This window comes from Hevea brasiliensis, chromosome 8 (genome assembly GCF_030052815.1).
Source record: "Hevea brasiliensis isolate MT/VB/25A 57/8 chromosome 8, ASM3005281v1, whole genome shotgun sequence".
In the NCBI taxonomy this organism is placed as follows: domain Eukaryota; kingdom Viridiplantae; phylum Streptophyta; class Magnoliopsida; order Malpighiales; family Euphorbiaceae; genus Hevea; species Hevea brasiliensis.
This window is the reverse complement of record NC_079500.1, coordinates 28,199,635-28,271,723: the sequence shown is the minus strand read 5'-3', so window position 1 is coordinate 28,271,723 and position 72,089 is coordinate 28,199,635. Positions and strand designations below refer to the sequence as shown.

At 35.3% G+C, this 72,089-nt stretch overlaps 1 protein-coding gene across 1 annotated transcript; it reads right to left on the bottom strand.

Moving 5' to 3' along the window:
• Positions 1–16,776: 16,776 nt before the first annotated feature.
• LOC110655142 (ceramide synthase LOH2) lies at positions 16,777–32,701 on the bottom strand. Its single transcript, XM_058151512.1, has 6 exons — positions 32,206–32,701; positions 30,889–31,097; positions 30,497–30,652; positions 20,026–20,211; positions 19,756–19,934; positions 16,777–17,129 (listed from the first exon to the last, which is right to left on the bottom strand). Exons 1-6 carry the CDS (start codon positions 32,320–32,322, stop codon positions 17,110–17,112), a joined length of 867 nt encoding a protein of 288 aa, XP_058007495.1. The 5' UTR covers positions 32,323–32,701; the 3' UTR covers positions 16,777–17,109.
• Positions 32,702–72,089: the final 39,388 nt, after the last annotated feature.

The following is a 72,089-nucleotide window of genomic DNA, read 5'->3' as shown; positions in this document are numbered from 1 at the left end:
TTCCCTTTGATTTCGATGAAAATTACCTTGTCTCCTTTAACAGAATCAAAGAGGCCCTGATATCAGCACCAATAATGCAGCTACCGAATTGGGAGCTACCATTCGAGGTTATGTGCTACACGAGCGATTTTGCAGTTGGAGCAGTGCTTAGGCAAAGAAAAGATAAAAAGCTCCATGCTATTTATTATGCTAACAAGACACTCAATGATGCACAAATCAATTATGCTACCACAGAAAAGGAATTCCTAGCAATGGTATTTGCAATGGACAAATTCAGATCTTACCTCATCGGATCAAAAGTCATTGTATTCACAGACCATGCTACAATCCGGTACCTTATGAACAAAAAGGAAACAAAACCAAGACTGATTCTATCGATTCTACTCCTGCAAGAATTTGACCTTGAAATAAAAGACAAAAAGGGATCTGAAAATGTAGTAGCTGACCATCTTTCTAGACTAAAACTGGAGTACATGGAAGATTTCGAAGATTTGCCGATTTATGATTCATTTCCTGATGAGCAATTACTTACATTCTCCAAAGCTCCATGGTACGCTGACTTTGTTAATTTTCTTATATGCAGGGTACTACCTCCAAACATGACTTATCAACAAAGAAAAAAATTCCTATATGATGTGAGATATTACTTATGGGAAGAACCACTACTGTATAAGAGATGTAATGATGGGCTGATAAGAAGGTACATACCAAAGGAAGATATGGAAAGTATCATTTATCACTGCCATTCATCACTATATAGAGGACATTTAGGCACTTCAAATACCGCAGCCAAGATTTTACAAGCAGGGTTTTACTAGCCACATTTATTTAAGGATGTAAGATCCTTTGTGCTAGCTTGTGATAAATGCCAAAGAACAGGTACCAGTTCAAGAAGGAATGAAATGCCATTACATGGTATACTTGAGATAGAATTATTTGAAGTATGGGGAATAGACTTCATAGGACCATTTCCATCTTCCCATGGAAACAAGTATATCCTGGTTGGAGTTGATTATGTGTCAAAATGGGTAGAAGCTATTGCAACGCCAACCAACAATGCAAGAGTGGTCACCAAGTTCCTTGAGAATAACATATTCACAAGATTTGGCACCACCACGAGCGATAATCAGTGATGGAGGAAGACACTTCTGTAACCAACAATTCGAGACACTACTGAAAAGGTATGGAGTGACTCACAAGGTGGCCACACCTTATCATCCTCAAACCAGTGGTCAAGTAGAAATATCAAACAGGGAACTAAAGCAGATTCTGGAGAAAACTATAAATAGATCCAGGAAGGACTGGTGCATGAAGCTAGATGATGCACTATAGGCATACCGCACTGCATATAAAACCCCAATTGGCACAACACCCTTCTGACTGGTTTATGGAAAATCATGCCATCTCCCTGTTGAAATTAAGCATAAAGCCTACTGGGCATTTCAGGTACTAAACTTTGACCTCAAGGCTGCTGGTGAAAAAAGGCTTTTACAACTAAATGAGCTAGAAGAAATCCGACAAGATGCATACGAAAATTCCAAAATCATTAAGGATAAAACCAAAAGATGGCATGACAAGCGCATAGCAAGGAAAGAGATAAAAGAAGGAAATCTTGTCCTCTTATTCAACTCTAGATTGAAACTCTTTCCAAGGAAGCTGAAATCAAGATGGTCTGGACCTTTCAAGGTCACCCAAGTCTTCCCGCATGGAGCAGTTGAGGTATGGAGCGAAACCTCGAGTGCATTCAAGGTCAATGGGCAGAGGCTGAAGCCTTACTTTCAGGGAGAACCCATAGAAATGGGAGTAAATTGCACTCTCAGTCCTCCTACTGATAGACCATAAACAAGCAAAGTCCAGCTAAAAACTATAAACAAGTGCTCTTTGGGAGGCAACCCAAAACTTTTCTGAACTTTTCTTCTTTTCTTTTTATTCAATATTAAATTTTTGTTTCGTACTCATTAGCATTTTATTTTGTAGGATTCTTGAAAGGGGAATAGAGATCAAAATAGGAAGGGAATCACCAAGTCAAAACCACAAAAGGGAAAATTGAACAAAACCGGGGAAGTAAATCTACTGCTAATCTTTGCATCCATTTCATGTGTTAGAATTATAAACTCTTCATTTGCCAAAGATTTGAGAAACCAGAAACTTACACGAGTCGTGTACTGATAGTACACGCCCCGTGTAACTTTCTGGAAGTCTATAAATTTCATGCAATCTCAACCCTTCGGGAGGCAGAAAATTACACGGGTCCATATCCCAAATTACACGGACCGTGTAATGTCTCTAGCAGAATAACTGAGAGACAGAAGGTTATATGGGGCTCCTTGAATTTTACATGGGCCGTGTAACATATCCAGTAAAGAAATCCGAGAGATAGGAAGTTACACAGGTCCTATAGCTAATTTACATGGGCCGTGTACTACGATAGATTTTGAAAATTCTAGGCAGAAATTTACACAGCCCTACATGTCGGGACCCGTGTATCTCGTCACAGACGCGACTCCTGGGGCGCGAAACGTGCGAAACGAAGAGTCCTAACGACTCTTTAAATACACCCCTAGCATTAAAACCCTTCATAAACATAAAACCCTTCACCTACTCCCTTCAAAGTCTATAAAAACCTCTCAAATCTCATCTCCTTTCACCAAAATCATACTCTTCTCCTCCCCAAAAACACACCCATGGCTCCTGCAAAAAGATCTGCAAGAAGAATCAGCTCTTCTTCACAAAAAAGAGGAGAATCCTCACCTTCTCCACTGCAGCCTCCAACCCAACACCCAAGAACGAGGGAAGCCACTCAACAACCATCTCAACAAGCCCCACCCCCACCACAACCACAACCACAACCCGCTCCACAACTCGAAATCTCTATTCCTTGGGGATTTTGAGATAACGTCCACAAAGCAATTTGCACCCGACTTCATTCACGAAAAATATCCTCCACTAAATACATAGATTTTTTGCTTTTAGAGCAAATCGGGTTGCAAGAAGAAATCAATGGGCTACTTGACAGCATTGGGTGGATAAGGTTCACCCAACTCTAATTTTCGGCCTACAAAGACACAACGGTAGAATTTTTGGGCAGCTTCAAGGCCAAATTATGGCCCACCAACAGGGAAGACAGGGGCAGAATCGAGTTTTGCCTACCTGGTGTAGACTGGGTAATGACTATGGATGAGTTCAACGCCATCTTCGGCTTTGACAGTACCGGCCACTAAGAAATCCCAAGGAGCCACATGCTGTACAACAACATGAATTTTTGGGATTCCATTGCACCAAACACAAAGCCCTACAACTCCAGCAAATCCAAATCAACAGGCATCACCAGTCCGGCATTGCAATACATGCATCGGTTTGCCGCCCACACCATAATGGGCCGTGGCGACAGCCTCGGCATTGTCAACACCAGTGAGTTATTTTTCCTATGGTGCATGGTCACCGGGCAGTGGTGCAGCACTGGCTTTTTCCTGTGCAACCATTCCGACACCTTTGCCATCAGCCTACCAGGCACATAGTGCTTGGAGACCTTGTCACCACCATTGCCCTCCACTTTGGCTTTGTTCTAGGACATCACAGACTGCACTTTGTTACTGGAACATCGAGAATTGATCAGACTATTTGCATATCCATGGGGATATGTAAGAAGCTGCGCAACAAATGCTACTTGGTGGACACTGAAGGAAACACCATCCCTCAGAGAGACGAGGCAAGGGAGGGACCCGGTGAGACTTCATAACCCCAAGAAGAAAGGCAAGAGCGGATGTTCGAAGAGTCCCCTGTCCGAGTGCCTCCATACACACCACCACCGACAGACTCAGTCCTTACATACCTGCAGCGCATGGAGAACACAATATACGGCAGGATGCGAGCTATCGAGGACAGCCTCCAGGAAGCACATAACAAGCTGGACATTCTAATGGACAAACTAAATGAGGAGGATGAGGAGGAAGAGGAGCAAGGATCACCATCATCATCATCAGAGGCCTTTTAGAGATAGGACTATAGGATATGATCTTCATTGTAATATCTTACATGCCCTAATCCTAACTTAAAACCATAGGTCTCTTTTATTTGCTTTATCTTCAAAAATTTTCCATGCTTAATAAATATTATGCTTCCTTAAAATTTTTGTACGCATCATCCAATCTTTCACATTATATTGACATCGAGGACAATGTCTGATTTGAGTTTGGAGGGGATACATTTGCACTTGCATATCATTACATGCAAATCATTGCATTGTTTAAATTCAGCTATATTATTCTTGTGTATTAAATTCAGCTACATGAAAATTTTTGGATTGTAAATTATGAAACTTAGCACTATAACCAAAATTTTTGTAAGCTAATAATTAGACTCCACGGGATAGAGGAATGAGCGTATCTAGATGGGTAAAAAGGGATTCTAACATGTTGTTTGTGAAGAAGCTAATCTCTTTTATGGAACTAGACTGGCTAAACCTCTTCATAACTATTAATTTATCACATTAAACTTGTAAAATTAGGAGAACAAATTTTGAAACACATGCAAACTCAAAAATTGCTTCACTAACTCTAGAACATATCTCTCGGACCTATCAAAGTGAAATCCTAACATACGTTTGATGAAGAGATGATTAAGGCATTTTTTGATATAATCTCACTAAGCTTTAGCCACCCCTAATTAAAATATATCCCTTGTAGCCAATTTGAAGCCTATATTTATCCCTTAGAATTTATTACTTACCAATATTATTTACCTAGCCCCTAACTTAAACACCTACCATACCCTTTTGAGGAAGCAAAATGCATAAAGAAAATGAAGAGAGGATGTGGAACTCAAGAAAGAATGCGAGTGTGCAATTGAAGCCAAAGAAAAAAAAAATTGTCTTTCCAACCCAGCAAAAGCAATGAATTTGAGAGAGGACAAAACAAAAAGGAAAAAAAGAAGAGAAGTCCCAATATAAGTGTCATGGAACCATGCTTGACAGTATAAAAAGCCAAAGGCCCTTCCTTTCCACACAAAATATGTAGAAATAAACTCAGTATATTTAGATTTTATGCATACATGCTATCCTCATATTTGCATTCCCTAAAATCCTTTCATTGGCAGCCAAGTCATTACCCCCTTAGCCCCATCACAACCGTTTTAAATACCTTTTGATCTTTTTAAAAGCGCATTCTACATTAGTGGAGATAGAAAATTGAGATATGCCTATAGAGTTAGAATTGAAACACTTCATTTCAATTACTTACGAAAGAGGCAGAATTGGGAGAGTTAGTGTTTCTTAATTCTATCCCGATAAAACAGGTTGTTTGTGACTTATTAATGGTCTTGTATATAGGAATAATTAGTCAAAATACCATAAAACGAGATGAAGTTCCAAACAAGCAGCTGTTAGAACCCTTATGCCTTGAAAGACGGAAATATTCAATTCTATGCTTATTAAATTGATGGTTGTATTCCTAAGTATCCCCTGAAATATGCTTTAAACCAAAGTTTTGTTTTACTTGAGGACAAGCAAAAGTTTGAGTTTGGGGGTATTTGATAAACTTGAATTGTATAGATGTTTTTAAGCACATTTGTATTCTAAATCATAGCATTTAGACAAGTATTTTCATGCATAATAGCTGATTTCATTAGTTTTCATAAATTCTGTTACCAAGCCCTTAATTCCATGTTTTCTGCATTATTTCAAGTGTTTTGGTGAAGCCCCAAAGGATGGATGTGCAAAGGAAAGCCTGGAGAGGTAAAAAGACAAAGAATTGCTGCTGATACAAAGTACACGGGTCATGTAAACCAAGCACTAGACCCGTGTAACTCTCTGCCAGAAGAAAGCCAAGAGAATTGATGAGAAACACAAGTACACGGGTCGTGTAAGTAGACCCGTGTAATCTGCAGGGACCCATATAAGTCTCTGTCGGGTGCAAGCTTGAAGAACCTTATGGAACAAAACTACACGGCTCGTGTAGTTGGCACAGACCCGTGTAACTTTCTGTGCCAAAATAAGACCACGCGATTCTCCTCCAGCAACTTACATGACCCTACATTGCGGGACCCGTGTAGTAACACATGGGTCGTGTACTATGCTACAGCTTGTTTTCTGACTCGATTTCTAGTTCGAACGAGACTCCTAAAGCCTTTCAGACTTAAAATGACCTAACCCTAGGGCAACCAATATAAATAGAAAAGAAAAAACCAGGAAAGAGGTCGGCCACTATCGTCGAGAATGCTGCTGAAGGTTGCTGTTGTCGTGCTCTACATCAGTACCAAAAGAAGTCTTTCAGCTGAAGCTCCATAAGATCAAAGCTGAAACTCTCTTTGGTTCCTTTGTTTCATCTCCTTAGACAGAATTTTATTACTTTATTTCTTTTGCATAACTCTCCCTTTTTATTGTTTTTACTTTTTATCATGACATTTGCTGAACTCACCATGAGTGAGTAATTTTCTTATTCTGGATTTGGGAGAGTAGCTCTTGTAATTATTATTATAGATGAACACTGAGTTTTATTTATTGGATTTGAGATTCATTTCTTGATTTAATTTCTTGTGATCTTAATGCATGCTATATGTTGGTACCCACTTAGTTATGATTATAGATGTTAATTGAAGGACTGAAAGGTGAAGATTAACATTAGAAAATCGAGATCTTAAACCTAGGAATTCTGACCTAGTGTGATGCCCCTTACCCGTATACCGTATAGCCAAGCAAGAAGTGCCACATTCGGTGCCGGAGCACCCTATCTTGTTTTATCATATCTATTGTAAACTTTTGATGTCATTTAAAACATGTATTCTATGTGTAGAAATTTTTTTTTTTTATATCTTATTTCTGTGGAGACCCAGACAGAGCCTCCCTTATTTTATTAGCATCTGGTGGGTTCCACTAATCACCTGTTAACATGTCCATATTCATTTCACACATTTCTATATCATATTCACATGTATTATATCATTTACAATTATTTATGAGATCTAAAAATGAAGTATTATCTATTGCATTCATATAGAAATTCATAGATAATAAATCACAAGTTTTCATTTCAATCTCAAAGTTTAATTATAAATCCAAAATGAAATACATCATAAACTAGTAATTACATCATGACTAAACATAATGAACCAAAATACTAGTCTATACATGGGCCCTACCAAAATACAAAAGACCGGTGAGGTGACTCTGGACAATGGCAGATCTGATCAGAGCTCACATTGCACTACCGATGCTCTCGCTGGATCACTGCTGCGGCTGCTAGGACTGATGCGGCTGATCTCCAGTACCTACGCGATGGAAAACCAACGCGCTAAGCATAACACTTAGTGGTGCATAATTTATAATAACAATAATTTAATAATTTGAAACAATATATGCAACTCATAATTTTTGGGTCTTTTACATTTTTATTGCTCTTTGGAAATAATTAACATTTTTGGGATCTTTTATTATTACTTATTGTATTTTAAGTCTTAATTAATTTTTATCAGTGCCCAAGAAACCTATAACAAATTTATAAAGGCTGGATGCACGGTGTATACTAGTTAGACAGCCATATGTCTATCCAGAATACGTCTGTCAGGCATGAGGCCAGCTGTCGGGCACGAGACCCGCTGTTAGGCTTGTAAAGCCAGAAATAAAATAGGCACAATGGCCAGTAAGTAGGCATATAGCCTGTAGAATAATCATACCAAACATATATTGTCAGTTCATGATTTTCTCGGTATGCAGTACTGCTATTTGTAGTCCCTAATTGGTATACCAATTTATCCAAACTAAACAAATAAGTCTAGGTATACTATGGGCAATTAAACATTTTTAATTAATTTAGTACTATTTACTATTACTATTTGCTAGTACTATTCATTGGTACCATTAATTTCATATTAATAGGACATTAGTCCTAATTTACATATTTATATCATTTTTAATATTAAATTTTCCTTATGAGTATTTTAATTATCCTATATAGCATTTTTCCCATGACCCTTTCTTTAGGTTCATGTTGATGTATTATCTTTATCTAGGAATTTGACTAGGTCAGGATGTCTATTTAGTCACACTTCCTTCATAACAATTGCTCCTCTATGTTTAAACTTGAATTTTAGCTTTTGAATCACTGAATTTGGGATTATAGAACTCAAGTTATGGTCAAAATACCAAAGGAATAGTATTTTAGGACAATTTCTGGGTTGGTAGTTTTAGTGACTAAATTTTTGCTAACAATTTGATTTTGTTAAAGGCAAAACTAGGTTAAGTGGTCTTCATGAAAAGTGTAGCCCTATATCTAAAATTTCCATTGGTAAAATTTTAGGTCATTTGGACTAGTATAGAGAGAGTTATGACCAAATGAAAACGTACTGTTCATTTGGTCATTTTCTGGGTTAGCAGTTTCAGTGATCCAACTTATGCTAACAATTTGAATTGGTTAAAGGCAAAACCGGGCTAAGTGGTCTTCATGAAAAGTGTAGCCCTATATCTAAAATTTCCATTGGTAAAATTTTAGGTTATTTGGACTAGTATAGAAAGAGTTATGACCAAATGAACACGTACTATTCATTTGGTCATTTTCTGGGTTGGCAGTTTCAGTGACCCAACTTATGCTAACAATTTGAATTGGTTAAAGGCAAAACTGGGTTACGTAGTCTTCATGAAAAGTGTAGCCCTATGTCTAAAATTTCCATTGGTAAAATTTTAGGTCATTTGGACCAGTATAGAGAGAGTTATGACCAAATGAACACATACTGTTCATTTAGTCATTTTCTGGGTTGGCACTTTCAATGACCCGAATTTTGCTAACAATTTGAATTGGTTAAAGGAAAAACTGGGTTAAGTGGTCTTCATGAAAAGTGTAGCCCTATGTCTAAAATTGCCATTGGTGAAATTTTAGGTCATTTGGACCAGTATAGAGAGAGTTATGACCAAATGAACACGTACTGTTCATTTGGTCATTTTCTGGGTTGGCAGTTTCAGTGACTCAACTTGTGCTAACAATTTAAATTGGTTAAAGGCAAAACTGGGTTAAGTGGTCTTCATGAAAAGTGTAGCCCTATGTCTAAACTTTCCATTGGTGGAAGTTTAGGTCATTTGGACCAGTATAGAGAGAGTTATGACCAAATGAACACGTACTGTTCATTTGGTCATTTTCTGGGTTTGATGCAGGGTAATCCGAATTTGGGCAGTATTTAGGTCAAGTTTTGGACATAATTTGGGCATAGTTTCTTTATGGAAAATGGGTTATGTTGAGTCTAATTTCACCTTAAATTGGCCTCATACCAATTGGAGTCACACATTTTCAGTTATGGGTCAATAAACCCACAGGACTCATTGAGTCCAAACCTGCAGAAAATTGACACTTCCAAAACTCAATCTCCTCCAACTTTCTTACTTCAATTTGCATGCAATACACTTCTATAAGCAACAATCTCATCCCAATTAGGTCAAATTTCAAGCATTTACACAAAATCTCCAAGTCATGTAAACAAACCCTAATTTCCAAGTTTCAAACTCAATCAATTCAATCCCTTTTCACTTCTCATACGTATAATCATATCAATCATCATCTCTAAACTCATTTATATTATTTGAACACAATAAAGCCCAACACATTTCATGGCTGCCAAAATTTGGGGACATCATGGGTTCATGAATTTCTTGTTAATTTCTTGAAATTTCCACTTATCTCAAGTCACTTTCAAGTATTAAAAGAAGAAGGAAGGGAGAAAAGCACTAACCTCTTGTGACCCAACTTGAAAATTTTCCCAAAACTTCAACTTTCCTTCTCCCTATGGGTACCTAGAGCTTCCTTATAATGTGGACTAAATTTTTAATAAAGGGGACCATAGGTTTTGGTGGATGGATAGAGAGGAATTCAAGCTTGAAGCTTGAAAGAAAATGGTGGAAAAAGGAACAAATGTGCAGCTAAAAAGAGAGAGAAGGGGAAGAAGAAGACTTGGTTGGTGGGGTTTGTCTTCTTGTGTCTATTTATATACATTTTTTTTTTTGAATTTTTCTAAGCCTTTTCTTTTCTTTTCTTTTCTTTTCTTTTCTTTTCTCTTCTCATTTTCCTAATCTATTTCATAAATTTTAATTAATGTTAATTATTTTATTCTCTAATTTTATTTTTTTTTTTTGGACATTTAGGTCAAAATTTATCTTTGGGGGTGAAATGACCAAAATGCCCTTAGTAGTGCATATTGGGTTATTTTTATTATTTTTGTATCAATTTATAAATTCTCTGAAATTTAATTTATTTTTTTCTCTACATTTTTCCTATATTTTCTTAACATTTATTTCTTCAATTTATGCCTCCTCATTGTAGTCTAGGTGTAGTTCCATACATTTTAACTATCCGAACAGGCATTAGTCATTAGAATAGTAAAATGTACGAACTACCTTTGGTGAGGGCGTTACACCTAGACATAGGCTGATACCTTTGTGGAACCTAAAAATTGGTCAAAGGTCTTAAAGGATTTTAATTGATTTGATCACCACAAAAGTAGGGTTCTAGTTAATTAGAATACACCCTAGATGCCTTGAGAGAGGATCTAGGATAGCTTAGGACTGATTTCCATCAAGGAAAACGATCCTCAATTCAGTAAATAAACGAGATAACATCCCTAGTATGATTCAAGTGTGAAATCTTAATTCTAGAATTGCTTCAAATAAATCATTTCGTTTTAAGTTTACCATTTTAGTGTTTAAAATTAACAAACTTCATTCCCTAAGTATTCGATAGCCTAGACAGTCAAGATTTCTATGTAGATTGGTACTTGCTAAACAAAATTCCTCATGAGAACGATACTCTACTTATCACTTTATTACTTATTAGCGATATGTGCATTTGCGGTAATTGCAAAATAGCGAAACAAATACCTTATCCAACCTTTCCAATAAATAGTTCCACTGCCATATGAATGCAGGACCCTTAAAGCAAAGGTCCATTAACTAAGATGAACAAAGCCAATTAACAAACCTTTTGCAAATCCTAGAATTACAATGAGAGCCACCTTTCTTCTCATCAATACTAGCGATAGATTTAAAAGTCACCACTCAACAACCAAGGGCCTTTGATGGAGAAATTGAGAGTTAAGAGTTTATCCCACAGTAGAAGGCGTTTACTCCTCATTGGATGCACATAAATCATAGTAAAATATATTAAATAACCATCTACACTATGAATTCTTATGTGAATGGACTGATTTTCATTTATTAAAACATTAACTTGCCACTTATCTTTCCATAAAACCCATAGACCACTTGAGAAACCCACAACTTCAACATCGTGAGAAAATTGAAATCTAACTTAGCAATAATCTTATCCACTTTACCTCTTTTAACCCAAGGTTTAAGAAGAGCTACCATATTCACATCATATTTAGTAAGGAAAAGACACAATGATTTTTAAAAGGGGGCGTTTGTAACACTTAGACAAATTCCAAGTAATTAACGTCATTCAAAAAATAAGAAAGAGGGAGGCTAACCTCAATCCCATATATACGAGTCAAATGACTCTTCATAGTAAGAATCTTCATTAGACCCATCATTAGAACCTTCATCTTCTTAGCCATCCACCATGGACGTATCATTACCATTTCCCAAAGTTAAAAAGTAACCCAGCTCATGCACATGATCAGGGAGTATGAGTAATCATCCTCTAGATTCTTAGAATCATCCAGTGGTTTATTCATATTATTCAAAGAAAGAGAGGTATCCTCAAGTAGCGAAGCTACGTGAGAAGACCCAACAGCATCATGTTTTAGACTCGAATTCCCTTTTTTAGAGATTGAACTATTCTCCATAACCCTAATCCCATAATTATACATAGGATTTAGGGTCGTTTTCATAGCCATTATATTTAGGGTCCTTTTCACAGCCATAATATGATTAGAATCTTTACTATTGTTCAAAAAAGGAAAAAAAAATCACCATCAGAAAAAGTACTAGCTCTTAAAGAAATATTCTCCTTATTTTTTCCACTAATAGTCCTTATAAAATTTGAGATTTTCTCTTTCCTTTTCATTTTCTAGTCCACCTTATCACTCACCTTAGAATTCTCCACACGCTTATTATATTCCCTTAAAACTTGCTTCTTACGTACATGGTATGGGAAAGATTCCTTTTGTGTGGCACAATAGTGTGCCTTGATCCTTGTTAATTTCCAAGGAATTCTTGTGATTAGCAAGGATATTGAAACAAGAGCCATTACTTCCTAAAACAACTCCTCAATTAATTTTGGTCCTTCTTCCCTTATGAGTTACCACCATCCAAGGATTAAAATAGGTGTTCGCCAGCCCCCCACATCACCATTTGGTTCCTTCAATGCCAGATTATCTTCATCTACCACTACTTTCTTTGGACAAAAGGCCTCCTTATGACCTATAACTCTATAATGAAAATAAAAATCCAACATGTATTCATAATCCACAATATAAAGTTCACCATTAAGCATGAACTTTGATAATAAGGCCTTTTTCAAGTTTATAGAGACAATTAGCCTTGCGAATTTATCATGATCCATACCACTAGTGTTATAATCTATTCTAATCACTTTGTTGATGACCTCCTTGATTGAACAGAGAACCTTCTTATTATAAAGATGTAGAGGGATCCCCATTAGTCTTGTCAAGCCCACAATACTATTGACCTCTATGAGAGTGAGGCAGTTTGAAACTCAAATAGAAACACACTCCGTGCACAAGAATCAAAATATGGAGAAAAACCTTTATAGTATTTTTATTGATAAAAATCTGTCTCCCAAATTACATGTAAATAAGGGTATTTATAGATATTAATCTCCTAAACCTAATAAGAATGTAAAAATACTAAATAGGAATTTTTGATAAACTAAAATACAATAAGAAGATATAAACTAAATAGGAAAACTAAATCCTAAATAAAGTAGAAAAACATTAATAAGCCCTAAATAGAGTAGGAGACTTCCTAATTAATTCTAATATAATCTCTACAGCTATTAGAAGTCTTCACAAGACGTCCTAGATAAATTAGGACTATTGGAAATTAAAATTAGTTAAACAAAAACATTCTTGTTGTCCAAGCCTTGCTTCATACTCCCCACTTGAAAAAAACTCGTTCTTAAGTTGAAATAACTTGCAACTATCCAAAAACATAGCCATAACAACTCTAGCACCATTCTCCCACACATGGAATAATTCCTTCCTCGAATTTTAAAGTGGAAAAGAATGAAGAACTTCTTTGGAAAAGTACACCATATAGCCTTCTCTGATGCGGAAAAAAATGGAGATTCAAACAAGATTGAGTTGATCAACTTCACCTTTGCCTTTATCTCTATAAGAACACTTGGACAGATAAAATCAAAGGAAACAATAGGAATTAAGTTGTTAGAAAAGTCTTCGATCTCCATTGCTTGATTTTCTCCTATCTCCAATATTGGCTTCATGTGTTGCTTTTCTTCAACTTCCATTGAAGTCTCCAAGGCTTGATATTCCATATTTTCAAAAACACATTCTTGAAGCTTTTCTTGCTTATCTTCATCAGTCTTAGCTTCTAGAATAGTTGGTCTAATGATTTCCAATTGAAGCTCATCATCTTCAACCATAGCAAAAGGAAATTCAATTAAAGTTTCAGCTTTCAATTCTTCAAATTTAGGCTCATCATCAAGTTACATTGTTGAATCTTGAAGCTCCTTTTGTTCTTCACTTTCTTATTTCACAAACACTAAGGGCTTTGGTTGGACCTCCCATTGACAATATTGTTTTTGTTGGAATAAAATCTGTTCATAATCCAAAGGCAGAAATTCTTATTCCAACAAGTATTTCATGATGAACCACGTATGAATTGGTTCCCTTCCTTCTCTTACTCTCTTAGATTGCAATCATTCCCACCAAGCAAAAGTGCCTCCTTTCAACAGATAAACCACTAATTTGACTCTTTTTTCAGGTGCTATGTCCACATGATCAAAGAATTGGTCCACCTTTGCAATCCAATCTAAGAATTCTTCTATGTTGAGATCCCCATAAAAATAAAGAATATCAAATTTCAATCAATTTTTCTTTTCAAGATTCCCATATTCGCCTCTTCTCCTATAACATTGTTGATGCCTATTGAACTTGGTTGATTCATAGTAATCTTTCTCCTCCGAATCATCATAGTAGACATATTGCCCATATACAGAAATTGATCAATAAATAGGGTCACCACGAGCTACACCATCTCCTGGCCTTCTTTTGTCAACCCAATTCCTATTTTTTTAGTTCCCAAAGTACCAAGACGATCTACAATTTCTTTGAGGCATCTTTCGATACGCTCGAATCTGATATCCATCCATTGCTCCAAACAACAATGTTTTGTCCCTATGGTAAAGGACTTTAGTTCCTTGATCACCGTTGCAAGAACCACTATAATCGCCACCTCCATCAACGTAAGCCATCTCGGTTGGGGCAATTTCCCCGCTCTGATATCACCTGATGCAATGTGAAGCTCAACTAGAAACACACTCCATGCACAAGAGTGAAAATAAGGAGAGAAACCTGTACAATATTTTTATTGATAAAAATCTGTCTCCCAAATCACATGTAAATAAGGATATTTATAGATATTAATCTCCTAAAACTAATAGGAATGTAAAACTACCAAATAGGAATTTTAGATAAACTAAAATACAATAAGAAGATATAAACTAAATCGTAAATAAAGTAGGAAAACATCAATAAGTCCTAAATAGAATAGGAGACTTCCTAATTAATTCTAATATAATCTCTACAGCTGCTGAAGGTTTTCACAAGACGTCCTAGATAAAATAGGACTATCGCAAATTAAAATTAGTTAAACAAAAACGTCCTGCCTTGTTGTCCAGGCTTTGCATCAATGAATGATATAAAAATTTAGGGACCATGGTTTCACCACTAAGTATTGCCAGACATTGTCCATAGTCCATCCAAAAGAGCATTGTGAAAATCAAGAGTTAAGGTGAAGTAACTGCCAAACATGGTCCATGGTCCATCCAGAAGAGCACTATAAAAGTGAGTTGAGCTGAACTTCACAAGGAAGAAGCCATGTCCCAAACCAACACCTTTATTTCACCCTGATTCCACCAATTTCGAACCTTCATGCTCAAAGCTCGATATCCCAGTTTCATTCAAAACAAACCTCCACAACCTGCTTTAAGCCCTGTGTCGGATTCATTTGAAGTGAATTTGAGACTCACACTGAGGGAATATCCCTAGATCGATCAATGAAAACATCCCCATTAGACACATCAACCTCATGTGTTTTTGCCAAATATTTCATACTCTCATATTTTGATGGCAGTTCTCGCCCTTGAGAGAAAGTCCAAGTTCATCCTAAGATCACTGAAAAGATGAATTTCACTTTCCAAAATAAAAAACAAAAGAATAATTTATGGAGTTCTCTCAGTCAAGGTGTGGATTGTGGAGACAGAGTTGTATTTTATTATTATTGTTTTTTTCCTTGTTGCTTGATGAAATGACTAATTAAACCAAATGTCGTCTTTGAAATTTAGACTTTGTAAGTTGTAACCAGCGAATTTTCTGTCATTTTGTCTTTTACGGTACTTGCAAATTTCCTTCTACTTACCCAACTAGGGCAAAGCAGACGATTTCATTCCTCATTTCATTGCTAGCTTATAAAATTTATATTTTGTATATTCCCCGTTAATGCTAGCTTATATGGAACGAAAGGTTTTTATCATCCCGTTATTTTATATATAAAATAAACTAAAATTTTCTGAAACCATTCATTGAAAAGAATAGCAAATGCATAATGCATAAAAAAGATTTCAATAGATGGAAAAAAAAAAAAAAATCTTCTGAAAAAAAGCTCTTCAACTTAACATTAATAAGTAATTCTACTTGTAATCCTATTTATTATATTTGACTTGATATTTGCGAAAAACTCGATACTTTCCTTGATCTTGAGTGTAGAGTCTTTCTGCTTTGATCTTCAAACAGAAACCACTAGTCATTCTGCCTAAATTTCATATTTGATTTTATAGATTAATCATATAATTAAAAGAAATAGTAATAAAATTAAAACATTACCTCTTGACATATTCATAGTGGCTAATCCTCTTGACATATTCATAGTGGCTAATGGATAAGGCAGGTCATATCTCCCAAAGTTTGAGAGCCCAAAGATATGCCCCAAGTCCAACTCCATTCTCCATGCAATTGATTCCCATCACCTCATCATCAACTCGTAGCCAAGATTAAAATAGGCTGAAAACATCTTCTAACCTCTTTGATCTTTACCTTAAAAAATAATTTGTTATCTTTAGTTCTATGCATCCCATTTGACACCTGACTGATTTTATAAAAGTGTAACTATCTAATTATGTAATTAGTTCACACATGAGCATGACTTGTACACATTTTGACCTTTCGTTACACTTTTAAAAGCTCAAGAGTTTAATAGTTACACTTTTATAAAGTTCGCAACTAAAGGCAAATAAGCCAAGTGACTTTCAAAAGATGCTTTTGACCATTAAAACATAAACATCAGTTCCAAGATGTTCCTTGCATCGCCATTGAATTTCAATTTTAAATTACTAGCTTCCTACCCTACGAGAATCGCACTCGACCATTAAACCAATTTCATCAGTCTGATTCAATAACAGATACCAGAGTGCAGTAAAATGTTCCTATGGCATCAATAAACAAATGACATCACATCCACAAACATTACACTAGTTGGACGTGCTACATGCTGATTGCAAACCTAACAGGCAATCATTTCATCGTGTCGGGAAGGAGGATAAAAGACCTTACATGTGCTGTAACTGTATAGATTCTTGACAAATATACGCCAGAAAAATAAGAAATTGTATAAAAAAACTATTTTTTTCCATTTCCCATTTTGCAATATATAGACTAATCTCAAAAGAAGGGTTTATCAAAAAGGGAATAATTATACAGGATTGCCTATTACTTATACACCAAAAGAAATAAAAAAGTGATGCTTGATGGTCCTACCTCCTTTCCTCTACATCAAGAAAAATTATAAACGGTAGAAATCAAAGAAAATATTCACCTGATTGGTAATAACCAATCAAATGAAGAGACAAACCCAAAAATAAGTCGAATGAACCTCCTGTGAGCCACCATTGAACCAAAATCATGAACAAAATCTTCCATCTATTCATCATCTTCTGAATCTGCATTCGAATTAAGAAAGGTAGCATTTAGTTCCAACTTTTGCTTCCTACAAAAAGCAATTTTCTTGCTTTTCTTACTTTAAAAAAATAATAATAAAAAACCAATTTTCAATGTTCAAACAAACAATGTTTTTCTTTTTGCACATTCAAAAAAGCAAAAATGTTGCTTTTTAGGATTAAACCAAACGCTACTTAAAATTTCCTTGCATCATTAATTTGGGAGTTACAACAAAGGGGGATAGCCAGAGGAAGCTTCTCTCTAAAATTCCAAATGACTAGCTTTTCTCTCAAGTCTCATAAATTTATAGAAATATAAAATTTGGAATGAAAAGACTATGAAGTAAAGAAACGGAAACCCAAACGCAAAAATGGCATTTTCAAAAATATAGGAAACTTTTCTGGAACGGGTGAACTCCAGTGATTGGCATTTCCATGCTCCCATGTGCAAAGACAAGGCAACATTTTAGAGCCATTTCCCAGTAGAGGAGCCACCCTAACTAATAAAGTTTACACACTCAAATTGACTTGTATATATTAAGCTTCAATTTCAAGTGATTTAAGAATATCATAAAGGAAAGTATCAGTTTTTTAAAAACTGACCAGCTCATTGAGCTTAAAAAGATTAAAGATAAAAATTGGAAGTTCAAAAAAGTTGAACTGGAATCAACTTGGCAACCTCAACATGATGTAGTTGTAGTAGATATACACGTAGTTTTTAGCGTACGGATATCTAATTGTGTAGTAATTTATGAAAAGTGAAATTTATAATGATACATAAATATTATATTTAAAAACATTCTGTTTATTGTTCTACTGAAAATTAATTTAAATATTTTTTAGTGCAAAAGAAACGGCATAGGTTGTTATCTCTAATGCCCCCATTGTGAGTTAGATTCAATTAGAAGTCAATTTAACAATTGCAAAAAGGTGCTCTTTTTTTTCTTCCAATAAAAGATAAAGGGTAAATTAAAATTTGGCCCTTGAGGTCCACAACTAAATCCCCACGTTTCAATTTGAAACATGAACATCCCTATGATTTCATACTGTTTACAGATTAGTCATTTTGTCTAAATTGAAGTTAATTTGCCATTAGTCAATTACAAAATGACAAAAATAGCCTCATGTAATCCACCTTCCCCTCCTCTCCATCTATCTGCAGTCTCTCTCTCTCACACACACACACACACACACAATCTCTCTTTGCTCTCTCGCCCTCCCATACAACCAAAATCATCGCAACAACAAATCACAAATTTCAATCAAAATCACAACTACACCTATCTCCTTCCACCAATTCCAACCAAGAAACTTGCAATCTCCCACCAATTTCAACCAAGAAAATGACAAGCCATAAAAAATAAACAACAAATCACAAAACTATACTAGCAAAGTAAAGCTCACAGAAGGGAATAACCAAACTCAAAAATTAATTGGAAATTGGAATTAAAGGGAATAGAAAAACCCATAAAATGAAGGTGAAAGCCAGCTCTCTAGAGTCGGCAGAGCAGCAGCAGAGAGGGAAGGTGGCCTTGACAACTAGATCGTATATGTGAAACATAAGGCTAGCACAGGTAAATTTGCGCTCCCGGTCTTCGTTGAAGTATTCAACAATGATTTGAACCATCGTGAGTTGGCTGGGGCAGCTTTGGTGGAATTCTGCTAGTCTATGAGGATTTTGTCGAGATTGGAGTTAAGACTCGAAGAGTTTGGGGACAAGTTGGGGAATAGTGAAGGTGAACAAAGGTTTGGAGTCGGTGATTTGCTTAGCATTTTGTCACAGACCATTGTGCAAACAGAGAGCTTCAAGGTTTGTTGGGTTCTCAGCCGGGTTTGTGTTCAGGGGAGGGAGGATTTTTTGGGTTCATGAGACAAAGGCTCAGTTTATGAGAGAGAGAGAGAGGGGGAAGGAGGAGGAGGAGGAGGAGGAGGAGGGGAGGTGTGCAGCAGAAGGGAAACAAGTCAAGGGACATTTTTGGAAGTTTAACCAAATGTTTTTCTAATTATTTTCTTATTTTAACTAATGGTAAATTTATTGACTTTTTAATGAAAGGACCAAATTATGGACAGAATCAAAACTGAGTCAGAATTATTTAAAATTTAAAACACAAGGATTTAGTTGTGATTTCTGCCAAATCTTGGGGGTCAAATTATAATTTACCCAAAGATCATAGTAATTGTAGTATTTGATACACCTTCAAGCTGAGTTTAAGTCCCTGTTGCCACTAAAAGAACATCACATTTTTTCAATGTGAGGCAAATTTCTAGCATGCCATCTCAATCAAGACCAAACTGCTCAAAACTATTGCCTGGTTTGTTTGAGCCATGGTTGAACTGTGGGGTTGACCATTTTTGATCCAGTTCAGGTTTAATGGGTAACCTGAACCATTACACAAATATTCCTGGATAATCTAGTTCAACCACCGTCGATTTAAATTTAAAATCATTGGAAAATATACCTAATAACATTATCTTAAAGAATCATTTAACATTCGATGTGCACAAATTTCATCCATATCAATAAATTCCCAATTATTTTTAGCAATATTATAGGGCAAATTAGTAATGGGAATAAATTACCAAATATTATGAAATGATATAAATATATCTCAAATGGTAAATGGCTTACCAGATCTTATATCTTCCCCCACTTTTCCCCTATTTCTCAGCTGTCTCATTATCATTGAGCATATCAGAACCCACCAATAGATGTGGAATACAAGTAGCATCAGCAGCATTGTATTGAAAACATAGTACAGTGAAATGGGGTAGGCCTTTGATAAATCCAAGAAGTCCACAATATCAGAGCTGGGAAATACCAACCACCAAATACACAAGCGAAATGAGCAGCTATATGGCCAAAAGTAGTGAAACCAGATCATTTACCATGAGGACAAACCTTGAAGTCTTGATTACCCAAAAGGGAAAGAATATTAGTCGTAGTGTGAGCCATGAGATAGCAAATAATCCAAAGCAAATGCTCGCTCCAAGCTCCTTCCCAGAATATTTAAAAACTTTTGCAGCTTCCATGAAAACATCACTTGCATCATGCAGGGCAAGGATAATTGAGCCTATCCGGAAAAATCTGGAAATGAATAATTTAATAAGTAAATTTTAAAAAAAGGTAAATTACTAGAATACATCTATGATTTGTCATAATATACAATTAGTCTCCACTGTTTCAAACAAAGCAATTTTAATCCATATATTAAAATTAGTAAAAAATGTAAAATTTTCAAAGACTAATGTGTTCTAAAGTATAACAACAAAGGGAATAAATTGAAATTAAGTTCTAAAAATTTTAGGGTCTAAAGTATGGTCTAATTTAAAATATTGAATACTATTTTGAAACAATAACTATCAAAGTAACTATTTTGAAACAGTAAGAATGGACCAAAGTCCAAATTTCGGCCAACCTCAAGAAGGTTTCAGTAATCTACCCCAAAAATGGCAGTTAAAATATAACAAAGGGATGCCTTATTGATCCTAGTGATTGCAAAAGTCGTACACCTAGGCAATAAGGCATGTGCTCTGTAGAAAGAGATGATTCTCATTGATTTCAATTAATCTGTACATGGGTATATATATACAATTGATTCCTATAATTGTTTTCTACTAATTAGAAAGAAATCCTAAATAAGAAATCCTAAATAAGAAATCCTAAATAGGAATACAGAATACAAAATATACAGAGAAATAATATAGTGATTGACTTTCCATAACATAGTGATCGACTTTCCATAACACTCCCCCTCAAGTTGGAACATAGATGTTAATCATGCCCAACTTGTTACAAATATAGTCAATCCTAGCTCCATTCAGAGCTTTTGTGAAAATATCTACTAACTGCTCTCCAGTTTTGATGTGTCCTGTTGAGATGATCTGTTGTTGAATCTTTTCACGAATAAAGTGACAATCAATCTCAATATGTTTGGTCCGCTCATGAAACACCGGATTAAAAGCAATATGAAGAGCAGCTTGATTATCACACCACAATTTCGCAGGCAGAGAGGTCTTAAAACCTGTCTCATCTGGTAATTGAAGTATCTACATTACCTCACATACTGATTGTGCCATGGCTCTGTATTCGGATTCAGCACTAGATCGAGAAACTACACTCTGCTTCTTGCTTCTCCAAGACACCAAATTTCCTCCAATAAAAACACAATATCCAGTAGTTGACCTCCTGTCAACCTTAGATCCAGCCCAGTCGGCATCTGAAAAACATTCAACATTCAAATGCCCATGATTACTATATAGCAAACCTCTTCCTGGAGCGCCCTTCAGATAACACAAGATTTGTTCCAAGGCTTCCCAATGAGCAACAGTTGGGGAAGACATAAACTGACTTACCACACTAACGGCATAAGCAATGTCAGGACGAGTGACTGTAAGGTAGTTCAATTTTCCTACCAATCTCCTGTATCTCTCTGGATCTTCAAACAACTCACTATCCCCTGCTAACAATTGTAAAGTTGGAGTCATTGGTGCGCTACAAGGCTTAGCACCTAATTTTCCTGTCTCTGTCAATAGATCGAGGACATATTTTCTTTGAGACAAGAAAATACCCTTCTTACTTCTCATAACTTCGATACCCAAGAAATACTTTAACAATCCCAAGTCTTTGGTCTGAAACTGAATTTGGAGGAAGGTTTTAAGAGATGAAATACCTGCAGAGTCACTCCCAGTGATGACAATGTCATCCACATAGACTACTAAGAGAATTAGACCAGCCTCAGATTGCCTATAAAATACTGAGTGATCACACTTACTCTTTTGCATACCAAATTCCTGTACTGTTTCACTGAATCTCCCAAACCATGCCCTAGGACTTTGTTTCAAGCCATAAAGAGACTTTCGAAGCCTACAAACTTTACCCAACTCCCCCTGAGCAACAAACCCAGGTGGTTGCTCCATATACACCTCCTCCTGAAGATCACCATGAAGGAAAGCATCCTTGATATCCAATTGATGCAGGTGCCAATCATATGTAGCTGCTAAAGAGATAAACAAGCGAATAGAAGTAAGTTTAGCTACAGGAGAAAAAGTATCAGAGTAATCAACCCCATATGTCTGAGCATATCTTTTGCTACAAGGCGTGCTTTTAATCTAGCCACAGAACCATCAGGATTTACTTTTACTGTATATACCCATTTGCAACTAATAGCTTTCTTACCAGTGGGCAAAGGCAATAGTTCCCATGTACCATTAGCATCTAAAGCCTCCATTTCCTCTTTCATAGCATCACACCAGCCAGGATGAGACAGTGCCTCATCAACAGTATTAGAGATAGGAACAGAGTCTAAAGAAGTAACAAAACACCGAGAACAAGAAGACAATTGATTATAAGAAACAAAAGAAGAGATAGGATAAGTACATGAACGTTTACCTTTACGAAGAGCAATGGATAAATCTAGATCAGAATCATGATCAGTATGAGGTACAGGATCTCCCAACGAAGTAGCTAGTGGAGGATCTGAGTCAGGAATCTCCAATCTCCTGGAATAAACATGAACAACGGGAGGTCGAGTAGGTCTAGAGACGTATGAACAGCCGTGGGAGATGACTAGACATTGGTTGGACAGTATATATTAAGAGATCATCCTCCTCCCCCTGACTCTCATACACAGATGATGGAGGAAAAAATGGAGTGGACTCAAAAAATGTGACATCTGCAGAAACAAGATAACGATTAAGAGTAGGAGAGAAACAACGGTACCCTTTTTGGAGCCGGGAGTACCCAAGGAAGACACATTTGAGAGATTTTGGATCCAATTTAGTAACCTGTGGACGAACATCACGCACAAAACAGGTACAACCAAAAATACGGGGTTCAATAGGGAACAAAGATTTTGTAGGAAACAAAGTAGTATAAGGAATATCCCCATTAAGGACAGAAGACGGCATACGATTGATAAAAAAACATGCCGTAGAAACTGCATCCGCCCAAAAGTGTTTAGGTACTTTCATCTGAAAAAGAAGAGCACGATTTACCTCAAGAAGATGACGATTTTTTCTTTCGGCCACGCCATTTTGGGATGGGGTATCCACACAGGAAGACTGATGAAGAATGCCATTTTGTGTCATATAAGGCTGAAATTGTCTTTGAAAAGTATTCTTTGGCATTGTCACTTCTTAATATGCGCACAGAAATATTAAATTGAGTTTTGATTTCATTACAAAAGGCACAAAAGATAGAAAACAACTCAGAACGATTCTTCATTAAATATAACCAAGTAACACAAGAGTAATCATCAACAAAAGTAACAAAATAACGAAATCCAGTTTTAGATGTAACAGAATAAGGACCCCAAACATCAGAATGAACTAACTCAAAAGGAGATGAAGCCCGTTTATTGACTCTAGACACAGAAGGCAAACGATGATGTTTTGCAAACTGACACGACTCACATTCTAGTACTGATAAAGACTGAAATTGAGGACACAGCTTCTTCATGGTAGACAAAGAAGGATGACCCAATCTACAATGAGCTTCAAGAGGTGTTAAGGTACTGGAGCAAACAAGTGACCGCGGTACATGATTTTCCAGAATGTAGAGACCACCTGACTCGCGTCCTCTACCAATAATGCGCCGTAAGATCCTGAAACAAACACTGGTCAGGAAAAAAGGAAACAGAACAATTTAAGGTACGAGTAAGTTTACTAACAGAAAGTAGATTAAAAGAAAATTTTGGTAGACACAAAACAGAAGACAAAGAAATTGACGAAGTCGGGTTCGCAGTTCCAGAACCCATGACACAAGAAGTAGAACCATCAGCTAAAGTAACAGTAGAGGAAGTGAGATTAGACTGAAAAGCAGATAGAAGACTAGAATTACCTATCATGTGATCTGTCGCACCAGAATCAATAACCCATTTGGATGAAGAAGACACAAGGCATGTAGTGGATTTACCTGACTCAGCGATTGCAATGACAAGGGAACTGGTAGGCTTTAGAGATGCCTGATACTGGGAAAATTGTGCAAAATCCTCTGCAGATACCAAAATAGTTTTCTCAGAGGAAGATACTGTAGAATTCTCTGCTGCCATATTTGCCATCTGTGATCGCTGATTTTTTCTCTGAAGTTGCGGACAATTATATTTTGTATGGCCAAGCTCATGGCAATAATAACAAATGACTCCTCTTGAGTCCTGATTAGAACTAGCCTCTCCATTACGCTGATTACTTCTGTTGCCTGTAATTCCTCCTCTACTTCCTCTTCTATTACCCTGTTGTCCATTTGGATCACGACTAATAAGAGCACTACTGGCAGGCTGTGAATATTGAGTATTCTCTGTACGAAGGACCCGTGTGAACGTTTCATGCAAAGAGGAAATCTCAGAACTGGAGAGGATCTGAGATTTAGCAGTCTCATACTCTGAAGGAAGGTCTGCAAGAAAACTCATAACACCGCTTGCTCCGTTGGGCTTTTGAACTTTCACATCAGACTAAAAGGCAACAATACATTAAGTTCCTCATATACCCGCTTTAAAATCCATAAAATAAGCCGTGAGAGACTTATCCTCTTTCTCAAAGACGCAGAGAATGCCTTACAAACATCATAAATACGGAGATATTCCCTTTACGAATACGTAAAAATCTAAGTAATCCATCAATTCCTTAACAAATTCACGGTGATTAATTAAACTAATTACCTCACTATGAATCGAGTTCAAGCCGCAAAACAACCGAGCATCCTCCTTTAGCCAAGTTTGTCGTGTATCATCGTGGGTGGATCTTTAGTAAGGTGATCATCCTTATCAATGCTACGCAAATAGACCCTACAGTCTTACTCCACCTGTAATTCGAACCATTAAGTTTGTGTTCCGTGATCTTAGTCATCACCGGAATCACATCAGAAATAACATTCTTATTGTCTGCCATTTGTTGAGACAAAGAAAACTAACCGAAACGCTAATCCAAAGTGCTTATAGCAGCAAAATAACCCAAAATCACAAATCAAGCAAATACCAAAATAGGATCTGAGAGCCAAACCTCAGAAGTCCTTTAATGGTTATACTAGATCAGGCAACAGCACACAGTGGTGAAATGAGGGGGTTGAGACGACGCCGGCGATGTTGATCGGGGTTGAAATGGCCGATCGGCGGCCAAGGTCTCTCCTGAGCTGGGTAGTGAGAACAAATAATCACCCTAGATTGATGACCTGCTCTGATACCATGTAGAAAGAGATGATTCTCATTGATTTCAATTAATCTGTACATGGGTATATATATACAATTGATTCCTATAATTGTGTTCTACTAATTAGGAAGAAATCCTAAATAAGAAATCCTAAATAGGAATACAGAATACAAAATATACAGAGAAATAATATAGTGATTGACTTTCCATAACATAGTGATCGACTTTCCATAACATGCTCAATTAGGTCACCCCCCTGCCACAGTAGAGATGCTAGACATAGTGCCTGTTGAGCCTTGAGTGAGCCTGAGGGGCACCTGTAACAACTACAGTTGGATTTGGCCATTTTCCAAAATCACATATTTTCAGTAGGGTTTAAGTGGGAAGAGTAGTTTTGTATCATATTTAATGCATTTTTTGGGGTGTAGAAAAAGTAAAGATAACTATGAAAATGGGTTCTGCAGAAATCTCTCATTTTTTTTTCATAACTAATTTGTGTTACAATAATAGGCCCAATTACCTCTCTGTTTTTAAGCTGATAGGGAAAAAAAAAAAATTTTCTAATCATTTTTATTGTCATTTGGATATTTATAGGGAGCATAACATAGAGGCCCTTTAAGGAGATGAGAATGACTTCTCTATTCCTACAGAGGCTTGGCTTCGTAAAGTGAACAGCTTTTTTATAGATATTTGGCTATACTCTTGAGGCTTTCCCTATGAGAGATAGATTGCATCAAAACCTAGGTTTAGTATAACTAAGCAAGGGATGCAAGGCATTCCCAAAAAGCAAAGCACCATGTATATGGTGAGAGTGAGGAAGCTGTTAGCTACAGTAGAACAGATGAAATAAGTAAGTGTGATAAGGAGACTTTGAAATTGTAAAATCCCAATTACATTTTAGAGGAAGTTAGGCCAACAATTCAACTAGCTATAGCTATGGTTATATGAATTATGAAAGCAAGTGTTGCATGATGAAAAAAAAAACATGTTGAGGATGCATTTGTTGGCAAGGGTTATGATCATCGCCATCGTACTAGTAACAGGAATGCAGGGATAGGGACAGCAGATGTGCAGTTGACTCAAGTTAACAGGAATGCAGGGATAGGGGCAGCACATATGCAGCTCACTCAAGTTAATGCCTGAATTCAAATTGTTGCAGTCAAAGGTTGCTAACTGTCAAGGAAGCAGCTCCAGAATCTCTATTTTTATGTTTCATTCAAGTTTGAATTTTGTAATTTGAATTATTATTACGGCTTGGATGTAATCTTTGATAACTAAATTCTTTGGTTGTTGTAACCTTTCTATACAAAGCAATGATTATCAATAAATAAAGGCTGGCAAGATTTTTCTCAAAAAAATTATGTTCTATGAGATTGGAAGGTTCTCTCTACAATGAGCCTTCACTTAATTATTCACAATAAGTTCCCTAAGGAAGAGCAGGAATGTTAACAAAGGGAAGACGATAGCTCTGCGCGAAGGTAATTTCCCAGTAGCCCAACCTGTGATGAGATCCCAGTATCCTACTCAAGGGCCCTTAACAACTTGGTATCAGAGCCTGTCGTCATGGGTGACGAACCAACGAATTTAGAAGAGAAGCTGAATTCTTTCATGCAACAGTCCGAAGCTCATTTTAATGACTTGGCTCGACAATTATCCGAGCTGGTCCGAAATCTCAATAGGGGAATGAACCAGAATCAAGATGGAACGAGTAGCAGTCAGCAAAATCTTGGTCACCAAGGGAATGATATTGTCAAAGGTCGCACCGTGCCAAGATATGCAAAACTCAATTTTCCCACATTCAATAGGTCAGATGATCCATTGGGATGGCTTAATCATTGCGAGCAGTTCTTCCATAATCAATGCACAGCTGAGAAAGACAAAGTGAGTTTAGCTGCCTTTCACTTGATGGGGGAAGCTCAACTTTGGCTTTATAGATTGGAACAAGAGGAACCTAGAATGACATGGATCATACTCAAAAATTACTGTAACTTGCGTTTTGGCCCTCCCTTAAGCAGTAACCCCTTGGGAGAATTAGTAAATTTGAAACAGATGGGACCTGTGGAAGAGTACCAGCATGAGTCCCAGTCTTTATTGGCAAGAGCCACATCAGTCCGTGCTGAACAACAGGTAGATTTCTTTACTGCAGGTCTGAAGGAGTCAATTCGCATTGAGGTTGAAATGCAAAACCCTCCAATTTTAGTGACTGCTATGAATTAAGCTCGGGCATTTGAGAGGAAATAGCAGTTGGGTCAACTGGATCGTAAGCGAGTAACAGTTTCAGGAATGTTTCAGCAACCTACAATATCTGCTGAAGGGGTAACTTGTGTATCTAAAGCAACAAATACAACAACTTCTAGTGTGGGAAGTGTTTCCACTCCTTTGTTAAGCATTTAAGCAGGGCAGAAATGGCAGAAGACATTGCAGCTAGTTCGTAGAGATTTCTTTTGGAAGGGTTTACAATTCACTGTACACGAGTTTGTGGAAACTTGTACAGTTTGTCAACGCAATAAAGGAGACAATTTGCATCTTGCAGGTCTCCTTCAGCCGCTGCGCATTCCCGAACAAATATGGTCATATATTTCCATGGACTTCATTGGTGGCCTGCCAAAGTCTTATAGTAAAACTATTTTATTTGTTGTAGTTGATCATTTTTCGAAAATGGCTCATTTTACTCCTATGGCTTATCCATATTCAGCTCTTACTGTTGCACATGTATTTTATGATCGCATTTTTCGATTACATGGTTTTCCTGAATCTATTGTCTCAGATAGAGATGCGGTGTTTACTAGTCATTTTTGGAAAGAGCTCTTTCGGTTATATAACACTAAGCTCGCTTTTTCGTTTGCTTATCATCCACAGTCAGATGGACAAACAGTAGTTAATCGTGTTGTCGGGATGTATTTGTGATGTTTTGTTGGGGATTGTCTCAAAAAGTGGGTTGATTGGGTGCCTTGGGCATAATATTGTTATAATACATCTTTTCATTCCTCTTCACGCACTACTCCTTTCCAAGTAGTTTACAGGAGGGAGCCACCCCGACTTTTGTTGTATGTTCCAAGTTCCTCTTGTGTGGATGCTATGGATCATGCCTTGGCTGAACAGGACTCTGTCTTGGCTAACATTCACCTTCGTTTGCAGCAAGCTCAGCAGCGTATGAAAGACATCTATGACAAAGGTCATCGTGAATTATCTTTCTCTCCTAGCTCTTTTGCTTGGCTTCGCCTGCAACCATATCGTCAAGTATATTGGAGCTAAAAGATCTACCAAATTGGGACCTCGGTTCTATGGTCCTTTTAGAGTTTTACGTGCTGTGGGTTCCGTTGCTTATCAGTTAGAATTACCCCTTGGACAGTAAAATCCAAGATGTGTTTCATGTGCACTTACTTAGGGCATTTAAAGGCACACCTCCTACTACAGCACCAGTTTTACCACCTCTGTTAGATGGTAAGGTTGTTCCAACTCTCCAAACAATTTTGCAGTGTCATTTAAATCGTGGTATTTGGGAGCTATTAGTTCATTGGACTGGTTTACCCTCTACTGATGCTACCTAGGAACCATTACCTCAATTTCGAGCTACTTATCCTGAGTTTAAGCTTGAGGACAATCTCTTTCTCCAGGAGGGGAGAAATATTGTGGATGCATTTGTTGGCAAGGGTTATGATCATCGCCATCGTACTAGTAACAAGAATGCAGGGATAGGGACAGCCATAGTTATTAAAGGCACACCTCAGGCTCAAGGCTCACAAGGCTCGAACCCTAGCGCCTTATGCGCCTAGGTGTGCGCCTTTGTTACAGGCACAAGGTTCTAGAAAGGCATGCCTTCTTTATTTGCATCTTTAGCAAGCACTTTCATTGGCAAAAAGGACTACCACTCAAACTCAAATCAGCAAAACCAATTCAAGATATATGCCAAAGAAAAGAAAGAAAAGCATCACATTTATTTGACTTTTATGGATTTTTAAATTTTTTACTTTTGCGCCTCACCTCGCTCAGGCGCACACCTGCGCTTTGCGCCTTGCGCTTAGGCTCCAGGACTCCTTGGCACCTTAGTGCGCCTTGAGCCTTTAATAACTATGGGAACAGCACATGTGCAGCTCACTCAAGTTAACAGGAATGCAGGGATAGAGGCAGTTGATAAGCAGCTCACTCAAGTTAATGCCTGAATTCAAATTGCAGCATTCAAAGGTTGTTACTTGTCAAGGAAGCAACTCCAAAATCTCCATTTTATGTTTCATTCAAGTTTGAATTTTGTAGTTTGAATTATTGTTACAGCTTGGATGTAATATTTGATAAATAAATTATTTCGATGCTATAACTTTTCTATATAAAGCAATGATTATCAATAAATAAAGGCAGGCACAATTTTTCTCAAAAAAAAAATTATGTTCTATGAGATTGGAAGGTTCTCTCTACAACAAGCCTTCACTTAATTATTCACAATAGGTTCCTCAAGGAAGAGCAGGAACGTTAACAAAGTGAAGACGATAGCTCTGCGCGAAGGTGATTTCCTAGTAGCCCGACCTGTGACGAGATCCTACTCAAGGGCCCTTAACAAAACATGTCCATTAAATTCGCAAGATGAGAATGCCAAGATGGATATGCAGAAACAGAAGGAATGACAGATAAGATACTTCTGTAGGAAGGTGGAATGTGGCACCTATTGAAGAGCTATAGTGAGATTTGATTGAGATGGTTTGGCATGTCTATTATAGACCAATACAGTAAAAATATGAAAGGTCAAACATTTTGAGGGCACAAGAGGGAGGAATAAGATAGTTTTTTATGGATGGTTTTGATGTTGCATATTTGTTAAATTCCCCTAATGCAGAAGAAATTCTTACATTCTAGTACTTGGGTAGCACCCTTTTGGTGCCATTAGAGTTTTTCACTTTTTTCTTTTTACTTACTCAAAAAAAAAAAAAAAAAAAATTCCAGCCTGTCTATCCCAAAATGAACACTAGTCCATTGTTTTACTGCTAAATCCTAGGATAATTTAACCTGAACTAAAAATTGATTCAAAATGCATGCACAAGTTTATGATTACCAAATTGATTTGTGATGCCCAACTAACAATAATAATCAGACAAAAAGATGCATGAAGCAGCTTCAAAAATGCACCTAAGACTAGTGCCACTCAACAAATGTGGAACGATGGTGAAGCTTAAAGAAAATAACTATGTTGCAATGGCTCACAATCGAAAGTACTATGCTTAGCACTGAAATATTACCTTGCAATGTAAGAGTATCCAATCAGTATAACCGTAATTACATGATGAGACATCATGACAGCAAAGTCCTTCCTTCTAGTTTCCCATGTAAGTAGTGCAGCAATACTGTAGATGTAGAAGCCACATTGGCACATGTAGACAAGTTCTAGGGGAAGCCTAAAATGAAAAATAATCCAGTTCAGTAAACTCTGACCCATGATATGGACTTCATTTCCCAATATAATCCCTAATGAATGAGGGCTTCTTATGTAATTCCAACTATCAAAGAAGGGCATACTTGTTAACTCATAGAAGATGATGCATTTTTGTAGTTTAAGGCTAAAGTTATGCACAAACATACAAGCAGATGTCTCTACTGAGTTGCACAAAGTCCTAACATAAGAATTACTCACTTTAATTCTTGATCCGGCCAGCCTCTGAAATACTCTCTTGTATTTCTGAACCATGGTTCATTGTATATAATTTTTAGAACACATACTTCAACGGCAGCATAGTATATTAGCTTCCACATAGATTCTGAGCATTTTACAATAGTAGCACGTGTAGCCTCATCAATCCTCAGTGGCACAGCTTTCTTATGCAACAACCAAATGGCCAGCCTCTAAAAATATGTGAAATTTTTATAAGAAAGATAGGATCAAGACAGGGAAAAAAAAAAGGAATAGGAAAAAGAAGAAAAGAAAAAGAACCATTGTTAAAATAGTGATATGTTCTTGAAGTAGCAGAAACAAGGCATCAAGTCATTTATCATTTAGTGTTTTTGTAGCAGATACAAATTTTCATTATTTGAAGTAACATCTTTCTAATAGAGAAAAAATATTCAAGCTATATTAATTTAGAAAGACTTGGTAATTATATTTGAGGCACTACAAATCTGAGACCAAGATCCTGAAAGATTAATCCTTCAATAAATTATATTTTTGAAAATATATATATAGAAAAGCAATCACATGAAATCTAGAATAAAAATAATATGAGAAAAAGCCAAATAGAAAATTCTAAATTGATACATCCTATTACTGCTCAAAATGATTCGAGATAAATATCAACTTCACGATAAAATTAGAAAAGGAATCTGCAAGGTTGCAGGACCCCCCAAACTATGAATCCCAGTATGTCAAAGGGGAATTAGAAAACCAATTTCTAATAGATAACTATCTTGAAGTTCATATTTACCTCAAATCATTTTCTTTCTACGTCAAAGATAGCAAAATTCTGTAGCAAGTGCTCCATGGCTTCAAAGCTTTTGACTTCAACTTGAAAGCATTACAACATTAAATAGAACACTATTCTAGCACTAGAACTCCTGAAACTTGTAGAAAAACAATCCCAGCAAACATTGAATTGAAACTATTCCATAAGCTTTTGGTTCTTTGCTAAGCCTTAACATCCTTTTAATCCTACTCAAATCCCTGAACTAAGCCAATCCACTTAATCCCCCAATTTGTTCACAGACAGAGGATATATATATATATTCCAATTAAAAAACCTTAAAAATTAAAAAGAAAGCAAAGCTTTGAATCTGAACTTCACTTTTCTGCTCAAAAACCAAACAACCAAAGCCATGTACAAGAATTAAGCAACTCTATCATCTTCCCACCAACTTAAACGCTCAAATAATAATAGCTCAATCCAAGAAACAGTTAAAAATAAGAAGAGATAACAGATAAGCGAGTAAAAAAAAAGATAATGAATCAAAGAAATCTTACTCGAAAGATGAATTTGTCCAAGAAGAACCTAGCAGCTACAAAACCAATAGCGAAGTAGATAGCTACAAGGAAATGCCAGGGGTCTTGTGAGCCATTGTGGCTCACGATCGATTCCATGCGAAATTTCGAACCAGAATTTGGAGAGAGCAAAGCATCAACAAGCGGATCAAATTGGCAACCGCAATTTGGTTCTTGTCATTGAAATAAGGAAACCGCAAACTCAAACTGCATGCATTCAAGCTTCCATGAAAGTTGCAGAGATCTAGTTTTGCCCTAATCGGTGGATTTTCTTCTGGAGAGAGAGAGAGAAGCTTACTTGTGATTTGCCTTTTTTTTTATTTTATTTTAAAGAAAGCAAAGCATCATACCGATTTGAGGTAGGAAGAAGAAGGCAATAGAATTTTGCATCTTCATATTTTTTGCCAAGGTTTCACTTTACTCTATAGTCAGCAGTAACCGCACCATCATTCATCGCATGATTTTTTATCACTCATCCCACGTTGGTTATTCGCATTTAAGGTACCTTAAATATATTAAATACTCCTCTTTTTCACTTTAATTAAATATACTGTATAGTCACCTCCTTTCATTCATATCATCAAATGTTGGTTATTCGCATGAAATTTAATTTAAGGTAACTTTAAATATCCGAAATAATGACTAAATAAGAATCTATGTATTTTTCGGAAAAAAAATATTTATTTATTTTCAGTCAAATATCAATTAAACTTTGAATCAAATAAGTTTATATACTTTTTAATTATAATTAAATAAGTCTTTATCTAATAAAATATTATTTTTTAATATTATTCTTTCTTAATTTTTAAATATTAAAATTTATTTTATTTTTAATTAAAATTTTGAAAAACATGATGAATAAAATTTTTGAATATTAAAATTATTGTTTTAAATATTTTATTATTAAAAACTAAGAAAATAATATTTTATTATTAAAAAATAATTTTTTATTATTTTATTTTAAAAAAAGAAAGGCATCAGATTGATTTGAGAGAGAAAAAAAAAGGTAATGCACTTTGCATTTTCTCTTTTTTTTTTCTTCTAATCCACCATCTTCACTTTTATTTATGTTAAGTTATTATTAGGTTACTTGGATTCTTGACATCTTTTATTGTGGAAATTCACAAAAGCTTTAAGTAGAAGAAATGGCCACTTTGAATGAGTTAATTGATGTATGGGATGAGAGATGAGAGATTAAGCAATGTCAACTACATATGTGGTAAAAAAGTAGGCATAAGAATTTCAAAATCATTAGAAAACCTGTAACACCCTCACTGTAATAATTTCGTACATTCTACTATTTCGGTGACCGGTGTTGTTCCGGACAGCTAGAACGTCTGGAAAAATATTTAGACTAAAGTGAGGAGTCATAAATAACTCAAATAATAATAAGAAAAATTTTAAAAAAATTTTAGAAATAAAATACAATAAAGTTAAATAAACCGGTGCCCTAGCGATGGGTAATCCAGTGGTAAGTTGCGGTCCTCACAACTAGAAGCTCTAAACCTGGGAAAAAATTTATAAAATAATTTTTGGGACTCCAGAGAAGAGTCATTGAGGTTTCTATGGCATTAGAATGCCAAAAAAAGGCTTAGAAAAATTTTTTAATCGGTACAGATGATTTTAGCTTAATAAGCCAAACGGTGGGCATTTTGGTCATTTCGTCTTCAGAGATGATTTTTGACCGACTTGTTCAGTTAAGTAAACAATTATTATGATCTAAAATATGAATAAATATTGCTAAAAATTGAATTGAAAATGAGTAGCAAAGAAAAGAAAAGAAAATGAATTAAAATTGCAATTTTGACCTCATGTTTATGTCACTAAGCACTCTCACCCAATCGCATTGTGACACATGTCCATAAACCACTTAAAATGAGTTAAATGGGTAGAAAATTAAAATGAAAAACTGCAGTCTTCTTCCTCATTTCCCGTCCACCATAGCCAAGAAGCTCTCTCTCCATTTTCTCTTTTAAAGCTTGATTTTCCTAAACTTCCTCTCCACAAACCCTAAACTCACTTCACTAAAAATCATTCCCACATCTTGGAGAAGCTAGTTGTAGCAAAAAGAAGATAAAGGATTGAATTTTTGTTACCTAGAAATTCTGCTCAAAGAGGTTAGTGTCCAATCTCCTATCTCTTTTACTTAATTCATGTTTATTGGCATGAGATAAGTGGAAAAGTGTAAGAAAAATAAAATAAAACTTATGTATATTCATCCTTACAATTTGGGCAGCCTAGGGATGGTTAGGGTTTGATGAATTTACTTGAAGTAAAGTGTTTATGAGCTGCCCATAGCTTGAGATGAGTGATTGAACATGTAAGAATAAGTGAAATGCAAGTGTGATGCATGAATGAACCTTGAAAATGTGGACACTTGAACAACATTAGGGTTTGCTCATGTGATGGTTCATTAACCTTGTAATGGTCAATTAGTGACCATTTGAATGTGTATGATGAGGAAATGAAGTGAGTTGAGGCTTGACATTTGAGTGTGGGTGAGCTGCCTTGGCTGACCTGCAGGATTGAGCATGAGTCCAGCAGGTGTGGGCAGTTATAAATGGAGTTGTAGAGGTTCAATTGGTGCAAGGCCGATTGGACATGAAACTAGACACATAATAGCACAACTTTGGTAAAGAAACCCTGCCCAGAAAACTAAACCAAGTTAACCTAAAAATTGCCCTAATCCGAGTGACTTGCATTCTGCCTGGGCAAAATGACCAAATGAATAGTGTTTATTCATTTGGTCATAACTCAGTGTAGAAAGGTCCAATTGACCTAAAATTTTACCAACCAAAAACTGAGACATAGACCTATAACTTTCATGAAGAATACAAATCTAAATTCTGACCATAACCTAGTCAAATTGCCAACCAAACTTAGATTATCAAATATGGCAGAACCAATTTTGCCCAGAATTTTAGATTCTGTCCAATCCAGCTAGTTATGGTATTTAGGCCATAACTTGAGCTACAAAACTCCAAATAGAGTGATTCAAAAAAAAAATGTAACTAGACACAATAAGGAACAACTTTCATGTTGACAACTTTGTCAAATTCCTGCTGTAAAAATGACCAATGGAACAGTAAACACAAGGTTTGAAATCTGAAAATTTTGAACAACTAACACTAAGCTTAGAAATGGTATTGGCAATCAATACCAACAACTTTAGAATGCAAAATGTGGTATGTTGGGAGTATTAAAACCAATGTACCTATTGCCTATGCAAAAGCCAACATTTTAGTTGACTAATAAAATGAATAGTAACACCTAAACTTAAATTTCAAGAATTGTACAATTTAAAAGTGTAACATGCCCTAGTACACCTAGCAAGATTGGTTTGGATAGGTTGGCATGCCAATAGGGTTCAGTTAGCAGTACTGCACATGGCATTATACCATTCTGTGATTTTATGGCTTTTAGCCATTCTGACATTGTGATGATACTTGGCCTTATGCCGAATGTTATTACAGCTTATTAGCTGTTCTGTTGCACACCGGGAGATACATATGTAACCGATGGTGTGACGGCTAGAGGTACTTGATACCCAATGCCAGTTTACTCGTTTATCCAGTCCAGTCATCCAGTATAGATTACTTGGGCAACCAAAAATAAAAGTGAATAAATTTAATGAAATTATGAATATAACAAGTACAAAATAAAATAAGATTACCAATAATGATCGAAAAATTGTTTGCATAAAACATCAGAACATGCACTGCATATCTTTTTTCTGTTATTTCTTTTTATTCTATTATTAACACCACTAAGCATTATTGCTTAGCGCGTTACTTTTTGCCGCCGAGAGCCAAGTAGACCACAGACTGGGTGAGACCTTCTGCAGCTTTGCATAGTATCCGTGTCACCTCACCGTCATCAGTGCATTGGTAGGACACTAGGTTTTATTTTGGTATTTTGTAATTAACTTTTGTTTTCTCATTTGTAATTAAGACTTATGTAATATATTTTGGTATTGATATAAATAGTAGAAATTGTGCTTCTGAATGAAAAAGTGAATATTTATTGATGACTTTTACATAAATATCATATGAAATGAATGATTGAGAAATGGAAATGTTATTGAAAAATATTGAGATTTTGTTGATGAAATGGAGTTTGGGATTGATTGATTGAAAATTTTGAAAGTGTTTTCACAGGTTCCGAAGAACTGTTTTCTTCATTTTTAGCCGGTACTCTGTCGGATTTTCTATAAAATTTACGGAACCTCAAATAAATTGATGTTTTCCATAAATGACTTAAATAAATTATACATCACTAATTGTACTTCATAGCTATGATAAAAATAAATAAGGAAGGATAAAAAGGATTAAAATAAAATAGGGTGTTCCGGTATACTGTGTGACATATCTTACTCGACTATACTGTAGATGGGTAAGTGGTGTCACATTTAGATCATCATGCTCAAATCATAAATAAATTCTCACATGGTATTTACTGTGTGATATATTTTACTCGGCTATACTGTAGACGGATAAAGGGTGATACAAAACCCTAACAAAGCCTTATTACTATTTTATAGATAATATAAATGGCACATTTCGTGGGTAGTGTCAGCTGATGACTTCTCTCACTACCACTTCTACTGGTGAAAACCGTTGTACTGAGTTAAGGGTGTGATACAAACTCTAAAGGACTTTATCTTGAAACCCACAATTAATTTAGTGTATTCCTAAGATTGCTCCAAAATAAGCTTGTTTTATCCTAGGGAGTCGGTTACCTATTGTATTGAGATGAGCATTTGCAAAATTAATTTGTTAAATAATATTTTTAATATTCACACAATCACTTTCATTTACATTTTTGTAAGGTATGGCTTCAAAGTTTGATCAAAATAGGTTATCTTTATTTGTCTAAGAGGAGGATGTTCTAACTCTATTTTCCAACAATTAGAGATTTCTCATTCTAGTTTTTTAATTCTAATTGTAACAGGGTTTAGAGTTATTGTAAATGGCAATGAAATGTAATTTTTAGAGGCATATAATACAAACCAGTTAAAAAATAAAATATTAACTTTATGTTGAAAGAGAAATTTGTAAAAACAATTTTGAATTTCTTTTGTCCTTTCTAGAAAATATTTGAAAAACTATGTACTTTTTTTCTATATTATGAGATGCATAAAAATCATCATGTAAAATTTTTTAATCAATTTCAAATTCTTTTTCTAAAACATTTAGCTCATTGGCTATGTTTTCTATGACTGCAGAAAAAGTTTGAGAAGTTAGAGGTGAAACCTATTCTATAATTTCTGTTTGTAAATTTGTATAAATTGGATGAGGAATATTTGTAGTGTAATTTATATTTTGTAAATAGGTACTATGTGACACCCCTTACCCGTCTACAGTGTAGCCGAGCAAGTTATGCCACTCAGTGTGTCGGAACACCAATTCATGTTTCAATTTCAATTAATCCTTTTTAATTCATTTATTTATAATTTTTGATAAATCTAAATTTTTTCGCAAATTTTATAGAAAATCTGACAGAGTGCCGGCTATAAATTGGAAAAACAGTTCTTCTGAACCTGTTAAAAACACTTCTAATAATATCATCACATTATTCTCAATCAACCTCCAATATATTCTCAACAATTTCTCAATTCACTTCAGTATCTCAAAAATTCAATTCAATTCAAAACACAATCAACTCAATGAAAAATGCTCAATTTATTACTGAATATATTCCATAGATACTTACATCAAAAGCATAATTACATGAATTTATAATATACATTACAGAAGGTTACAAAATACAAAATATTAAAATATCAAAATGGCCTAATATCCTACCAAATGCGCTGCAATGTGAGGTGACTCTGAACTCTGAGTGCAGATATGAAGGCTCACCTCAGATGAGGCTCTTTGGACTCCCCAGCTATGTCTCAAGTACCTGCGCGTGGCAAAAGCGACGCGCTAAGCAATTCTGCTTAGTGGTGACAATATAAAATAAAATAAAATAAAATAAAATAAAAACATGTGTACAGAATGTATGTTTACATTTTTAGGTGAACTAAGTCTCAAATGTTTATTGCAATATTATTCAATTGAAATTTGGTAAGATTTATTAATACTGCCCGAGTAACCTATACTAGTTGACTAGACTGGATAAATGGGTAAACTGGTACTGGGTACTAAGTACCTCGGACCATCACACCATCGGTCACATTGTGTCTCCCGGTGTGCAACAGAACAGCTAATAAGCTGTGATAATTATCGGGGATTAAACCCGAGTATAACAACTCAATATCATAGCCAAAGGCTATTATGTCACAGAATAGCATGGGAAGCCATGAAATACAGAATGGCATGAAGCCATATGCAGTACTGCTAACATAACCCTATTGGCATGCCAACCTATCCAAACCAATCACATTAGGCCTACTAGGGCATTTAACACTTTCATTTATGTAATTCTTTGAAATTGAATTTTTATGATTACTATTCATTTCATTGGTCAACCAAAATGTTGACTTTTGCATTGACAACAGGTAAATTAGTTTAAATATCATCAACATACCACATTTTGCATTTTAAACTTGTTGGTATTGGTTGCCAATACCATCTCTAAGTTTAATGTGAATTGGACAAATTTTTTAGTTTTCAAGCTTTGGGTTTACTGTTCTATTAGTCATTTTTGCAGTGGGAATTTGGAAAAATGCTCAACATGAAAGTTGTTCCTCATTTTGTCTAGTTGAATTTCCTTTTTTGAATCACTCCATTTGGAGTTTTTTAGCTCAAGTTATGGCCTAAAAACCATAACTGGCCAGATTGGACAGATTCCAAAATTCTGGGCAAATCTGTTTCTGCCAGATTTGGTAACTCAAGTTTGGTTGGCAATTTGACTAGGTTATGGTCATAATTTGGGTCAGGTTTCTTCATGAAAGTTGTTGGTCTATATGTCACCTTTTTGCTGATAAAATTTCAGGTCAATTGGACCTTTCTACATTGAGTTATGGCCAAATGACCAAACACTGTTCATTTGGTCATTTTGCCCAGCCAGATTGCAGGTCACCCGGATTAGGGCAAACTTTTGGTCAAGTTGGTTTGGTTTTCTGGGCATGGTTTCTTCACCAAAGTTGTGCCATTTTGTGTCTAGTTTCATGTCCAATTGGCCATACACCAAATGAACCTCTACAATTCAAGTTATGGCTGTCCAAACAGGCTGAACTCACATCCAAACCTGCAGGTCACACAAGGCAGCCACTCCAACCTCAAATCCCACAACCCAATTCACTTCATTTTTTATTCAAACCAAACCAAATGGTCACTAATTGACCATTAAAACCTACTCCCATCATCACAAGATCAAAGTCTCATTCTTCAAACCAAACCCTAACTCAACATTTCAAAACCATGCATTATCATTGCATTTATCAATTCACTTATAAGATACACATTAAGGGCAGCCATACTAGCATGTTAGCTCTCCAAAAATCATCACCATATTACCCTAACCATGGCTGCCAAAATTTAGGGTTAGCATACCAATGGTGTTTCATCAAATTTCTTTGTCATTTACACCCATTTATAGTTCTTAAACATGAAATTTACGTGAAATTCAAGGTTTAGGTCACTAAACTCTAATGGAGTGAATTTCTCACTTGCTCAAAGTCTTGGTTTCCTTTTCTTTTTGCTCCCACAAGAATCACCAAGATGATAGAATGAATTTTTGTATTGGTAATTAGGGTTTTTTAGTGGGAGAAAGCTAAGAAAAATGGAGGTTGGAAGGTTGTTAATGGTGGAATGAGGAAAGGGGTGAGAGAGAGGGCTGTTTGGGTTTCTAGAATTATGCCTCAATTATCCCTTTTTATTGAATTTTAATTATCTTGCTTAATTTTGATTGGCCATAGCATTTTTAATTACCTCATGCTTACATAAGCATGAGGTAATAAATCTCATTATTTCCATTTTCTTTTCTTTCATTACTTATTCATTTTTAAATAAATTTTCATTAATATTTGTTCATATTTTATGTCTTATAATTCACTTTCATAAATGGACAAGTTGGTCAAAAATCATATCTGAAGACGAAATGACCAAAATGCCCTCCATTTGGCTTATAGGGCCAAAATTGTCTGTACCGATTGAAAATTTTTTCTAAGCATTTCCTTGGTATTCTAATGCCATAAGAACCTCAATAATCCTTCTCTGGAGTCCCAAAAATTATTTTATAATTTTTCCCCTGGGTCTAGGGCTCCTAGTTGCGAGAACCGCAACTTCTCACTAGGTTACCCATCGTTAGGGCACCGGCTCATTTAACTTGGTTGTATTTTATTTCTAAAATTTTTCCTAAATTTTTCTTATTAATATTTGAGTTAATTTTGGTTCCTCACTTTAGTTTAAATATTTTTTGTTTTGGACGTTCTAGCTGTCCGGACCGACACTGGTCACCGGAACAGTAGAATGTTCAGAGTTGCTACAGGGAGGGTGTTACATACTAGGTACTTTTAAAGTAGAAAACCTAGGCTATATTTTGTAAGGTAAATCCATGGCTGAAGGAAGATCTAGATTTTGGTATAGTCTTTTTATGGATTGTGTTGTAGCAGGTAAGTTTACTATAGAGGGTAATTGTGAAACTCTAACTAAATCTATGGTACTAGATGTAGAAGAATCATCTACATACCTAGAGTTAATAGAATTTCTATAAAAATTAAGTTTGACTCTACCATTTGTGTATTAGGTCACTTGCCTTAATTGGGTATTTGGCTTTAAAATTTTTTTATTTTCAAGCTTTACTGATCCTTTAAAGATTCATTCTTCTAGTAAGTTTATATCTTTCCATTAGATGGGTCTAGGTATGATAGTATTGGATTTTGTAAGAGTTGTTTGTAAAAGCAAAGTTTCTTCATTTTTGCTTTGCAAATGGTGTTTTGTAGCGAATGCAAAAATCATATTTTTGTAATGAACTTTAAAGATTAATGCCAAAAGAATTGATCCTTCAATCATTTTGTAATTAAGGGTTTTAATTTGTAAAACAAGGGATTGTAAAATGTTTCTATCACTTAAAGAAATAGTAAAGTTTGAATAACAGTAAAAAAACATAGGCCCACTACACAAGCTAGATTCAACTAAAGTAAGCAATGAATCTTGAAAATTTATAAATCTAGAGTCTTTAGGAATTGCTAGAATGGAGGTATTAAGTCCTTCTTTGATAAGAGGTTTGATTCCTACCTAGACTAATCCTATATGTATATATTTGTACTATATTTTGTTGTGTTTTTGTGAGGAGTTTTGAGAAAGAAGACAAATAGCTTCAAAAGGTTTTGAAAGCTCAATATCTCTTTCTTCAGTTTTTATGTAACACCCCTAAGTTCGGTAGTGTGTTCTGCTTTTTCGGTGATCAATGTTGTCCGGACAGCTAGGATGCCTAGAACTACACTTCAATATGAGCGGGGAGACATAAAATAATGAAATACAAGAAAAGAAAATACAAGAAAAACAAAGGAAAAACAATAGCTAAGAAATGTAGCCAAGTTAAGCGTAGGAAACCAATGATGGGTGATCATGCAGAGAAGTCACGGCGTGGACGTTGACTAGCCGACTGCGAGGGAGCCACGGAAAACATTTTTAGGACTTAAATAGACCCTTATTGAAGAATAAATATCATTAGAAAGATCAAAGAAAAATTAAATAATTAGTACAAAGAAAAGTGAGAAATCGAAAACGGACAAAACCCGGTGATACCGAAAAATCGGGAATGCAACCCGAACAGGGGCATTATGGTCATTTGACTTCCTGAATTGTCTTTTGACCTAAATGTCCATTAAAAATAAATAACATTACACTTAGAAAATAAAATGAAAAATTAGTTTAGTGGTTCCTAATACAAATAGCTAAAATCATGGGTTAATGTGGAATAAATGAACAATTAGCTTATTATATGATTATTTGGAGTTAGTGGACCATTAATGGATTAATTAAACACTAAATGGGGCTGATGTAAGTCCACTAACCAGCTGAACTTCATCTTCCTCAAGGTTCTCTCAACATTGCCGACTTGAAGGTGAGAGGAAACCTCCATTGGCGTGTGCATGCAAGCTCATCTAATCCTTCCATTTCAACTCCAATCCCTTAAGTGGCTTCATGAAAGTTTGTCTACTCATCACAAGGAAGAGTTTGATACCAAATTTGAGAAGTTTAAGCAAGGTTTAACAAGCTCCAACCATAAGGTAAGTTAGCATTTTTGAAGATTTCTTTGATAAACTTTGTATACATATTATGGGTGTTGGTTTTGTGAAGGAAATTTTTAAGTTTGAAGAGTATTGAGATATCCATTTTTGGGCAGCCATGTAATCATGTATTGATGAAGTATTTGTACATATAATTGATGAGAATTATGTTGGTTGTGATGATTTAATAACCTAGTGAATTACTTCATATTTATATGGTGATTTTTGGCACTTGGATGGGAATTGATGAATTGTAGGACAATTTGGTGTTGAAGAGGATTTTCGGCAGCTTGGGGACACTTGAATAAATGTATGTATTCATGGAAGTGTTGGCAGAATATTGACATAGAAGGATTGATAGATATGTATATGAACTTGTTGTGTAAAGAGTATGTAAAAACTAGTAATGTTATGTGTATGTGTAATTGTGTTTGGACTTTGGGAATTAGAGTTATATTTGGTGTATTGAAGATAATTGTAATCTGCCCAAAGTGATGTTAATGTAAAGTAATATATAGTTTTGGTAATGTACCAAAACAGATTTGGTAGGGAAGTAAACATATTGCAAGGTAAATGTGTGTAATTGATGTGTGTTAAGCAAAGTAACCAAGGGCAGTGTACATTTTAGTCAATAAGTTTAAATGTGTAACCTCAATTGGTATGAGACCAATTGGAGGTGGAACTAGGCACAAAATGTGCCAACTTTCATTCAGAAAGCATACCAAAATTCTGCTTGCAAGGTGACCTAAGAAAATGACCAATTCGGATTAGGTACAATTAGGACCTGAAAAATGACCAATTGTGCAGTAGTGAGTGTTTAGGCCATAACTCACTCAAAACAGGTCCAATTGACCTGAAATTTTAACCATGAATAGTTAAGACCCATACCTACAAGTCTTATGAAGACACCAAAACCCAGAAATGACCAGAAGCAAGTCAAAAAGCTTGCACAAGTTCGGGTCCAAAAACTGGCCGAACCAAAGTTGACCAAATTGACCTAAAATTGACCTAATTTGATATCAATTGACCAGCAATAGTATAATGACCATAACTTGGTCTACTTAACTCGGATTGACCTGAAATTTTGCCCCGCGTGCAATAAGACATAGATCTACAAGTTTGTAGTTTTGACCGAAACCCGAAAACCGAGGGAACTAGGCCGTCCGGCTAGGTCAAACTAGTATCCCGAAATCCAGCAATTTGCAATGAAATGCAAGAAAACGCAATATATATAGAATTGAGTTTGGTAATACGTACCAACCCTAAAACCCTATCGAATGTGAAATATTAATGACACTAAAACCTAATTTACCTAAAACGCATCGAGGGTCGGTATATTAGGTGATTGAGCAAATAATAGCCTTCAGTGAATTACTTATCGAACATTATCGTTAGAGAACGGTTTAATTTAATCTGAAACACTTCAAATTGTGTTTCTCGATTTACCAAAGACTCGGGAAAAGGGAAGGAAACACGAGTCCGCATCGAGAGAGATCATCAGAGATTTGTGCACAACTAGTTTTCAACTGATTTTGCTCTGAATAATATTTCATATGATTAATTGTATGTTATTATTTTAAGTTGTGTTTGTGCACAACTAGTTTTTAACTGATTTTGTTTTGAATATTTCATATGATTAAATGACATATTTTTCTTATGTATTATGTTTAACAAGCATTGGATTTAATTCAATGATTATTGAAATTGTTATAGTAGGTATGAATTTAGCTTTGTGAAATGGTATTTCCACAAGTATTAAGCATTGTTATGGATTGAATAAATTATGTTTTAGAAAATTTTGATAGAACATATTTTGAATTGTGATGGCAATTTTCATGGAAAAATGCAATTGTATGATTTGAATTGTGATGAGCATAAAACTTTATTGGATATTGAAATTGACTTTGAATCGAATTGTATTGTGATTTATGCTCACTAAATGGATTGTGATATTGTTTTATATCTCACTATAGATGCTTGACTAGGTTTTTACCAGTCTCTCTCATTTGTTGAGAAGACAATGGAGTTAGTTGTGTTTTGATTACCATAGTACGTGCACAGGCTTAGATTTTCCTCTGATTTGAGGTTAGATCTAAGTTTATTTTATCGTTATGGCCCTTGCGGAAGATTCATTATTGTGATGGTACTGTGCACGATGATTCGACCTCCCCGACCATAGTGAGTTAGAATCACATCGAATATGGCCCTTTCGGATTAGTCTTGCATAGTTAGTGAGATAAAGAATAATTTTTGAGATAAAGAATGATTTTTGAGATAAAGAATGATTTTTAAGATAAAGAATGAGTTTTGAGATACAGTATGATTTTTGAGATACAGTATGATTTTTGAGATCTGATTATGATTTTTAAAATACATAATGATTTTTGAGATACAGAATGGCTTTTGAATGGTAAGGAATTTTGATTTCAATTATGGTTTATGTATAATTGATTTCGTTAGAATTATTTAAATGGATAGTCATGATTTGATAAATTGAATTTTGTGATCAAGTCATTTATACAAATGATTTACATTATTGGCAATGAATATTTTGAGTTATGGAATTTGATGAGTATTCAGATTTCCAAATTATTTACTGTAAATTTTGTCAATGTATATTGTACTATGTTTTAAATTATAGTTGTGCACCACTGAGTTCACCACTCGTGATAGCTTTGTATCATCGCAGTAAGAAGAGCATAGAGCGATAAGTAAATTTCCTTGAAGATATATTCAGATCGACTCGGGTATATCATAGGAATACCCATGTACATAGGTTTTGATGTATGCATGTAATAATATGTATGTAAATTATTTGAGCAGTTGTATAGAAACTCTTGTAAAATATTTTGATATGTAATTAAATGTAAATTATTGTAAATGTAAATTTGAGATTTCATTTATTTGAATAGTTTTGTATTATATTTCTTGTATCTCAGTCTTTGAAAAATCACTGCGGATTTGAGTTGAGAAAAATGTTGTGTTGAGAAATATGTTGGAGTTGAGATTTGCAAATACATATTGAAGTGCTTTTCTGAGTTTTACAAGAACTGTTTATCCAAAATACGAGGGCACTCTGCCAAAATTTTCTGAAATTCCAAATAATTCAAATGTGTCAATTCTATCACTTGATTCAATAAGGTTTTAACACTGTAAATAGTGCTCACCATCGTAAAGAAGTAAGAAAAGTTTTTAAAATCCCTTGTAGTGTATTTAATGGGTTATCAATAGACGGAGTTGGTAATTCATTAGGTATACTACGGGATCATGTTATGCCTTACAGAGGCGTAGGGTGTAACATTTTATTATAAAATCAGTTTTGAAAAATTTTAATTTTGAGGTTTTGTAAATTTGATCTTTTTGGACTTTTCGAATTTCCCAATCATCAAATAATTTTTCAAAGTCTTCAATAGTGATTTTTTCACTATTAATTATCCTTCTCATTTCTAAGGAAGAGGTGAAAGAGTTTGAATAATAAGTAGTTTCTACAGAAAATGGAATCCATATATTAAAAGCTTTTTTATTTTCAGGTAGAGTTTTTCTTACAATACCTAGGGGAACTACAAACTTTATTTTCTTTCCATAGGACTTACCATCACATCTAATCCTAGGTAAAAAAATCTTTAAAAAATTCTACCTTTAACAAGAACACTTCAAAATATAAATTCTATGACCAGTATAATGACTATCCTTCCTTGGCTCTAATACCACAATCACCCTAGAATTGATAAAAGATAGCCAAAAGGCAAGATGAACAACATGCAAACTAAATAAATTCAAATTAATGCTTAAAAAATCTCAAAATAGTGGTAAATGCCCATGGCTTGAAAAAATATTTTTACTTACAAAAAGATTTTGTATTTTATTGAATTCTGTAGGAGTTACAGGAAATGAAGTTTACAAGGAAAGATGAAAAGAGGGTTTTTATAAGGGTTGCTCTGTTAGTAGTATGCCCTAGAGCATATCATTTAGTATGTATCTTGTATATATTTTATTAATAAAAGGCATTTCCACTTTTCCGTTTACATAATATATTTATGTGTAATAGAAAAGGTCCATTGATATTTTGTTAGAAATATTATTCTTAAGTTGTTAAGAATATGAGTGACAATATTTCTAGCACAAAGTATCATAAATAGGTTCACAATCGAGGATACTTCATAATAAGGACATGACTTATCCAGAAAGATTGTATTCATGTTTGTTCCCAAGTTATTTATATGAGATATAAATAAGATGGAATGGTGAGTCTCATGCCATATAACAAACATGATAGGCACTTATAAATGATAAGTAGGTCGAACGGTGACACTTATGACAAGCACATGGAGTTTACTCTTGTCAATGTTTTGTCATAAATCATATCGATGCATATAATCTTTAGACACGAGATAGCACAGTTATCTTGTATATAGGTAGTTTGAGTTTGATCGCTTTCATACTTGTACTATGTATGGGTATATGGGCATGTGTTGGCTCCTGCTAGTTATATATGGAGGTAGGTGTTGATCAAGATGGAATCTGTTCCTCTAAGTAAATAGAGATAAAATCCTATGTTCATTTAATTGTTCTTGATGTTTCAAGTTCTGGCAGACAGATAGATTTATTAAAAGAGTTTACGATGAGAAAAATCTTTTTAATCAAGAACTGGAATTAAAAGAGAATATAATATTCATAGCAAATGGAGTTTGACATAAACCATGACTCAACTTGAGTTGGGATTTTATGTAGAGAGATTCTAGTGCATGGTAACATATGATTATAGGTTCATTTAAGGTAAACCTTATTACTAATTGGGTGGCCATGGCATGCTATGCTAGGTGTTAACCATGGTCTATGAGGTTCATAAAATGATTTAGAGAAATCATTTATGGTAAGAAAGAGTTCTGATGATATTAAGAGTTGATATCATGTCTCATTGCCAATTAGTGATGAGCCTAGTAAGTCACACACATACACAAGTTATCACCTATTTAAATATGATTTAATTAATTAATTAAAGAGTTTAATTGATTAATTAAATATATTTGGTTTGCAATTAAATTGCAAAGTCCCTAGCATGACTTGAAACCAAATCTAGATTATTGGATGTGTAGTATAAATTAAATTTATATTTAAAGTGTTTAAATATGAATTTAATTGATGAGAAATTAATTAATTAATTTATATTTGATATAAATTAATTAGAAGAAGAAAATTATTATTTTGGGTTAAGAACTCAAAATTAAGACACAGGGGCATTTTGGTCATTTCACAGTGTGACACGTGGCACCATGAGATGGTGACACATGGGATTACACATAAGCTTGCCAAATGTTTTTTAATCATGTAAGATGATTAAAATCAAGATTAAATATAGGTTTGACACTTGGCACAATGTGATTGGGTCACTTAAACCTAGAGCTAATCAAAGGGTGACATGTGGCAAGGGTTTAATGTGTTAACCTAGCTATTTAAGTGTGGTTATGAAAAGAAAAAAAGAACCAGCAGCCTCTCCTCTCATTTGTCACGCCACTTTGAGCCTCTCCAGCTATTTCTCTTCATCTCTCATCAATTCAAAGAGATTAGCCATCAATCTCTTGAATTAAGAACACTAGAAATTGTTTCTAGTGTCCTGTTTACATCTTTAATCTCTTAAAAGGCAGAACTTGAATTTCTAATTAATAGAAAAAGCTTTAGAGGCTGTTCAAGGGCTGCCATAGGTGTTCTTGGTGTGGACAAGCTAGAGGGACAACATCTGGTGTCCTGAAGACGAATCTCAAAGGCAGAACGCATTGCGGTACATCAAGAGGTTAGTGTAATCGTTCTTGATTTAATCTAGGGTTCTAAAATTAATCTGATTAATTTTAAAATCTTAAATGGCAAATACAGATCCAAAAACATATTAAAAGAGTTTTAATATGTTGTTTATCATTGAAATCAAATAGATAAAAATAAATCTTGCATGGTGCATGTGACCCTAGGTGAAAATTTTTGAATTCAATGGTATAAACTTGTGTTTTTCACGCTTCCGCTCCTTCAATTGGTATCAGAGCCATTATATTTGCCATTTAGATTGTTGATTATATAATTTAATTGTGTGTTTGATCATGAGATCAAGAGATTCATTGCTGGTTGGATCATGAGATGTGGCGTCACACATGGAGAAGCCACCATTGGTGGCGGCAACAATGGTTCCATGGGTGATTCAAGGTTTGGCTTTTAATTCTGCAATTGTTGTATGATCTAAGGCCTATTCTTTGACTAATTAAAGTGTTTAATTAGTTGTTTTAATCACACAATTAAATTATGATTCAAATCAGAATTTTAAAAATGTTTGAATGTGATTCAAATCAATTTTAAAAGTTGTTTGAATGAGATTCAAATCTGAATTTTTAAAGTTGTTTGAATAATATTTAAATCTGATTTTTAAAATTGATTCAATAAAATTCAGATCTGATTTTTAAAAATATTTGAATGTGATTCAAATCTGATTTTTTAAAAAATGTTTGAATGTGATTCAAATCTGAATTTTTGAAGTTGTTTGAATGTGATTCAAATCTGAATTTTTAAATTTGTTTGAATGAGATTCAAATCTGAATTTTTAAATTTATTTGAATCATATTCAAATCTGGAATTTTAAGTTGAATATGAGATATTCAATTTAATTTAAGAATGTATGTTTTATTTAATTGTTAAATAGTGATATGCATGATGGATGATCATGGACTATAAAAGACCAATGTGATTGGATTTATTTCTTTTATGTTTCTTTGGGATTGTAAATTAATTAATTTATTTTAATTTATTTTGGGCATGTATTATTAAGTTTGTAATTTTTTTGGGTTGTAATTTCATTTATTTAAGTTCTTGTAAATTCGCCTTGGTATGCCAAGGATTACTATGTAATATTGGATTGCAAGAAGTTCAAGGAGGTCAAGAGCATTGGTGGGACCAGTGGAGGAATTCAATATCAAGTGTTGATTATGTACTCCTTCAGCAACTCTTGTAAAATGAATGAATGAAATGCACCTAGGAATGCCACTGATTCAATTCTTGGTGGCTCAATTGAATCCCTTAGAAAGTCCATGATCATACCATATTTATCGCTTATCCATGAATTCATGAGATGTATGGGAATGTATTCAATTATATGATATATGCATGCTAAATGGATAATGTGCAAAGTGAGACCTTAATAGTAATAAGGATGGCTATAAAATCTTCCAAACAAATGATTAAGTTGGAAATGCTATAATTAAAGTAATTATAACATAAGCCCTCCATTGGGGCAATTATTTTAAGAAATTTTAAATAGTTGCATAAGATGCAATTTATTTAAGAGATTTTCTTAAGAATAATTGTTAAGCATGAGATGTTGTAAATATGTAAATGGTTTAGTGGCCAATATTGGATGTACCTGAGGACATTAAAATTATTTGCATAATTACTGGCTCAATGGGATCAACTTAACTAATGCAAGATAAGTCAATAATGGATGTACCTGAGATTTTGAGCATTAGGGGCTAGTAAAAGGATTGAACCTCACATGAGATGTGATGGGCAAGGAGTTGCTCACTTATAGTTTATTGTAATTCCAATAATGGATGTACCTGAGGATGATCAATAGAATTATAAGAATTCAATCACCCACTAGAAATCCATCCAACTAGGATTTCCGTTTTCTACTTTGGAAGTGTAGGATTCGCTAAGTTAGTGGGAGGACCAATTTGATTAAAAGACCATAATCATTTTGGTTAATTACATGATACATTTATTAATTAATCTGGTTATTTTCTGCAGTTAATTTTCTGATAAAAATGAGCACAAAACAACCACCACCATCCAATATCCTTGCAAGCATACTTGATCTGTGAGTTGACAGGACCTAATCATGCGATTGTCTAAGAAATTTGAAACTTGTCCTGAGCCTTGAACATATAGGATATGTTCTAGATTCAAATGTTCCTGGTCCCTTACCTCCAGAGGCCACTTAAGAGGAACATGAAACTTTGGACAAGTGGAAGGAGCATGATATGAGAGCTAAGTGTTACATGTTTGCTTCCATGAGTAATGAGTTCTGACGGCATGAAAACTTGCAGTGCAAGTGAGATCCTCCTTCACCTACAAGAGTTGTATGGTGAGCACAAAGAGAATGCTAGGTATGAGATATCTAGGCGGTATTCGCATGAAGATCTCCGAGGGACGAATGTTGGGGATCATGTCCACAAGATGATTGGTGATTGAGCGGTTGGAATATCTTGACTTCAACATGGATTTCCAACTACAAACGGATTTGATCCTTCATCCCTTCACGAGTCTTTTGGGAATTTTGTGACAAATTTCCATATGACTAAACAGGAATGCACCTTAGTGAATTACTCAACATCTTTGGTTATTGCCCAAAAGAATATGCCAGGCAATAAAGGAAAAGAGGTAGCTTTGGTTGCATCTTCTTACTGGAAGGTCCAACAAGAAGAAAGGCAATAAGAAAAAGAAACCTCGATTCTGGTCCTTCCAAGAAAATAGCTAAGCAGAAAGGAAGACTAAAGGCGATGAAGGCAAAGGAAAGTGTTTCCACTTTGCCAAAAGGATGGGCCTTTGGAAAAGGAATCGCAGTATCTTGCTTCTCTGAAGGACAAGAAGGATACACCTTGGAAGGTATGTCCATATCTTGTTATTTAGATTCGATGATACTTATAGTTCATCTACACTTGGGTTTTAGATCGGTGCGATTCTCATATTTCTAATGATATGCAGAACTAGCAAAAAGATGTAGCGACTTGCGTTCTCAAGATATTAGAGTCGGATTGGCAATGGCTCAATCATTGAAGCTTTAGCCATAGGATCTAAATCTTTTACATGTTTGGACATGTTTTGTGTTTGGATAATATTTTATATGTACCTGATGCTTTTAAGAACATCATTTCTATATCTAGTTTGACTAGAAATGGCTATGAATTTCAGTTCACAGATGATGTTTGTAATATTTATTTTGGAAATAAATATGTTGGTTCGGTTTATATGAATGATGGTCTTTATTATTTGAATAATAATGACAAACACAAAATGAATGCAAGTGATCTAAATGAATACAATGCCATGGTGAAAACCAACTCAAGTTCAAAATATATTTGGCACTTAAGGTTATGTCATGTTGCAGAAAGATAGGATTGCAAAATTGGAGAAAATGGGGATCTATCCCTCATTGGGCTCTGAGCCTACTCTAACTTGTGAATCTTGCTTCAGGGCAAAATGACTAGATCACCTTTGTTGGACAGGGCTAAGAGTGAAAATATTTTGGAGCTAATACAGAGTGATGTATGTGGTCTATTTAAAGAAATGGCTAGAGGGGTTTTCATTATTTTATTACCTTTGCTGATGATAAATCAAGGTTTGGGTATTTGTATTTGATGAAATACAAACATGAATCCTTTGAAAAGTTCAAAGAATTTAAATCAAGTAGAAAATCAAACAGAAAAAGTATTAAAGCTCTTGATCGGATCGTGGAGGTGAATATTTGAGTATTGAATTTGATGAATACTTGAGAGAGCATGGCATTGTTTCTCGGTGACTCCTCCAGAACGCCATACAATGAATGGTGTATCTGAAGGAGAAATCGTACTTATTGGATATGGTACGTAGTATGATGAGCTATCTTGATATGCCAATCTTCTTTTGGGGATTTGCATTAGAATCAGCTTTGTATATTCTGAATAGGATTCCATCAAAATCAGTTTCTTCCACACCTTATGAGATATGGCATGGAAGAAAACCAAGTCTTAAGCATGTTAAGATTTGGGGTTGTCCACTTATATCAAAAAGTGAACACCGATAAATTGGAGACCAGATCAGAAAAAGGTCGATTTGTTGGATATCCAAAAGATAGTTTTGGATATTATTTTTATTTGCCTACTTCACAAAAGGTTGTGATAAGTAGAGATGCCACATTTCTTGAAGGAGGCAAAGGAAGGCAAATAGAGTTAGAATTGGAGAATTCTGACCAACCAAGCATCGATGGTTATAAATCCATCTAGTCAACCTATACCCATTGATGAAATATCTACAATTTGTTCCTCGTAGAACAACCAGTATCTCACCCACGGTGAGATATGATTTTCTTCATGAAGAAGAACAAGAGTTGTCTACTCATGAAGAAGTAGATCATGGAGATGATCCACTTACCTTTGAAGAAGCTATATCGGATATAGACTCTTCAAAATGGATTGATGCTATGAAATCCAGATTGATTCCATGTATAAGAATCAAGTTTGGGATTTTTGACCCACACAAGGTATTGTACCTATAGGGAACAAATGGATTTTCAAGAAGAAAATTGGTTCGATGGAAAGGTAGAGACCTATAAGGCAAGACTAGTAGCGAAAGGGTTTCGCCAAAGGCAAGGAATAGACTATGAGGAGACTTTCTGCTTTGTTGCCATGCTTAAATCAATTAGGATTTTATTAGCAATAGTTGCATACTATGATTATGAGATTTGGCAGATGGATGTCAAAATAGCTTTTCTCAATGGATACATTGAAGAAAACATTTTCATGGAACAACCTAAGGGATTTGAATCCCAAGATGGTTCCAAGGTATGCAAGCTAAAGCGATCCATTTATGGGTTGAAACAAGCTTGAGGAGTTGGAACATCCGTTTTGATGAAGCCATTAAATCTTTTGGTTTTATCAAAAATGAGGATGAGCCATGTGTATATAAGAAGGTTAGTGACAGTGCTATCACTTTCCTTGTTTTATATGTGGATGACATCGTTGATAGGTAATGATACGGGTATGTTGGACTATAAAGGTATGGTTGTCAAATACATTCTCCATGAAAGATTTAGGGGAGGCAACCTATATTCTTGGGATTCGCATCTATAGAGATAGAGCGAAAAGAATAATTGGTTTATTCCAAAGTGTATACTTGGAAAAGGTGTTAAAGAGGTTTAACATGCTTGATTCCAAGAGAGGATTGTTACCAGTGAGACATGGTATCCACCTTTCTAAAGAGATGTCTCCAAAGACACCTGAAGAAAGAGATAAGATGGCCAGGATTCCATATGCTTGGCTATTGAAAGTTTAATGTATGCAATGTTGTGTACTAGGCCTGATATCGCATATCGTTAGTTTGACTAGCGGTATCAATCCAATCCAGTTTGGAACATCTGGATAGGTATCAAGAATATCCTTAAGTACTTGAGAAGAACTAAGGATTTATTCTTGATTTATGGAGGTGGAGACTTGCAATTGGATGGTTATCACGATTACGATTTCCAATCAGATATCAATGATAGAAAGTCTACCTCTGGATATGTGTTCATTTGTAATGGAGGTGCAGTCAGTTGGAAGAGTTCCAAACAGAGCACGACTGCAGATTCCACTACTGAGGCTGAGTATAAACTTGTGTTTTTCACGCTTCCGCTCCTTCATGCTCAACACATGAGCTTCTTATAACTAGCAGAAATGATTCTCTAGCAAAAGCTAAGTTAACTTCTTCCAAACTCCCATTCCACCCCCTAAATATTGATTTCCTTTTCCTTATATAGGAGATTTCAATGTCAGTTATGGAATTATTGAAGTTGCTGCATAGTCTGTGAAGCATTTTCATGGCTAGCTATAAGTTTCTGTGTAGTTCGTGAAGCTTCATGTGAAAAGTTCACATGGTTAACTGTAAGAATCTTCTTTTTGGATGCAATTATTATTGTTTTGGAGTGTCAACAATCGAAAGTAGTTGATGGCAATCTTGAATAGTAATTTTACTTTTGTACTTTTTTTTTTAAATGACAGATGTCTAACAAGTGGAAAGATTCCATAATATTCATCTTCATTGTCATCACCAAGGTTGATGATGGATTCTAAGTCTATGCCTGCTACAGATGTGTCAGACCTACTTTATAATAGTTATTTCATTATTGCAAAATAGTTTTCCTCTATTTTTGCTGCTGCCAATTAAGCTAAAGCATTAGACTTTTGGGCTAGGAAAATTGAATTTGATATGTCAGGTAGAAGGTTTTGATTCTTTAGCCAATCTTGAATAGCTGTTTTGAAATTTTTTTTGGGACATTGAAGGAGTCTTACCATTTTACCTTAATCGCATGGCGAGGATATTGATACCACCTTGATAATGATACTCAAAGAACCAAACAAGTACCCTGAGTAAAAAGAATTTATACAGAAAAGAAAAAGGGATGAGAACCTTTTTTCTTTGTTTGAAGGTTTGTAATGTTATTTGAATAGGGTGAAACTTTGAGAGACTTTTGGAGTTAAAGATCTGGCATGGAAGTAATTCCACTAGTGAACAAACCATGAAGGGATTTCTGTAGGATCAATATTGGTTTTGAAAGTAACTAGGAATGACTATTCTTATGGCTTTGCAAAAGGATGGTATTAAACCAAGCTTGTTGGTAATCCTAATAATTAAAGGTTAAGTAATGGTCTAATTTAGTTTTGAAACTGGAGGGAAAAAGTTTAGCGTTTGAAAGGTCTTGACCCTAATTTGTAAGGCGAAGGATTCTTTGTATATGGCAAGTTGAATATGCTGAGTCAATATGGCTTTATCAAGGAATAAATGTTTGAATTTGACTAATTCATTAACTTTAAGTATCACTATATGTTAAGGTTGGGTTTTTGTTAAATCCCATGGTTTGACATACCAACATTGAGGGAAAATTTTGAAAATTGCTACAAAGGGGGTTTTATCATAAAATTCATCATCTATAGTCAATATATTTTGAAAATGAGATTTTAAAAAATATTCATAAACTTTTTTGGTAAGTTTTGTTTGAGACAACATAATTTGTGAATTATTTAGAAGAGTATTTTGAGAAAGGGTTTTTGGAAAAGAACTTTCTCCTTTCTCTAATGCTTTGGAAATAGGTTTAAAATACGTACCTTTTTAGTTTTGTAGAGTTTGAACTTGCGAAATGTTTTGTAAGGCCAAAAGAAGTTCTAGACATGGATAGTGCTTCTATCCATTATTGGATTCGTAATAGTTTTTCTAGTGAGTGTGTGTTTGTAAGGGTTTCTTCTTCTTCACCGAACATATTGATCCATAATTTGATAGGTTGAGCTAAAGAAGTTGGTTTTGTAGGGTTTAGATTTTTTAGATTTTGTATTGCAGCTGTCACACCTTACTCCTCTGTAAAGCATAACATGATTTCGTAGAATACCTAATGAACTACCGAACTTAACCTACCGATAACTCATTAAGTACACTATAAAGGATTTTAAAACCATTTTCTTATATTTTGGAAGTGGTGAGCATTTTTGAAGAAATTAAAAAAAAAATTTACTTGAAGTTTCTAAACTAGTAAAAATTTTTGTCTATTTTTATTTTCCCGTAATTTAGTAAAAATTTCAACAGAGTGCCGTCTGTATTTTGAGAAAACAGTTATTAAAAAATTTGTAAAAATACTTCCAATAATTGTTTTTACAACTTCCAACCACCAAAATGACTCAATTCTATATAATTCAAATCAATTCCACAATTCAATCAAAGTTTATCATCTCACAATATTTCATAATTTCATTCACATTGCATTTAAAATTTAATTTACATATGCAGGTCTTAATTTACAAAAAGAAAATCTAAAATAATATTATTACAATTTACGGTACAACTGCTCAACTTTACATTAATACATATGACATTACAATATTTACATTAAAATAACTATAAGGGTAAAAATAAATACTTGTACCAAAAAGGTCAATGTAGTCCTTTATCTCAATAGCAGCTCACTCTGCTACTTTCTCCTTGCCCTTATCTGCGACAATAAAATAAGCTATCGCTGAGTATAAAAATACTCAGTGGTGTACAATAAAAATTCGAAATGTAGTACATAAAACATTCATTGATAAATCACAATTTAAATATTTCAAAAATTATCAAAACTCATTATAGCATAATTTTGATCAAACAATTTAATAAACACAATGTTGCCAATTCATACACAACTTAAGCCATGACACAACATTTCCGATCAATGTTGCGTTGTACACCACGACAAAGCAATCTATAACCCCACTAATTGAAATCAATGAGGGAGGTGGCTAGCTAGCTAATAAGTACTCAACCGATCTACAACCTCAACTGGTAAGCCAGAGAGGGAGGAAAATAAACAATCCCAACCCTATAGATGGAGGAGGTGTCACACCTTACCCCTCCGTAAGGTATAACATGATCCTGTAGAATACTTAATGAACTACCGAACTTCGCATACCGATAACCCATTAAGTACCCTACAAGGGATTTTAAAACAATTTTCTTACATTTTGGAAGTGGTGAGCATTTTAGTGAGAATTAAAAACCATTTATTCAAAGCTTAAATACTAGTAAAAATTTTCTCCATTTTAAATTTTGCCGCAAATTTTATAAAAGTTTTGACAGAGTTCCGTTTGAAAACTGGAGAAAACAGTTCTTCAATTACTTAAAAAAAAACACTTCCAAAAATATTTCATAACTCCCAACCTTTAATAACTCAATCAACTCAGTTCAACACACTTCAAAATAATTTCACAATACAATTCAAGATTTCTCATCTCAAAATATTTAATATTTCCATTCACAAAGCATAAAGCAGGAAATTTATATGTACAAATATTAAATTTACAGAAGAAAATCCAAAATAATATTATTACAATTTATTTACAACTGCTCAACTACATTGATACATACAACATTTTTATATTTACATCAAGATTATCTACTAGGGTATAAAATAATACCCGTACAAAATGGTCAGAGTAGTCATCGATTTAACAGCAGCTCACTCTGCTGCTTTCTCCTTGCTCTTATCTGCGACAGCAAAATAAGCTATCGCTGAGTATAAAAATACTCAGTGGTGCACAATAAAAATTTAAAATGCAATAAATAAATCATTCATTGCCAAACACAATTTAAATGTTTCTCAATCACATTTCACAAATATTAAAGTTCATAATAACATCATTTTGTCAAATAATCTATTAAACACAGTTTAGTCAAACAATTTCATAAACACAATGTTGCCAAAGTCATACACAACTTAAGCCATGACACAAAATTTTCGATCAATGCCGCGTTGTATACCAAGACAAAGCAATCTCAACCCCATTAATGAAAATCAATGAGGGAGGTGGCTAGCTAGCTAATGAGTACTCATTCGATCTACAACCTCAACTGGCAAGCCAGAGAGGGAGGAAAATAAACGATCTCAACCCCATAAATGGAGGAGGAATAATAAGTAACTGTCATGCTAAGTGTGAATCAAAAATCCATTTCAAACATTTCATTCAAATATTGCATACAAAAATCAAATCAATTTCCAAAGTTACAATTTGGTCACAAGGTGGCAACACAAAAGTTCATAAATTCATAATGCGTACTAAATCAATTTTTCAAGGATAAAATGCTTAAATAGGGTTTATTGTGCACAAACCTCAAGCGAGTCGTCCCTTAGCCTCGACTCGGTTCCTCGGGTTCCTTCCCGATATTCTTTTCAACTGAAATACACAATTTTATAATGTTTCAGTACTAGAACTTAACATAAATCCAAAATAAATTTAGCTTCACAATTACCTAGCTCTAACGTGCTAAATTCGACGTTCTTTAAATTTTGTGTTTTGGGTTACTATTCACTGCACTATTCAACTCAAATAGTTGACTTTCTAAGGCTTAATAGGTATGAGAATTCCAACTTCACCCACATACCACATTTTGCTCACTAAACTTGTTGGTTTTGGTCATTTTCTCAAAGCTTAGGTCATTTTGGCAAAATTGCCAATTTTCGGTTTTGGTGCTCCGAAGTTGCACTGTTCCATTGGTCAATCTACTGTTAGAATTTGGCAAAACTTCCTTCATAGAAAATGTTCCTTATTGTCTTAAGTGTATTCTCATTTTTGGATCACCCCAATTGGAGTTTTGTAGCTCAAGTTATAGCCAAAATACAGTTACTGTTCACGTGCACTGTTTATACTGCAACTATGGTTATGGCAGGTTTTTGATCCAACTTTGTTCAGTAATTTGATCAAGTTAAGTTCATAATTTGGTCTAACTTTCTTCATATGAAATGTTCTACTATGTCTTAGGTTTCCATCGGTTTAAGAATCACCTAAATCAGAGTTTTCTAGAGAGAGTTATAGCCATTCAAACATTACTGCTCAAATGGCAATCCTGCAGTTTTGCAGGTACAGTAACTTAACTTTGCTCAATAATTTGAATGGGTTAATGGCATAATTTGGGTTGGTGTTCTTCATAAAAGTTTTAGATCTATATCTTATCTAATTGCTGGTAATATTTCAGGTCAATTTGACCTGTCTAGCTCGAATTATGACCAAATGAACGGTTACTGTTCATTTGGTCAGTTTGGTGCAGTGGCAGCCTACTCTCATTTTACTTTGGTCAATTGGTTCACCAAGTTTTAGTCAGTTTTTGGCCATGGTTCCTTAATGAAAATTGTGCTATTTTATGTCTATTTTCATCTCCAATTAGTGGCATATCAATTGGACTTGTAAAATTTCCGTTTTGGTCCTTCAAAGTTGGTTTGGTCATGCTGCATTTGACCTATGAATTTAACTTTCATTCTCACAATTTCCACACATCTCTTTTGGTCATTATTGACCATTTTTCATCTCACAATAGACCAAAGTCATCATTTATGCATTTATCCAAAATTTGCCTCAAAACCCTAATCTCACTACTTTGTTGCAATTAATCACATTTAAGAATTTCAACTTAACCATTCAACTAATCAAAGCTTTTAAACTCATTCTAATGCATCAAACCTCAATTACATGTTCAATTCTATCAATTCCATCAAACCCTAACCCCCATCAAGTTGGCTGAATTTCCCTTTTTCCCTCAACACAATATTTCTTTCCTTTTTTCATTAAATTTTCACTTGCTCAACATCATTTTCATAAGTATAAATTAATTTAAGTTAGGAGAGGGAGACTTACCTTTGATGAAGCTTTTCCCAACTTCAATCTCTTCACTTTTTCTTCCTTTCTTTGCTTCTAAGTTCTTAACCAAGGTCTAATATCAAGATTTGGTGTTGGGAATTATGGGAATTATGAAGAAAATTTAGGGCTTTATGAGCTTCAAATATTCATCAATGGAGGATTTTTGAGAGAAATGGTGAGAGAGAGGGACGGTTGGACATGGGGAGGAAGAAAGTGATTTTTTTCTTTTTAATTGTTAGTAATTATCCCCTTTTAGAAGACCAAAAATCCTAATTTAATAAAATAAATTAATTAATCCTTTATGACATCATGCATGATGTCATCAACTTTGACTTTTTCATCTTTTTTTTTCTATTTATTTTTTTCTATTAGTTCTTTAATTTAATTCTCGATTCCGAAATTTTCTTTTCTCCGATTTTATTTGACAGTTAGGTCAGGAGTCAGCTCTCGGGGTCAATTGACCAAATTGCCCCTCGCCGGTTCAACCCGGTTTGTAAATAATTCCATATTTCTTCTGGCTCCCTGACCTAATTATTTGACTGGCTTAACAGTTCTTTTTTGTGATTTTCTCTTTTCCACTGTGTTCATAAGGGTCCTAAGGACTGCGACGTCACTTTTTACGGTTCGAAATTTGAGTTTAAAATGACTTCAGCTGATCGTTCAGAAAGGTCACTCATCGCTGTGACTCTCGGCTCGTTTAACCTCTTATGTTCTGTTTTTCTTATTTGTAGTTAACTAATTAAACATTACTAATTATTTGTGTTTATGGCTTCTCAAGTTGTCTTAAGTATGGTTCTAATCCCCTTAATTGTCCAGACCGACACCGATCACCGGAACAGTGAAATATACCAGGCTATACAAATAGGGGTGTTACAATTCTCCCCCCCTTAAAATAAATTTCGTCTTGAAATTTTACCTGGTATCAATTTCTGAATAACTGTGGGTGTTGTCTCCTCATGTCCTCCTCTCGTTCCCAAGTAGCTTCTTGGCCTGAATGATGGTTCCACAGCACTTTTACCAATGGTATCTGCTTATTCCGTAGCTGCTTCACCTCATAAGCCAGAATCTTTATGGGTTCTTCTTCATATGTGAGGTCTGAATTCACTTCTATTTCTTCTATTGGTAGTACATGAGATGGGTCTGATCGATACCTCCTCAACATCGACACATGGAAGACGTTATGTATCTTCTCTAACTCTAGAGGTAGTGCCAAACGATAAGCCAAAGGACACACTCTTTCCAATACATCATATGGCCCGATAAAACGAGGACTTAGTTTCCCCTTCCTGCCGAATCTCATAATCCTCTTCCAAGGAGAAACCTTGAGGAACACTTTCTCACCCACTGCATACTCAATATCCCTTCTTTTCAAATCAACATAGGACTTTTGTGATGCGATGCAGCTTTAAGTCGACCTTTGATCACCCTGATTTTCTCTTCAGTCTGTTGAACAATTTCGGGTCCAATCATTTTTCTTTCACCCATGTCATCCCAACACAATGGGGTTCTACATTTTCTGCCATACAAAGCTTCATATGAAGGCATCCCAATGCTTGATTGGTAGCTGTTGTTATAAGCAAACTCAATCAAAGGCAAGTGTGTATCCCAACTACTCTCAAACTCAATCACACAAGCCCGTAGCATGTCCTCCAAAGTTTAAATCACCCTCTCAGACTGGCCATCTGTCTGTGAGTGGAATGCCGTACTGAAGTTCAATCTAGTTCCTAGGGCTCTCTAAAGACTACCCCAGAATCTAGAAGTGAACCTAGGATCTCTGTCTGATGCAATGGATACTGGCACTCCATGCAGTCTCACAATTTCATCGATGTACAATCTAGCCAATCTGTCCAAACTGTAGTCCATTCGGACTGGCAGAAAATGAGCAGACTTAGTTAGTCTGTCAACAATGACCCATACTGCATCATGACTCTTCTGTGTCTTTGGAAGTCCCATCACAAAATCCATTGTTATTCTTTCCCATTTCCATTCTGGCACTGACAGTGGATGTAACAACCCAATTGGTACTTGATGCTCTGCCTTTACTTGCTGACAAGTCAGGCATTTGGATACAAACTCTGCCACATCTCTTTTTAAACCCATCCACCAGTAATGCTCCTTTAGTCCTCTATACATTTTTGTACCACCAGGGTGCATGGCAAAAGGAGACTCATGTGCTTCCTTCAAAATGATTTGCCTCAAATCAATATTATAAGGAACACATATTCTACCCTGGTGTAGCAATAGACCATCATCTCTGATTGAGAACTCTGGTTTCTTGCCCTGCTGGACTTCTTCCATCGACCACGATACTTTTTATCATTACGGCGACCATTCTAATCTGATCAATCAACACTGGCTGTACATGCCATGCAACTGCTGTCTGCTCCTCATCATTAATCTCTAAACTGGCATGTAATGATCTCAACTCATGCACCAAAGACAAGGGAGTAACTTGTAGACTTGCCATAGTCTTGCGACTTAGGGCGTCAGCCACAACATTAGCTTTCCCTGGCTGATAGTCTATTAGATAATCATAGTCTTTTATCAACTCTAACCATCTCCTCTGTCTCAAATTCAACTCTTTTTGGGTGCCCAAATACTTCAAACTCTTATGATCTGTGTAGATGTAGCACTTCTCCCCATACAAATAATGTCTCCAGATCTTAAGAGCAAACACAATAGCTGCAAACTCCAAATCATGTGTTGGATAATTCCTCTCATGCGGTTTCAGCTGGCGTGATGCATAGGCAATGACATTTCGATCTTGCATCAACACACAACCTAACCCATTGTGAGAAGCATCAGAATCTGTATATTCTTTACCCGGTGTAGGTAAAGTCAGGACTGGAGCCTCAGTCAAACATCTCTTCAATTCATCAAAACTTTCCTGGCATTTGTCCGTCCACTGAAATTTCACATCCTTTCTAAGTAGCTTGGTCAATGGAGATGCCAACATGGAGAATCCCTTCACAAATCTACGGTAGTATCCATTAACTTGACTGTGAATCTCTGTGACATTTCTGGGTGGCTTCCAATTAAGGACAGCTTCAATCTTGCTAGGATCTACCTTAATACCCTCTGCTGATACTATGTGCCCCAAAAAGGATATCTCCTTCAGCCAAAATTCACATTTCGACAATTTGGCATATAGCTGTTTCTCCCTCAAAGTCTGCAGTACAATCCGCAGATGTCTATCGTGCTCTTCTGCATTCCTCGAATAGACCAATTTATCATCAATAAATACCACAACAAACTGGTCGAGGTATGGTCTGAAGATAGTGTTCATCAGATCCATAAAAGCAGCCGGAGCATTAGTTAACCCGAATGGCATGACCAAGAACTCATAATGGCCATAACGGTTTCTAAAGGCAGTTTTAGCAATACTTTGCTCTTGTACTTTTAGCTGATAATAACCTGATCTCAGGTCAATTTTGGAGAACACAGCTGCACTCCTCAACTGATCAAACAAATCATCAATACGGGGCAATGGGTATCTGTTCTTTATTGTCACCTTATTCAACTGCCGATAGTCAATGCATAACCGGAGAGTGCCATCCTTCTTCTTAACAAACAATACTGGCGCTCCCCAAGGTGACACACTAGGGCGGATGAAGCCCTTATCAAGCAACTCTTGCAATTGTACTTTTAATTCTTTTAGTTCTGCAGGTGCCATTCTGTATGGTGTTATGGAGATTGGGTCCACACCAGGCATAACATCAATTTCAAACTGCACTTCTCTTTCTAGAGATAATCCTGGCAATTCATCAGGAAACACATCCGGAAAGTCACATACAGTAGGAATGTCCCTCAGTGCTGAACTCCCCACTTGGGTGTCTATCACATGTGCCAAGTACGCCTCACACCCTTTTCTAATCATTTTTCTGGCCAGTGCAGCTGAAATGATGTTTGAAGGCAATAACTGTCTCTCCCCATGTATTACTACATCACCATATTGAGGAAGACCAAAAGTGACTATCTTCAGTTTACAGTCAATCATGGCGTGATGCCTGGCTAACTAATCCATGCCCAAGATAATATCATAATCTCTAAAGGGCATTTCAATTAAATCAGACAAAAAGGTGTGTCCTTGGATCACCAAAGGACAGTCCCTATATAGCCTATTTACCCTGACCTCCTAGCCTAATGGACTAGTTACTAGCACATCATAGTCCATTGGTACACACTGAATAGCAGTAGAACACATCACCCTAGCACTAACATACGAATGTGTGGAACCAGGATCAAATAACACATACACATCTTGGTCAAGGATGGAGAAAATACTAGCTACTACATCTGATGTTTCAGCTTCCTCCCTCTGACGCATAGTATACACTCTGACTGGTGCGCCACTGGATACTGGCTGGTTAACAGTGCTCTGACTTCCAGGAGTGCTACCAGGACCCCTACCTCTGCCTCTACCTCTAGCAGCTGATGGTGACCCTCTAGGTGCAGAGACTTGGGCTGATCCTTCCAATGTAGCAAAAGATCCAGGCTAGCGAGGACTAGTGCAATCCTTCGTGAAATGTCCGCTCCCTCCACAGTTAAAACATGCGCCAGTAGCTTTGAAACAAACCCCGCCATGAGTTTTCTCACAAGTTTCATACTGTCGTACTGATAGAGATCCTCAAGAAGCTTGTTGGGTCGGCTGACCAGACCGGGGTGGTCTTTGACCAGAAAATCTGCCTCTGCCAGATTTACGGGAGCTAGATCCCCCAAACTGTTTCCTCTTGCCAGAACCACTTTCAGATGCTTGTCCAGTAGTCTTTTCAGCCTTCTCTTTCTCTTGAGTACCCTTCTTCACTGCCCCTTCTGATTCTATCCTTTCCAGTTCCAGGGCCTGTGAGATCAATTCAGCAAAATTTTGATGTCAAAAACCCACGACTTGCATTCTCAAATTCTGCATTAACCCGGACTCAAATCTCTTGCATCTGTCTCTAGGGGTGGAGACTAAGCTTCCAGCATAGTGGCTTAGCCTTGAGAAATCTCTCTCATATTCTGCTACAGTTCGGTTCCCTTGTTTCAAACTCAAGAATTCTTGCAACTTCATGTCCACATATGCATCGGGAACCCATGTCTGTCGGAACTCCCTCAAAAAGTCTGTCCATGTCAGCACAGGCGGCTCAACCAGGCTGTGGGGGATGGTCTTCCACCATTCATATGCATCCCCTTGTAACAAGGAAACAGAATACTCGAACTTCATCTCTTCCGTGCACTGCAGTTTTCTGTAAACTCGTTCCATTCTTTCCAACCACTGTTTTGCTTCCAATGGATCCACAGTGCCTTTAAACTCAGTGGCCCCAAATTTCATCAGTTTTTCATATTGCCGAGCTGAGGATTGTGGTTGTGCTGCAGGTACTGGTATCTGAGCTTGGGGTGGCACAATACCCGCCATTTGCTGGAAGAACGCAGCCATCTACTGTACAAATTGAGCAGGAAACTGCGGTGTTAGAGCAGGAGCTGGAGTGGCTGACCCACTCACGTTCTGGAGTGCTGGGGCTTCCCCTTGAACCTCAGCCTCAACAGATTGTTCTTCGGAATGATCTCCTCTTTCCATACCATTTTCTCAAATTTTCTACTTCCTGTGATCAAACACAAGGAGGTTGGCCTCCGTTAGTACATATTCATGATGTAAATATGTCATATGTATCAATTAAAGACACTTGAGCAGTTGTACTTATCAATAAAATGTTCATACACATAGTCAAAATTTATAAAAAAAAACATGCTCTGATACCACTAAAACATGTCACACCTTACCCCTCCGTAAGGCATAACATGATCCCGCAGAATACTTAATGAACTACCGAACTTCGCCTACTGATAACCCATTAAGTACCCTACAAGGGATTTTAAAACGATTTTCTTACATTTTGGAAGTGGTGAGCATTTTAGTGAGAATTAAAAACCATTTATTCAAAGCTTAAATACTAGTAAAAATTTTGTCCATTTTAAATTTTGCCGCAAATTTTATAAAAGTTTTGACAGAGTTCCGTTTGAAAACAGGAGAAAACAGTTCTTCAATTACCTAAAAAAAAACACTTCCAAAAATATTTCATAACTCCCAACCTTCAATAACTCAATCAACTCAGTTCAACACACTTCAAAATAATTTCACAATACAATTCAAGATTTCTCATCTCAAAATATTTAATATTTCCATTCACAAAGCATAAAGCAGGAAATTTATATGTATAAATATTAAATTTACAGAAGAAAATCTAAAATAATATTATTACAATTTATTTACAACTGCTCAACTACATTGATACATACAACATTTTTATATTTACATCAAGATTATCTACAAGGGTATAAAATAATACCCATACAAAATGGTCAGAGTAGTCCTCGATTTAACAGCAGCTCACTCTGCTGCTTTCTCTTTGCTCTTATTTGCGACAGCAAAATAAGCTATCGCTGAGTATAAAAATACTCAGTGGTGCACAATAAAAATTTAAAATGAAATAAATAAATCATTCATTGCCAAACACAATTTAACTGTTTCTCAATCACATTTCACAAATATTAAAGTTCATAATAACATCATTTTGTCAAATAATCTATTAAACACAGTTTAGTCAAACAATTTCATAAACACAGTGTTGCCAAAGTCATACACAACTTAAGCCATGACACAAAATTTCCGATCAATGCCGCATTGTACACCACGACAAAGCAATCTCAACCCCATTAATGAAAATCAATGAGGGAGGTGGCTAGCTAGCTAATGAGTACTCATTCGATCTACAACCTCAACTGGCAAGCCAGAGAGGGAGAAAAATAAACGATCTCAACCCCATAAATGGAGGAGGAATAATAAGTAACTGTCATGCTAAGTGTGAATCAAAAATCCATTTCAAACATTTCATTCAAATATTGCATACAAAAATCAAATCAATTTCCAAAGTTACAATTTGGTCACAAGGTGGCAACACAAAAGTTCATAAATTCATAATGCGTACTAAATCAATTTTTCAAGGATAAAATGCTTAAATAGGGTTTATTGTGCACAAACATCAAGCGAGTCATCCCTTAGCCTCGACTTGGTTCCTCGGGTTCATTCCCGATATTCTTTTCAACTGAAACACACAATTTTACAATGTTTCAGTACTAGAACTTAACATAAATCCAAAATAAATTTAGCTTCACAATTACCTAGCTCTAACGTGCTAAATTCGACGTTCTTTAAATTTTGTGTTTCGGGTTACTATTCACTGCATTATTCAAGTCAAATAGTTGACTTTCTAAGGCTTAATAGGTATGGGAATTCCAACTTCACCCACATACCACATTTTGGTCACTAAACTTGTTGGTTTTGGTCATTTTCTCAAAGCTTAGGTCATTTTGGCAAAATTGCCAATTTTCGGTTTTGGTGCTCTGAAGTTGCACTGTTCCATTGGTCAATCTACTATTGGAATTTGGCAAAACTTCCTTCATAAAAAATGTTTCTTATTGTCTTAAGTGTATTCTCATTTTTGGATCACCCCAATCGGAGTTTTGTAGCTCAAGTTATAGCCAAAATACGCCATCGCTCACGCAATCGCTCATACCGCAACTATGGTTCGCAGTTTTGATCCAACTTTGTTCAGTAATTTGATCAAGTTAAGTTCATAATTTGGTCTAACTTTCTTCATATGAAATGTTCTACTATGTCTTAGGTTTCCATCGGTTTAAGAATCACCTAAATCAGAGTTTTCTAGAGAGATTTATAGCCATTCAAACATTACTGCTCAAATGGCAATCCTGCAGTTTTGCAGGTATAGTAACTCAACTTTGCTCAATAATTTGAATGGGTTAATGACATAATTTGGGTTGGTGTTCTTCATGAAATTTTTAGATCTATATCTTATCTAATTGCTGGTAAAATTTCAGGTCAATTTGACCTGTCTAGCTCGAATTATGACCAAATGAACAGTTACTATTCATTTGGTCAGTTTGGTGCAGTGGCAGCCTGCTCTCATTTCACTTTGGTCAATTGGTTCACCAAGTTTTAGTCAGTTTTTGGCCATGGTTCCTTAATGAAAATTGTGCTATTTTATGTCTATTTTCATCTCCAATTGGTGGCATATCAATTGGACTTATAAAATTTCTGTTTTGGTCCTTCAAAGTTGGTTTGGTCATGATGCCAGCAGCATGACCATTTGACCTACGAATTTAACTTCATTCTCACAATTTCCACACATCTCTTTTGGTCATTATTGACCATTTTTCATCTCACAATAGACCAAAGTCATCATTTATGCATTTCTCCAAAATTTGCCTCAAAACCCTAATCTCACTACTTTGTTGCAATTAATCACATTTAAGAATTTCAACTTAACCATTCAACTAATTAAAGCTTTTAAACTCATTCTAATGCATCAAACCTCAATTACATGTTCAATTATATCAATTCCACCAAACCCTAACCCCCATCAAGTTGGCTGAATTTCCCTTTTTCCCTCAACACAATATTTCTTTCCTTTTTTCATTAAATTTTCACTTGCTCAACATCATTTTCATAAGTATAAATTAATTTAATTTAGGAAAGGGAGACTTACGTTAGATGAAGCTTTTCCCAACTTCAATCTCTTCACTTTTTCTTCCTTTCTTTGCTTCTAAGTTCTTAACCAAGGTCTAATATCAAGATTTGGTGTTGGGAATTATGGGAATTATGAAGAAAATTTAGGGTTTTATGAGCTTCAAATATTCATCAATGGAGGATTTTTGAGAGAAATGGTGAGAGAGAGGGACGGTTGGACATGGGGAGGAAGAAAGTGATTTTTTTCTTTTTAATTGTTAGTAATTATCCCCTTTTAGATGACCAAAAATCCCAATTTAATAAAATAAATTAATTAATCCTTTATGACATCATGCATGATGTCATCACCTTTGACTTTTCCATCTTTTTTTCTTCTATTCATTTTTTTCTATTAGTTCTTTAATTTAATTCTGGATTCTGAAATTTTCTTTTCTCCGATTTTATTTGACAATTAGGTCAGGAGTCAGCTCTCGGGGTCAATTAACCAAATTGCCCCTCGCTGGTTCAACCCGGTTTGTAAATAATTCCATATTTCTTCCGGCTCCCTGACCTAATTATTTGACTGGCTTAATAGTTCTTTTTCGTGATTTTCTCTTTTCCACTGTGTTCATAAGGGTCCTAAGGACTGCGGTGTTACTTTTTACGGTTCGAAATTTGAGTTTAAAACGACTTCGCAGTCGTTCCCGAGAAGGTCACTCATCGCTGTGACTCTCGGCTCGTTTAACCTCTTATGTTTTATTTTTCTTATTTATAGTTAACTAATTAAACATTACTAATTATTTGTGTTTATGGCTTCTCAAGTTGTCTTAAGTACGGTTCTAATCCCCTTAATTATCCGGACCGACACCGGTCACCGGAACAGTGAAATATACCAGGCTATACAAATAGGGGTATTACAGGAGGAATAATGTAATACTGTCATGCTAAATGTGAACACAAAATCAATTCAAAACAATATACTCAAATAATTTAGGAAAGATCCCAAACAATTTCAAAAAAATCATTTTTGCAGTCACAAGGTGGCAACACAATTTATAAATAATACAGCGACTTCATAAAGCATAACAAGTCAAATTTTCACTTAGAAAATAATTATATAATTTGTTGTGCACAAACCTGACGTGAGTCGCCTCTAAGCCTTGACTCAGTCCCTTAAAACTTTCGGGTCTTTTTCAGCTGAAACACACAATTGACAGTGTTTCAGTATCTTGTCTCACAATAAATCTAATAATTAAATTCATATATGCTCAATTCTAGCCCCAATATGCTTAAACTTACGTTCTTGGAATTTTCATGTCGGGGTTACTATTTATAGTACTATTCAAGTCAAAATATTGACTTCTTATGCTTAAAAGGTATGGAAAATCTAATTATACCTACATACCACATTTTAGTTACCAATTTTGTTGGTTTTGGTTATTCCTTCAAATTTCAGGTCTCTTAAGTATAAATCCAAATTTTCAGATTTAATGTCCTATTTTGTACTGTTCCATTAGTTATGTTGCTAGGGTTATTTGGCTAAGTTTTCTTCATAGAAGTTGTTCCTTATTGTCTTAACTTTATTTTCCTTTTTGAATCACTCCATTTGGAGTTTTTTAACCTAAGTTATAGCCATTTGAACATGGCTGGCCGGATTTGGTTTTACCCAGAATTCTGGGCATTCACTGGATAATGGTAGTTTTTGTGGGTTAATTGCAGGTGGATTTTCAAATAGGTTATGGTCAAAATTTGGGTTTTTTTCCTCATCAAAGTTGTAGGGCTATGTCTCAGCTTTCCATCGATATAAAATTTAGGTCATTTGGATATTCCTAGACCAAGTTATGGTCATTTACGTAACTACTGTTCATTTGGTCATTTTTGTACAGGTCAGTTTGCCCAATCTGGATTTGGCCAAATTGTTCACTAAGTTATGGTCACTTTCTGGGCATGATTCCAATGAAGAATGTGCCATTTTGTGTCTAGTTTCATTCCCAATTAGCCTCACACCAATTGGGTTGATAAATTTTCAGTTTTGGTCCTTGAAATGGACCTAGGTCATACTGCCTGCAAATTGACCTTCACCAATCTGAATTGGAACTTGGTTCCAACATTTCATACACACCCCAAATGGTCATAATTGACCATTTCTTAACTCAAATAAGGTTAACTACATCATTTGGCCAATTTTCAAATTTTTCTTCAATTTTTTACATGCTCAAAACCCTAGCTACACCTAAAGTTCCATCTAATGCATTTCAAAGTGTACATGCATGATCTACACACCTAATTCACCTCAAATAACCATTCAAAACCATCAAAATCATTCATATCAAACCCTAACCCTAGCTAGATGAATTTCATGTGTGGTCCTCCAAAAAATATTTTCTTTTGATTTCAAGTTAAACTCTAAGTTACTTAAACTAGAACATAAACATTTAACTTCAATTTCCAAGTTTAGATGACTAACCTCAACTTTAATGTTCAATCTTCAATTTTTTTCTTCTTTTCTTCTTTCTTTCTTGATCAATCTTCTTCTTAAGTCACCAAAGTAAGGTTTAGTAGCTAATTTGAGGGAAATTGATAGAAATTTGAGGGTAAAAGCTTAGACTTAAGCTTTAATGGAGGTTTTTTTCATGGAGTGGGAGAGAGAGATGGTGGCTGAACCACTAGGGAAGATAAGGTCTGATTTCTATTTTTTTTTCTTAATTTTGTATGTATTTTAGGTCTTATTTTGTGTATTTGAATTGGTCAATAAATGTGGGAAATTAAAAATAAATTTTGACATCATAATTGATGTCATCAACATAATGTAATAAAACTTTTTCTTTTCTTTTTTTTTTTCATTTATTTTTCCATTAGTTCTTTAATTTAATTCCCGATTCCAAAATTTTATTTTCTCCAATTTTATTGGACAGTTAGGTCATGTGTCAGCTCTAGGGGTGAATTGACCGAATTGCCCCTGGTTAGTTCAATCCGATTTACAAGTTATTTAGTATTTCTTCCGGATCCCTAACCTAATTATTTGACTTGCTTAACAATTCTTTTTCGTGGTTTTCTCTTTTTCACTGTGTTTGCAATAATCTTAAGGATTGCAGCGTCACATTTTACGGTTCGAAATTTGTGTTTAGACTAACCTCGCAGTCATTCCCGAGAAGGTCACCCATCGCTGTAACTCCCTGCTCATTTAACTTCTTGTTTTCTGTTTTTCTTCTTTATACTTAACTATTTGGCAATTACTAATTATTTGTGTTCAGGGCTTAATTAGGTGTCTTAAACGTGGTTCTATTTCCCTTAATTGTCCGGACCAACACCGATCACCGGAATAGTAAAATATACCAGGCTATGCAATTAGGGGTATTACAATTCTCTCTAGAACCTTAATAGTAAAATATACCAGCTCATTTAACCACTCTCTCCAGAACCTCATATGGTCCGATGAAACGAGGACTCAGTTTCCCCTTTCTGTCGAATCTCATAATCTTCTTCCAAGGGGAAACCTTAAGAAATACTTTGTCACCCACTGCATACTCAATATCCCTTCTCTTTAGATCAATATAGGACTTCTGACGGTCTGATGCAGTCTTAAGTTGATCTCTGATCAATCTGGTTTTCTCTTCAGTTTGCTAAACAATTTCTGCCCAATCATCTTTCTTTCTCCTACCTCATCCCAACACAATGGGGTTCTACATTTTCTGCCATGCAAAGCTTCATAAGGAGGCATCCAATGCTTGATTGGTAGCTATTGTTATAAGCAAACTCAATCAAAGGCAAGTGCATGTCCCAACTGCCCTCAAACTCAATCACAAAAGCCCGTAGCATGTCTTGTAACATCTTTCATGTATGTAGTCTATACGTTCTGTTGCTTCAGTGACCTAATGTCTGTCCAGAAAAGTCAGGATGTTTAGAACTACACTTCGGTGATAGTGAATAGACATATAATGATGAAATAAATAAAAAGGAAATACAAGAAAAATTAAAGAAAAATAAAAGAGAGAAAATGAAATAAGGTTAAATGAGCCGGCATCGTAGCGATGGGTGACCGCACCGAAAAGTTATGGCGAAGGCAATTGTCGACCCCAAGACCGCAGGGATCCCTCGAAATTAAATTTTGGGACATAATTAAAGGTTTATTAAAATGTAATTGACACTAGAAATATTTAAAAAAATTAATAAATTAGTATAAATAAAAATAAAAAATCGAGAAACAGACAAAAATCGGTGTTACCGAAAAATTGGTAATACAACCCGAAGAGGGGCA

Coding starts and splice junctions, on each gene's coding strand:
- LOC110655142 (XM_058151512.1), bottom strand. CDS start 32,322: ATGGAATCGATCGTGAGCCACAATGGCTCACAAGACCCCTGGCATTTC. Junction 19,935..20,025: donor TGGGTAATCAAGACTTCAAG/GTTTGTCCTCAT, acceptor GGTATTTCCCAG/CTCTGATATTGTGGACTTCT. Junction 17,130..19,755: donor GGGGGAAGATATAAGATCTG/GTAAGCCATTTA, acceptor ATTCGAATGCAG/ATTCAGAAGATGATGAATAG.